This window comes from Aotus nancymaae, unplaced genomic scaffold (genome assembly GCF_030222135.1).
Source record: "Aotus nancymaae isolate 86718 unplaced genomic scaffold, 86718_ANA_hifiasm-v0.15.2.pri h1tg000017l, whole genome shotgun sequence".
In the NCBI taxonomy this organism is placed as follows: Eukaryota; Metazoa; Chordata; class Mammalia; order Primates; family Aotidae; genus Aotus; species Aotus nancymaae.
The window spans coordinates 13,229,617-13,301,191 of NW_026988429.1; the positions used below are offsets into that span (position 1 = coordinate 13,229,617).

Genomic DNA, 71,575 nt, shown 5'->3' on the forward strand with positions numbered 1-71,575 from the left:
ACAGGATTGTTTCAGTTCAGAACTTAGCACATACAGATAGCTTCTGCTTGCAATGGAATGTCTCAAAACTTTTCAGGCCCTATCTCAGAACCATATTAACCCATGGTCACTTTCTGCTGTTGGCTTCGGTGGGTGATGAATGAAACCCTTCCCAGATCTCTTGCTCTCTTGCTGGTCCCATCCCCACCTCCAGGAAAAGTAGCTGAGGGGGAGGTGAGGGCCCAGTGGCTGAGAGCGAGTAGGGAAGGGGAGGTGGCTTGTCCATTTATAGTCTTGCTCTTTGGGATGCTGGAGGTGCTGAAATAGCAATGACAAGAGACTTGGCTCAGTGTTAAATATCTGCCGCGCTGGCCTGACACTCTGAGATGACAATAGGGAGAATGGAGAACGTGGAGGTCTTCACTGCTGAGGGCAAAGGCAGGGGTCTGAAGGCCACCAAGGAGTTCTGGGCTGCGGATGTCATCTTTGCTGAGCGGGCTTATTCCGCAGTGGTTTTTGACAGGTATGAAATGTGGGGAGTTGCCTTCTCTCCTGTTGGTTTGGCTGGTGCCAAACTCTAAAATACTTTGCTCTCAGAAATCATCAGGGGAAGGAATAAAATTCATGTGCTCTTTTTTGAATAAAATAATACTTCTGAGAGCTAATTTTTGTGGCATAAATTTTTCTGCAAGGGGTCATTGTCAGTGTGATTTGCTGTGGCTCCTAGAAGGATGGTGAAGGTGAGCAAAGGCTTTGGGGGCACTTTCTCCCAACACCGGTCAACTTGGCTGGGAGGGTGTGCTGGAGGTGGAAAGGTGCGTGTGGTGCTGTGGGTAACATTTTCTGATAGAAAGCTCTATGTTTTTAGCTTTTTTTTGATATTATAAATATATTACCAGATAAAGTAATTGCTGAGATTTTTAAAAATTATAAATTATTTGTATGTTTATAATTATGAATAACCCAGGAATCCATTCACCCTTGAAAAATCAGAATATCACCCAATCCCAGTTCCCCCTGCTTTTCCTCAGATATTGCCCCTGCTATTACTTCAGTGTATTTCCTTCTGGAATGTTCCTGTGCTATTACATACATATATCTGTACTTGTCAAAATGGATGGCTGTAATTTTTTTTTTTCAGAAATGGTATCATACTTCAGATGTCATTTTAGAACTTGCTCTTTTCCCTAAACAGCACATTTGTGATGTCTATCCTTGCAGGAACCATAAATCTATAGACACTTCTTTTAAATTCCCAAAGATCTATTTCCTTTAACTCCAAGTAGAGCTAGCCATATGTATTCATATGCTATATGGATCACCAATCTTAATTTTAAATATTTCACCCTATAAATATATAACATTTTATTTATCCACTCCTCTATTGAGAGACATTGGTAGTTTTTAATTTTTCATGAAAACAAGCAATGAAAATCCTTGATCATGTCTACTTGTACATATGTGCGATTGTTCTCTAGGTCATACGACTAGAAGAGGAATTGCTGGGCCATAGGCTGTGATGTTTTCAGTTTTATAGGCTCTCCAAACAGACTCTATTAAATTTACATTTCTGTTTGCTCATGACCTTGGCCACACTAGGCTACCAAACTTCTACATTAGTAATAAATCCTAATTTTAATCAAACCTACATGGTGATTACCTTAAAATGACAATATTTTCTGAGATCAAAGTAGGGGTGACCTGCTTGACATCTATGTGGTTTGAGTCTGATAATCTAGGCTTTGTGGTTGGCTGGCTGCACTGACCACCCTGGGAAAGCTCACTGCTTCTCAGAGATACCTTAATTAGCATTCACATTCTCTTTTCTTCCTGACCACTAAGACCTTCAGGGAAAAGGGTGCGAACTGGGGCATATGGCTTACTACCACCGGAGGAATATAAGGGGCTGAGGTGACCTTTTCAGGGGAAGCTGTCTTATTTCGTGTGTGTGTGTGTGTGTGTGTGTGTGTGTGTGTGTCTCAGGTGAGGGATGAGTACAGTTAGGGAACCAGCTGGATCCAGAGTGAAAACACAAGCCAGAAAAACAGGGACTGTCAACACTAATCCTGGTGCTGCCAGTGAGTTACTGCGTTGCCTTGCTAAGAACATCTCCATTTGCTGCGTCCAATTCCCCAAAGTCAATCTAGCCAATCAGTTCCATTTCAAGAAGGTTAAAGTTGAATGGGCTTTCGTTCCATTATAAAAGCAAGTTATTGTCATTTTAGAAAATTTAGAAAGAAGAAGTAAGACATCACACAAAGATAACCACTCTTAACACATTAGGTTTCTATTTTCAGCTTGTTTTAAAGTTTCATTTGGCTATAATATACTCATTATACAAGCTACTATGTTTTTTCATTTAATAATTTTGACATTTTCTTTATAAACTCTTCAGAAACATAGTACTTAAGGGCGGCATGTTCTTCTGTTGCCTGCTGATGACTGGACATTTGGATTGTTTCCAGGTTTTTGTTATTAAAAATAATTAGTCATTCATTTGAAGTAACAACTATAAAAACAGCCTTCATGTACATTGCAGATAAATACTACATAAAATCATATATTATTTTTACAATAGTAATAAAAGTAGGATAAGTACTATAAATGACCTTTAAAATGATTGAAAAAAATCTAAAAGAGATAGGTTTTTTTTTTTTTTTTAAATGCTTTACCTAAACTTGTCACTGCACAGATGAGGGAGCTGTGCTTTCTTTGGTTATACCAGAGACAACCCAAAGAGGCATTAAAGGAAAGTTTTATGCATTTTAGGCTCCTGGTGAGGCTCAGCCACCATAGATGAGAAACTTAATTGCAGAGATGGGACTGAGTCACCCACAAAAGTCACTCTACAAAACTGGCTTGTTCTAATCTACATTATTGCAAGACAGGCTTTCCTACTCTTCCACACAAATGTGGAGAAAGCTTTTATTTTTAGTTAAGCACTGCATTAAATGAAAATTAATTCTTTCAAAAAATATATATTATATATTCTAACATATATATTATATATTATATTGTATATATTCTAACATATATTATATAAAGCATAGCAATAAATCAATACCAAACCAACTTAACTAGACTATTCCAATATGTTACATCTTCTCTATCCTGTCACGTATCTGCCCCAAATGTAATTATCCTAGGTTTTGTGTTGCATATTCTACTGCCTTTTAAATAATAGTTTTGTCCAGGAGCTCGGTGGCTCACTACTGCAATCCCAGCACTTTGGGAGACCAAGGCAGGTGGATCACCTGAAGTCAGGAGTTCAAGACTAGCCTGACCAACATGGTGAAACCATGTCTCTACAAAAATATGAAAATTAGCCAGGTACGATGGCAGGTTCCTATAATTCCAGCTACTTGGAAGGCAGAGGTAGGAGAATTGCTTGAACCTGGGAGGCAGAGGTTGTAGTGAGCCAAGATCGTGCCACTGCACTCCAGCCTAGGTGACAGAGCGAAACTCTGTCTCAAAAAAAAAAAAAAGTAATAGTTTTATCACAGTCATATATTTCTAACCAATATATAATTTAGTTTTTATGTTTTGTTTTTGATCTTTTAAACAAAGGTACAATATTATATGTGGTTTTATGCCACTTGCTTCTTTCACTCAAATGTTTATTATTCATCTGTATGGTTTTGTGAAACTAATAAAGCAAATAAATTTTGTGTGTGTCTGTGTACCACAGTTTATTTTTCCATTCTCCTGTGAATGGTTGCTATGAACATTTTTGTTCTTATCTCTTGGAAAGCAGATACATGAGGTGTGTATCACAGGAATGTAATTACTGGGCCAGTAATATATGTGATATTTGGCTTTAAAATATGCCATACTGTGAAATGCTGATTGGTAAACCTGAATTGTGTTTTTGCTAGAATGGGCTTAGTTTAGCGTTAACAGTAACAATCTAGGCCCTCAAATTACGGTCCTTAGTCTGGTTAGGATCACTTCACCTTTGATAGTTGAAAAAACAGGTACTCTTCTTAAAGGTAAGAGAGCAAGAATAAAGCTGGGAAAATTCTTTCAGCCTCGCTAGTAGTGCTTGGGTTAAGTGCTAGGCATGACTGATCAATCAGGCACACCTTCCTCCTGTACTCCAACTTGGCCTCAGAATCCCTTCCAGCAGGTCCTCCAGGGTGCTGCTACCAATCAGTGGGAACTAGAATTTATTTGCCACCCCCTTAGGTGTTATGGTTGGTTGCTGGAAGGGAGTGAAGTACCTTTACCAAGGAGTTGCCTTTTTTGGACACAGTATTTTACAGTAGTTGAGATACTGGGGATGATGCATGAGCTGGTAAAGGTTGTTCTCTGCCCCTTTAACTCTCCACTCTGAAGGTTCCCAGTTCTCGGGAGAACAGTGAGTGGGAGCTCTGCAGTACCTTAGCCCAAGTGATCCTGTTAGCTTCTACATAGCATGGGGCCAATCTGGGAATTTGCAGTGCTAGTTTTTGTTGTTGTAGTTCAGGAAGAAAATAATTCTCTGCAATCTTACAATTTGGGAAAAAAGCCCGACTATTAACATTCTGGTGTATGTCCTCCTTGTTGTGTGATGCAAATACAATGCATATAAAATATTTTCTTGATTCTGATGAGTTGTAAGTGGGGTGGGGGTCCTGGAAGAAACGCTTTATTATTATTATTATAATTTTTATTTTTTGAGATGGCCTAGATTATGTACAAAATCTAAATTTACTTTAATGCTAAAAATTATCATTCCAACAATTATATTGTTACCAATGACATGATTCTCTAAAAATTCCATAATCTGAAGCAACATGACTACCCACAGCCTATTTATCGGCCTTACTACCCTACTGTTTTTAAACCAATTCAACAATAACTCATCAAACTTCTCATTAATCTTCTCTTCTGACCTGCTGACGTCACCCCTTCTAATCTTAACAGCCTGACTGCTACCTCTTATAATTCTACGAAGCCAATCACCCGTCCAGTGAATCACCCCCATGAAAAAAACTCTATGTCTCTATATTGTGTCCCTGCAGATTTTTAAAATTATAACACTCACAGCCACATAACTAATTATATTTTATATTCTCTTTGACAGAGTCTTGCTCTGTCACCTAAACTGGAGTGCAGTGGTGAGATCTCAGCTCACTGCAACCTCTGCCACCTGGGCTCAAGCAATTCTCCTGCTTCAGCCTCCAGAGTAGCTGGAACTACAGGTGCATGCCACCACACCTGACTAATTTTTGTATTTTTAGTAGAGACAGGGTTTCACTATGTTGGCCAGGCTGCTCGAAATCCTGGCCTCAAGTGATCTGCTGTCCTTGGCCTCCCAAAGTGCTGGGATTACAGGTGTGAACCACCGCACCCAGCAGAGACACTACATTAAATGTATACTTTGATTGTAAGATGCATCCCTAAATTACAGATATTAAAATATGGGAAAAGAAGTTTATTTCAGAATGGAAGGAAAATGGGACATCTGTAATGTGCTATATTTATAAATTCCAGAATATGTATTTTATTTTAACTTCTCTGAAATCATAATGTATCTTAAAACCTATGGCTCATCATGGTTTAATTGGTAGATTTTTTTTTTTTTTTAAGAGACGGGGTTTAACCATGTTGGCCAAGCTGGTCTTGAACTCCTGGCCTCAAGTGATCCACCCGCCTCAGCCTCCCAAAGTGCTGAAATTGCAGGTGGGAGCTAACGTGCCCGGCCTAATTGGCAGATTTTTAATGATTTCTTAGTACTGAATAAAAATGGTGCATTTAATAATTTTAGGTTCAATGTAATTGAATTGTATATACTTTTTCTCTCAAAAAAGTTGGATTATTTTGTAATGTGTTTTATTTACTTCATGATATGTTATGAATAATTTTCAAAATTAATATCCTTTTACACCATTTTAATGGCTTCATGGTATTAATTTTGTTGACTCATATATTAATTTAATTAGATGCCATATTTTTATTTTTATTTTTATTTTAGATTTTGGGGGTACATATGCAGGTTTGTTAAATGAACATATTGTGTGATGCTGAGGTTTGGGTTTCTAATAGTCCACTTGCCCAAGTAGTGAATATAGTACCTTATAGATAGCTTTTCAACCCTTGACCCTCCCTCACCCTTTCCCCGTTTGGAATCTCCAGTGTTTATTTTTCACATTTTTGTGTACATATGTTCTCAGTGTTTAAAATGAAAACATGTTATTTGGTTTTCTGTTTCTGTATTAATTTGCTTAGAAGAATGGCCTCCAGTTGCACCCATGTTGATGCAAAGGACATGATTGTCTTCTTTTTTAATGACTGTGTAGTATTATATGGTATATATGCACCACATTTTCTTTATACAATCCACCATTGATGGGCACCTTGGTTGTTTCCATGTCTTTGCTATTAGAGATAGTGCTGTGATAAACATAGGAGAGCAGGTGTGTTTTCGGTAGAATAATTTATTTTCCTTCAGGTAGATATTCAGTAATGGGATTACTGGGTCAAATGATAATTCTAGTTTTAGTTTTTTGAGAAATCTCCAGGCTGCTTTCAACAAGGACTGAACTAATTTGTAGGTGCCGTGTTTTGGATATCAAGGGTTTGCTCTGCTTTTTCCTAGTAGATCTTCCCATATATCACTGATTATGTATTAAAAACAAACTCCTACAAGTACAAATTTTGAATTCAAAAGACATTTTTAGGGCTTTTGATATAGATTTCCAAATGACCTCACCAAAGGAGATCATACATTTTTCTACTAGAGCACAGGGGTTGTCTCCTCATTTCAATACTGGTCAACACAGAAAACTACTTTTTACTTTTTCATGTGTATCAACTTAATCTGTTAAAACTTATTTTAGTATTGTTTTAACATGAATTTTTATTATTAGAGTTAAAGTTTTTTTTTACTGGTCATTAACATTTATTCTTTTTTTTTTTTAATCAAGGAAGGAAGAAGGGAGAGAGGGAGGGAAAGAGGAAGTGAGGGAGAAGAGTAAAAGAAGAAAGAAAGAAAGAAAGAGAAAGAGAAAGGGGAAGAGAGAACAGGAGTCTTGCTCTATTGTGCAAACTGGAATGCAATCTAAAAATAGGTATTAAAAACCTCTTTTATGCCGATAATTGTGCATAAGGAATTATCGTGCATAAGGATAAAAGGAATAAGGAAAGAAAATAACAAACAGCCAACCAACATTTCATTTAAGTCTGTGAAATGCTATGCAAATGCTGAAGAGTGATTTACTTCCAATTATGTGGTCACTTTCAAAATAGGTGTAATGTAATACTGAGAAAAATGTATGTTCTATAGACCTGAGGTGGAGAATTCATAAATATTCACTGAGTTTACTTGTTCCAGGTCTGAGTTCAAATCATAGATGTCCCTGTTAATTTTCTATCGCGTTGATCCATCGAATATTAACAATGTGGTGTCAAAGTCTCCCGCTATTATTGTGCGGGAGTCCAAGTCTCTTTATAAGTCATTAAGAACTTGTCTTATGTATCTGGGTGCTCCTGTATTGGGTGCATATATATTTGTGATCATTGACTCCTGTTGTTGCATTGATCCTTTTAGCATTATGTAATGTCCTTCTTTGTTTCTTTTAGTCTTTGTTACTATTAAAGTCTATTTTTGTCAGAGACGAAAGTTACAACTCCTGGTTTTTTTTTTTTTTTTCTCTCCATTTGATTGGTAAGTCTTCCACCAACTCTTTGTTTTAAGTCTTAGTATGTCCTTGCTTACGAGATGGATCTGGATACAGCGTACTGATGGGTTTTGACTTTTTATTCAATTTACCTGTCTGTATCTTTGATTGGGACATTTAATCAATTTAAATTTAGGATTAATACTGATATTCGTGAGTTTAATATTGTTGTTTAATGCTAGCTGGCTATTTTTCCCATTAGTTGATATAGATTCTTCATTATGAAGATACTCTTTATCTTTTGGTAAGTTTTTGGGATGACTGATACTGGTTGTTCCTTTCTGTGTATAGTGCTTCTTTCAGAAGCTCTTGTAAAGCAGGCCTGGTGGTGATGAAATCTCTGAGTGCTTGCTTGTTCATGAAAAATTTTATTTTTCCTTCATTTATGAAGCTTAGTTTGACTGGATATGAGATTCTGGGTTGAAAATTTTTCTCTTTGAGGATATTGAATATTGACCCACACTCTCTTCTAGTTTGTAAAGTTTCTGCTGAGAGATTTGCTGTGAGTCTGATAGGCTTCCCTTTATGGGTAACCTGACCTTTCTCTCTAGCTGCCTTTAGAATTTTCTCCTTTATTTCAACTCTAGTGAATCTAACGATTATGTGTCTTGGGGTTGCTCTACTTGAGGAATATCTTTGTGGTGTTCTCTGTATTACCTGGAGTTGAGTATTGTCCTGCCTTACTAGGTTAGGAAAATTTTCCTGAATAATATCCTGAAGAATATTTTCCAGCTTGGATTCATTCTCTTCATGACATTCAGGTACACCTATCAAACATAAATTAGGTCTTTTCACATAGTCCCATATTTCTTGGAGACTTTGCTCATTCCTTTTTACTCTTTCTTCTCTAATCTTGTCTTCTCGTTTCATTTCATTAAGTTGGTCTTCGACCTCTGATATCATTTCTTCTGCTTGATCAATTCGACTGTTAAAACCTGTGCATACTTCACGGAGTTCTCGTATTGTATTCTTCAGTTCCATTAATTCACTTATATTCCTCTCTAAATTGTCTATTCTCGTTAGGATTTTGTCAAACCTTTTTTCAAGGTTCTTAGTTTCTTTACATTGGGCTAGAACATGTTCTTTTAACTCACTGAAGTTTCTTATTATCCACCTTCTGAAGCCTAATTCTGTTAATGGAACACACTCGTTCTCCATCAGGCCTTGTTCCCTTGTTGATGAGGAACTGTGATCCCCTGTAGAGGAGAGAGGCATTCTGATTTTGGGTATTCTCAGCCTTTTTACGCTGATTTCTTCCCGTCATTGTAAATTTATCCACCTGTTGTCTTTGTAATTACCGACTTTCAAATTAGGTCTCTGAGTGGACGTCCAACTTGTTGATTCCCAGCGCCGAAATCTGAGCAACCCACTGTGCCAGCTTAAACAGTGGCATTAAGATTCATGGTGCTTTTCTGCCCGGGAATCTCCGGTCTGGCTTCCTTCTTGAGTCGCTTTTTCAATCAGCTGAATAGGCGACTCTGCCTTCTCGGAGCTCCAAACATCGACCAAAAGGGGACCCAGTCCCATTTACTCTGCACCAGGAACCACTACGCTGGGGCACCGGCAAAACTGCCGCCCTGGCCACAAGAGTTGCACTGGCGACCCGTGGGGCTCCTCCGCTGGGAATCTCCTGGTCCATGAGCAACAAAAATTCATCTGAAAGTGTGACGTCCTCTCATTCTCTGCACTTTCACTGGGAGCTACAATCCTGAGCTGTTAGTAATCAGCCATCTTGGATCTCTCCAACATTTATTCTTTTATAAATTGTCTGTTTTCTTTTGATGCTCTCAATTTTTAATTACATATGTAACTTATTTGTTTATTATTCCTTTATGTCTAGTTCTTCTAAGATGTTTAAATTCTTTTTTTTTTTTTTTGAGGTGGAGTTTTGCTGTTGTTACCCAGACTGGAGTGCAATGGCGCAATCTCGGCTCACCGCAACCTCCGCCTCCTGGGTTCAAGCAATTCTCCTGCCTCAGCCTCCCGAGTAGCTGGGATTACAGGCATGCACCACCATGCCCAGCTAATTTTTGTATTTTTAGTAGAGACGGGGTTTCACCTTGTTGACCAGGACGGTCTCGATCTAAATTCTTTTATTTTAATTTTGGTTGTTTTATAGTAATCATTTTGTTTTGTCTTTTAAAAATGTTGCATATTTTCTTTTATCTTATTTTTATGTATACCTTTAAAAATGATATCTAAGCTTTAAATTTCTTTTTTTTGTCTCACTAGTTTATTTTTATTCTAGTTCCTTATTGTCGTTGTATTCTTTCATTTTTCATCTTTAGCTTATTTAATTCATTTCATGTCAAGTAGAATGAGAAGATAAATGATTTTAGCCTTGCAAGTGCTTCATGCTTTCAGCAGGGAGATTGGATCCCTATCTTTTCTCTGGTTGGTCCTGGAAAGACTCTTCTAGACTCCCAAAGTAGAACCTCCATCCTTTTCAAACTCTGAAATCAATCACCTACATCACCCAATTGATCCACAGACTAAAATCCGTCAAAGACAATTTATTGTAAGAGAATAAAGTTACATTTTCACCATCACCATCAGCACCATAATAATTATTACCTTCAAACAATATCCATACCTCATAGATATGTGGCCAAAATGCAGTGGGTTCAGAATCAAGCAGGTGAAGGCATTTGAAGCATGGTGTAGTAAGGTAAAGTTGGCGAATCTATTCTCCTAATAGCTATCTACAAATAATGAACTGTCATTTGGAAAAAAAAGAGCATTCTGAACCTTTTTTTTTTTATTGAAGGATTAGAACCATGTGCCTTAAACAGAAGTTACAGAGTCAGATTTCAGGTCAAAATAGGAAGAAAAACAGCCCTAAGACTCAGAGCTCAATTGCCCAATGTATAAAACAGGACTGTCAATGCTGTCTGGAGATGGAAAGGGTTATTTTCAAGGCTGTTATTCATTTCCTGGTGAAGAGGTGGCAAGGATGCCATACAAGGAGAGTGGGCAACAGAAGGGGACTTAAATCATATGACTCTGAAGCTCTCTTTCAGCCTAAGAGTCTATGGGTTACATGATTTCTTCAATGCATGCAAAGGGTTCCAGTGCAGCAGGAGAGGAATGCTAGGCTAGGTGAGGAAGGGAGCTTACTCTGATGATTATTTTATTTTAGCATCAAATACAAGAAATGGCACAAGAATGGTGCTTGTGGGCAATGCTAGGAGCCAAAGTGGTATTCAGTTATTGCTTTTTAACAGTCGCAGAGTTTAGAGTTTATCTAGTTTGTCTTGAATTTAGGGTTTATCTAGCCTGGGATTCCTAACTTGGATCCATGGATCCTTAACGAGGGAAATACCTATAATTGAAGAATCACAGTGTGTGTGGAGGTACATACATGCTTCTTATTTCTGGGGAGAACATGCATAGCTTTCATCACTTTCAAATGGTTCTTAACCCAGAAGAAGGCCAAGAACCACTGAATTTATTCAGTTCCCTGTTACAGATGGGGAAACTGAGGCTTAGAGAGGTCATGGCCTTCCCCAGGTCACACAGGGATGACTCAGCAGGACTGGGTCTCCTGCATCCTGTCTAAGCATCACTTCTCACTGCCCCAGCAGCCTCACAAGTGGTCTTCACAGCATTGTTTACTTAATTTCCTTTTGTTCTTGTTCATTCAATTAACAATATTTCTTTTTAATAAAAGGAAGAGCATCCATCCATCAATTTCAGAAGGATCAAAAGCTGGTTCTGGCCTATGGGCTAGATCTAGAAACTAGTAGGTAAGAAACAGGAGTATACATGTGATTAAAAAGGAAAAAAGTGGTAATAAAATAATGCATTAGTTCCTTTTGTTGTTTTTTTGAGGCAGAGTCTCACCCAGGCCGGAGTACAGTGGCATGATCTCAGTTCCCTGTAAACTTGGCCTTCTGAGCTCAAACAATCCTGCCTCAGCCTCCCAAAGTGTAAGTTCCTTTTGCTGCTGTGAAAAACTATTGTAACTTCAATGGCTGAAAACAACACAAATTTATTATCTTATAGTTCTGGAGGTTAGAAGTCTAAAACAGACTGACACTTCTGATTTTTGCTATCTCCATCTTCTTGAGGCTGCCCACATTCCTTGGCTCGTGGCCCCCTTCCTACATCTTTAAAGCCAGCAGTGTAACATCTTGTCCCGCTCCAACCTCCTGCCTCCTCTTATAAGGACTTGCAATTATGTTAGGCCCACCCTGGTAATTCGGGAAACTGTCCTCGTCTCAAGGTCTTTAACTTAACCACACATGCAAAGTCCCTTTGCCATGTAATGTAACCTATTTACAGGTTCTGAGGATTAGGACATTGACAATTTGGGGGGTGGGCTATTATTTAGTGTACCCCAAAAATAAGAATTTTCTAATTTCCAATTCATCACAAAATATGTTAAGGAGCAAGGACAGTTAGTGGACTTCTTTTAAAGCTCTTTAAATAAAATATCTAAATTATTCTGGTTGTGTGTGTGTGTGTGTGTGTGTGTGTATGGGGAAAAAGATAGTGGGGAAAAGTTGAGTATTTGTAAAGAAATTATTGTCAATTAGGCTTTTTTGGAAAATGGAACCAGTTATGAACTTTGTTAGGTGCAGCAGAGCCGGTGGGGTTTAGCCAGTGTAATACTGTGTGAGCCTGTGGGAATGTCAGGACTAGCCCTGGCAGACACACAAACACAAATGTGGCCTTTAATCTGATAACAGCTGGTGGTTGGTTAGTGGGGGATAAATGATGCTATAAATGGAAATAATTTAATAAAAGGATTAGAGAAATTCCAGAACAATTAGTTCAGAAAATGAGTAAGTGTTAAAAGTATTCAAGTGACAGCCTTAAATGTTTGCATTGTATGTTGAGAATAACCACAGTCGATTTTGAATTCTGCCCTTAATTTGGCACTTTTAGCTCCCGAGGCAAGACATATCGACATGCTACACAACCTGTTGTGAGCTGTATTGCTAAATATTGCTCAATAATTCCTAAATTCAAAGTTCTGAAAATAATTGCCTTTTAAAGATGGATTAGATCAAATGTCAGGTTGTCCCTATAATGATGCTATCTTTACCCACTTGCATCCGAGAATGCGTTCTAAACATGAATTGAGGGGTCATGTAAATGTACACAGCTCTTCATGGGGTGTGTGAGCTGTGGCAGAGAAAATCTTGAGAGCTGGTGTTTTAATAAAAAAGGGATGTTAAAAATAAATTGGCAATCCCCACGTTTGATCCAAGAAAACAGTACCTTCTAACTGTTTTATTCTTCTTTTGAGACAGGGTCTCACTCAGTTGTTCAAGCTGGAGTGTCATGGTACAATCATGGCTCACTGCAGCCTCTACCTGCTGGGTTCAAGCCATCTTCCCACCTCAGCCTCTAGAGTAGCTGAGACTACAGGTGTCTGCCACCATGGCTGGCTCTTTTTTTATTTTTGTTTTTTTGTAGAGACAGTGGTCTCACTATTTTGCTGAGGCTGGTTTCAAACTTCTGGGCTCAAGTGGTCCTCCTGCCTCGGCCTCCCACAGTTCTGGGATTACAGGTGTGAGCCACTGCACCTGGCCCCCATTGACTTCCCTTATGTCAAAGTATTTAATAGTCAGTGCAAACATGAATCTCGTGATCTCATCCAACAGCTACTTTTGTTTCCTATATGCACACACCCACACGGGCACATTTGCTTCACATCAGTGCCTCTTTCTGGAAGACCCCCACCTTCTCTGAGTACAAACTCAGCCCATCTCTTGAGGTCAGAACAATGCCTTCTCATCTCCTAGGTAACTGCCTTTCGAGATTGCTTTCCCTACCTCAGTTGAAGTAGTCTCTCTTCCTTGAATCTTACAGCAAGTTACCACGGGTGTGGACTGTAGGTCTTGCTTTGTTTATACGTGTTTATGTCCCAGCCCAGCCTGGGGACTGCTTGAAGGCAAGGTTGGTGTCCCCTTTATCTTTCAGGCCCTCTTTTACCTAGCTCAATACACATAACAGATACTCAATAAATACTTGCAGAAAGAAGCAGGGAGAGAGGGAAAGAGAAAGGGAAAGAAGAAAAGAAGAAGGAATGAGAAAAAGGTTTAAAATGTTGTGAAGTTATCTGGGTACTTGAGGGATGGGATTTTCTTTAAGACACCTATCCCCAGGCTGGATGCGGTGGCTCACACCTGTAATCCCTGCATTTTGGGAAGCCGAGGCAGGCAGATCGCTTGAGCCCAGGAGTTTGAGACCAGCCTGGGCAACATAATGAGACCCCGTCTCTACAAAGAAATAAAAACAAGCTGACCATGGTGGTGTGTGCCTGTAGTCCCAGCAACTTGGGAGGCTAAAGTGGGAGGGTCGCTTGAGCTCAGGAGTTTGAGGCTGCAATGAGCCATGATTACACCATTGCATTCCAGCCTGGAGGACAGAGAAAGACCATGTCTCTTAAAAAGAAAAAAAAAGACACTTTCCTCTAATTTTTGAGGGGAGAACTTCTGGTAGGCTGGGAGTTTGTAAGCAGCCCTGAAAGACAGAGCTGTTGAACTGTTGGTACAGTCTTCTTCTGGCTGAGGTTTTGGAGGGCTCGTCCACCATGCAGGCACCTTGTCTTTGCATTTATCTGTCCATGAGCAACTATTTCCATACAAGGAGCTGAGCAGCAGCTGCCCTTCCAGCCCTCTTCACTCTGACAGATCACAGAGTCCAGCAGGGCTGCAGAGCAGAGTGTGAGGGGACCAGTTGCTGGAGCAGGGCACATTCAAGGCTGCAGGCCAAGCAGGTGGGCTTCGTAGCTGCATCCGCCCTCTGTGCTTGGAGCAGCGTCCGGTATTAGGGATATGATAGTAATATCCCTGTGAGGATAATGATCGTGGCTACTTTAAAGGGTTGCTGTGAAGATTTTTTTAAAAAAGAATCAATAAAAACATCTCTTTGTAATGGTGAAGTGCTGTGTAAATGGGAGTTGATATCTTCTTGTGTGAATAGAAATATGAGACTGGGAGAAGCGAGATTTGCTGAAGATCACTCGGCTAAGCCTGCCTGGGACAAATGCTCTTTCTCTGGAATCCAAAAAGTCCTGGCTTCAGGACTTCATGTCATTTGGACACTCTCCTGCACTGGCGGCAGTAAGGGAGGTAGGGATGGGCATTCCTGTCAGGGGAGTGCCCTTGTCCCCATATGATGTTCTCCTGTAGCTGGGTTGTCTTCCTCTCCAGCAGCTGCCTAAAATGAGCCAGTGCTGGGGGTGAGAGGAGCTCGGTGATCAACCTGGCCCAGCCGTCTCTGAGTGACAGGCAGGATGAGTGGCCCGGGCTGATGTCCGCTGAGTACTTATCCAGTGCCTGGCTCTGTGCTGACCACCTTACACATGTGATTTCTTTTAACCCTAAAATCACTCTGAGAGTGGTGAGATTTCAGAACTTCTTTGTCATTTCCTTCTTGCCTGAATTTCTAAAAATAGTAAGTATAATTCATTAAAAGTAACGGCCCAGTAGTCTAAAAGATAGCAAGATCTAGGCATTGCTATTCCCATTTCCACATAAGGAAATAAAAGCTTGGAGAAGTTAGGGGACTTGCTCAAAGTCACACAGCCAGTAGATACTGGAGTCAGGAGTAGAACCCAGCTCTGAGCAACACTAGGTTTGACCTTCCATAATACTCAACCCCACGCCAATGAGGGGAGATGGGAACCAGAGGGACAGGCTTAAAAAAAAATTCTGTCTAGATTTGAAAAAAAAGCCAAAAAATTTCCCTTTCCTGTCTACTTGACACATCTTAGCGTATCCCACCAGAAGGAGCAGGATTTGGGTTTTCTCTCATCTCGACATTCTTGGTACTCAAAGTTGAAGCATCAGTATTGCCTGGGAGCGTGTTAGAAATGCAGAATCCCAGCCCCCACCTTACATGCGAAATCAGAACCTGAGTTTTAACAAAATTGCTGTTGATGTGTGTACACCCTGAAGTTCCAGAAGCCCGACTCTGCATCCTTCTTCTCCCCAGCTCCAGCCTTGCAGCTAAACCCTACCAGAAGCTGAGGGCATAGAGAAAAGGTCAGCTTTATCTCAAAGGAGACCTAAATTTAAGTAAGATAACTCAATGCTTCCTGGCTTTCCTCGACTTTTAAAACCTGGCTTTATGCCCTAGCAAAATTATGGAATGGGATATAAAACAGATTTGTGATCCTGGAGGAACTATTTGGTGGTTCACATTTGGAACCCATCCAAGTTCAGTATGGGGAAAAAAATCATTGATCACATTTTCTTTTTATGAAAAGCATTTGAAGTTTGTTATAGCAAAAAAAATCTCATGAGATAACATTAATTCTCTGATAGCAAAGAATCTCATGAGTTATCATGAATTGATCCAAGGCCTGATAAAATGATTACAGATCAAAAATGATTACCTATATAGGTGTAATATTCTCCCTATCACCCAATCTGAGATACAGTCTGCTTTGCAGCTCTTTAAGGCTCTGTCTCCAGCCTTCTCCTGGTCACAGTGGTTATTAGTGACTTTGAGAACGTGAGGGTCATGCCACTGGAATTTATTCTTGGGGACATAATATAGCTACAGTTAATAGCAGATAGATTATCTTATAATCAGGTCTTATTAGAACTGTATTAAGTTAATTCATGGGAGCTTGGAGGCAAATGCCAGGCCAGACATATTCTTTCCCTTGGAACCAGGCTAGGAAAACTTGCCCTAATAAAATTCACAGGCAGTGTGGACTAAGTAAGGACAGGGCTGTGCATGGGGTCCATCCGTGATGTCAGCAATAACGTCATTGAGTAAAGGGGTCTTTGCACAGAATTTAAAAACAAGAATAAAAGTCAATCTATTTTTTGCTATCACCATCCTCAGCAATTCTAAACAACATCAAGGTTAAAATACGCCTTCTCACCCCCAAATCTGTGTGGGTCTGTTCTGAAAAACTGCTGTTGGGTAAACCTATTTTAGCACATTTTAAAATCACCTATCTTTTAATAAACACTGTTTTCTTCCTGGAAGTTAATTCTGAGGACCTTCAGTTATATAGTCAGCCATGAGGACTCACCTACATGTGTTCATTGCAAGAGTAAGTTCTTAAGCTTCAGAGTTATTCCCGGTTTCGTTGGCCACAGTCTATGTCTCCAATCTTTGTGATACCACGTATTCCCACATTTTAAGTAGATTAGAAATAAGCAGTGATTGTAAAGATGAAGATTCAAAAGTTCTGTTATCCTAGGTGTTCACCTAGGTGACTACCTGGAATTTTTATTTGTGTTTGAAATTTAAATCATGAAACAGAGAACTGTGAAGTATAATGTTTTTGTTTGGTAGGCACACATGTTAGTGTGTACATGAAATCTTAATGTGTGAATATATGTATATGAATAAAAAGATGAGGATATTGTACCAGGCTATTCTGAAAAGTCAATTTGGGTGTAAAATATTAGGGCATCTTTAGTGTGGGGTTGTTCTCTGATGGGCGACCTTGGAACAGACAGGCATGGAGTTACAAGTGGCAGGTGACAAGGAACAGACAGCATGATTGTGTTTGCATCTAACTGTTTCCTCTCCAGACCATCTCCTGGCTCTCCTCCCTTTCTCTTCTGCCTTGGGTTTGTATTCCTGGTCTAAGCCCTGATATCCCAGAAATGGGCATCTGCTCCTCCATCCTCATTCTGAACCTAAGACATACTCTGAAATTTGCAGATGACTCAGAGATTAGCTTACCAATATAAAAGGTGACAGAATAAAATTCAAAACGACCTTGACATTTTGGAATGCTACACTGAAAGTCATCAGGTAGGGCTAAAGGTGAAGACTCCACTTCAAGTTAAAAAAATTCAGTGTCACAAAGGAACTTTTGGGCTTACGGATACGTTCATTATCTCTCTCTTTTTTTTTTTTGAGATGGAGTCTCATTCTGTCATCCAGGCTGGAGTGCAGTGGTGCAATCTTGGCTCACTGCAACCTCTGCCCCCCTGGTTCAAGCGATTCTCCTGTCTCAGTCTTCCAAGTTGCTGGGACTATAGGCATGTGCCACCATGCCTGGCTAATTTTTGTATTTTTAGTAGAGACAGGGTTGGCCAGGCTGGTCTTGAACTCCTGATCTCAGGTGATTCACCTGCCTCAGCCTCCCAAAGTACTGGAATTATAGGAATGAGCCACCATGCCTGGCTTGGATATGTTCATTATTTTGATTGTGATGATGATTTTCTGGGTAGATGTATATGTCAGAACCTATCAAAGTGTTTTTTTTAACACTTGTTGTAGTCAATCATACCTTCATAAAAATGTCTAGAAAATGCAATGCTGTGTGGACAGAGTGGAAACTCTACTTGACTGCAGCACCTTTGAGAAAGCTTGGGAGGTTCTGTATTTGTAATTTGACCTTAAATTTTTTTTTTTTTTTTCCAGACAGAGTCTCACTCTGTCACCCAAGCTGGAGTGCTGTGGTACATTCTTGGCTCACTGCAACCTCTGCCTCCCGGGTTTAAGCAATTCTCCTGTTTCAGACTCCCTAGTAGCTGGGATTATGGGTGTGTGCCACCATGCCCAGATAATTTCTGTATTTTTAGTAGAGACAGGGTTTCACCGTGTTGGCCAGGCTGGTCTCAAACTCCTGACCTCAGGTGATCCGCCTGCCTCAGGTTCCCACAGTGCTGGGATTACAGGTATGAGCCACTGCACCCAGTTATTTGACTCTACATTAATGCGAGTTTTTCACTAAAGAAACTAATGGAAGCACGATGTGGAGATCCGCAAGTGTACATAGCATCATAGCTGAATAGTACACTCTGTTCTGGGCACCATAACTGTGAAGTGTTGACACCCAAGTTCTCACCTGTGTTTGGCCAGGAGACAAGATTTGGAGCCTTCTTGGAATCCAATTTACTTGGATTTTTTCAGCAGTCCAGTTCCTGCTAATGGACTGCAAACTCCTGCCAGAAAATGCAATCCTGACCTGAGACAGATGTGAGAAATTCATAGCTCTCTATCTCCAGGGGTTTAGAGAGATCACGAAGTGGCCAGGGTTCCATGTGGGCCCCGTGTGCTCTATCCTGCTGGGGCACTAACGACAAATGACCTTCTCAGGGATGGGTGCACCCTCTGTGGCCTAGTTACGATGGGCTGCATAGTTCTAAGTATGCTAGTGTAATTCTACTCTTCCTCACTCACTAGAAAAGCTTAAGGGAAGGCAAGTGTAAGAGTGAGGAAGCTGTTACTATGAGGATGACCTTGAATCGGCTCTAAATTAGAAATAAGCCCTAACCTTTCATGTTCTCAAGTACTTTATGATTTTTTTCCCTTCATCATTCAACTTGAGGTTGGTTGACAAATTACTTGCAATGCATGTCCTAGCAGATGGGGACACAGCAATGTGTTGAGTTGGCCAGCCAGAAGCTGAAAACTGCCTGGACTTTAGGAAGCCCAGGATGTAGCATAGAGCAGTAGCCCCTACAATGCCCTCAGCTGGCTCTGCACCTGTCTATCCCCTTCTTGATGCCACACTGGGATCTGTGCTAGGGGATCAGGTTCAAGGGCCAGGCCTTGACCCCCGGCACTGGCGCCCTGGCACTGGCCAGCAGGTGTTGCTTGATTTCTCAGCTAAACTCACCTTGCTTTGGCTACAGGGATCTGTGTAGGCATATCAGAGGCCACCAGAAAGGTGTGAGAATTCTAGAAACCATGTACAAGGAATTGTTTAAGGATCTGGGAGTATTTAACTTGGAGAAAGAAAATGAATGGGAAGCAAGGCAGTGGTCTTCAAATTCTCGAAGAACTGACCTGACCAGGCTTGTTCCACTGGGCAAGGACCCAGAAGGCTAAATTAGGGTACAGGAGCAGGTTTTCTGGGGAGGCAAATTCAAGCTTAACATGAAGAGGAAGTCTGCAAATTAGGACTGACCAACAATGAACTGACTGTTCTTAGAAACAGTGAGCTCCTTTTCACTGTGGGAATTAAAATATTCATGGCCAGGGACGGACACAAAGGATTTCTGTGCTTGAATGTTCTGTGGAAGTTTCTCCCTCCAGGCTCTAGAATTCTGTGACTCTAAAAGCTCCTGTGTTCTTACACTTTTGAGGTCCCTGTTTAGACTGTGGACTCCTACCTGAGTTTACCCATCCACTCCCTCCCAGGGAGCTCAGCGCTTCCCTGCACATCACTGAACTGGTTTTTATCATTTCTTTGCTTCAGTGGTTGGGATTTCTCTTTCCCACATCGCAGGAGCATGAGGTTGAGGCCCAGAGATTCTGTGCATCATACCAGATTTCCCTCACTCTGGGTGTCAGGCTATGTCCTGAAATATGTTTCCTACAAAGCCTATGCCCTTTTCTGTTTGAATGATGGGTTTAACATGGGGGACATGTGGCTCTCTAATGGGAACACTAAGAGGCTGGAAGCACGGGGTAGGGATTCTCACCTTCCCACATCTCTCTGCCTCACCCATAGAATGGGCATGCATTATTCCTCCTCATCACTTCCACCCTCTCTCTGAGCTGGGAGAATATGTCAATGACAGTGAAACCAGTAACCTTGTCATTCTTACTGTTGCAAAATGCACAGAACTGTGACATATATCATGGTGTGTAGATATTCTTTTGTGTATGATACTGTCATGCTCTTGTCCTATCATATTGTAGATTATTATGATTTGTTGTCTTTGGGGAGGGGGACACTACATTTCAACAATGAGAAGGATATGTCACCAAAATGTCCCCTCCAACACAGTGCCAATGACCTTTGACTCTGGGCGAGGGAACCATAAAGAATTCAAGTGTCTTCTCCAGTGTGTCTTGGACCCCCCTGCTCCCGTGTCATTGTGTTCACCACACTGCATGATGACTGCATGTTCAATTGTTTCTCTGGTAATTTGTGGTATTGCCAGTGCCTAACACACTTAGGTCATGAATTTACCCTTCCTGACTTGCACTGATGGGTTTATATGCAGAGGGTAAGAGTGTCCTCCACCTAGGGGTCACTTAAAAGTATTTGCTAGGCCCGGCACGGTGGCTTATGCCTGTAATCCCAGCACTTTGGGAGGCCAAGGCGGGTGGATCACTTGTCAGGTGTTAGAGACCAGCCTGGCCAATGTGGTGAAACGCTGTCTCTACTAAAAATACAAAAATTAGCTGGGCGTGGTGGCGCATGCCTGTAATCCAAACTACTCGGGAGACTGAGGCAGGAGAATAGCTTGAACCTGGAAGGTGGAGGTTGCAGTGAACCGAGATCGCACCATTGCACTCCAGCCTGGGCGACAAGAGCGAAACTCTGTCTCAAAAAACAAATTGCTAAAGGAAGGGTTATAGCTGGGAAGGACCTTTGGAAGCCCAAACTCCTCATTTTGGAAGGTGGAAATCTGAGATTTAGAAAGACAGGGACCAGCCAGCTGAACCAGTACCGGAACTGGGTTCTCCCCTCGGCTGCGTGGTACTGCTTCCACTGTGCCCCCAATCATGTGTCTTCTCTCTCCATTTCCAGCCTTGTTAATTTTGTGTGCCACACCTGCTTCAAGAGGCAGGAGAAGCTCCATCGCTGTGGGCAGTGCAAGTTTGCCCATTACTGCGACCGCACCTGCCAGAAGGATGCTTGGCTGAACCACAAGAATGAGTGTTCGGCCATCAAGAGATATGGGAAGGTACCCAATGAGAACATCAGGTGAGAGCTGGGCCCCATGATGGTGCTTCGGATTCCCAAATGTCAGGCTGGAATGGTGGCAGCAACTGCATTCCCAGACCTAAGGAAACCAAGCTGAGTGCAAGTCAGGAAAGAGCCTCAAAGACTGGATATGGTCACTTCTGTTCACTGCTTTAAGGCCTAAGAGGGAAAACTGGCTCTTGGGAGCAGTGATTCCAAACTGCAGCCACTGGCTGAAACTGGCTTGCAGACTCCTTCTGTAGGACTCCCCAAAGTTTAGTTTATTTATGTATTTTGGATCCAGGGTCTTGCTCTGTTGCCCAGGTTGGAGTGCAGGGGCCCTGATCACAGCTCACTGCAGCCTCAACCTCCCAGGCTCAAGTGATCTTCCCACCTCAGCCTCTCAACTAGCTGGGACCACAGGCACGCACCATCATACCTGGCTAATTTTTATATTTTTTGTAGAGATGGGGTTTTGTCGTGTTGCCCAGGGTAGCCTCGGACTCCTGAGCTCAAGCGATCCACCCATCTCAACTTCCCAAAGTGCTGGGATTACAGCTATGAACCATCATGACTGGCCAAGGGCCAAGTATTTTTAAATTGATCCACCAATGTTTAAAAATTGGGAAGTTTTACATTTTAAAATTAGAATTTCTGGCTTCTCTTGAAAAACAAAACAAAACAAAACAAAACAAAACTGAAGATCTGGCAAAATAGGCTAGAGCTGAGTAGTATCTGCCCCCTTTAAAAAATACAGAGCTTTCTAAGTCACAGCAGCACCACTCTCCCTGCGGTCATACAGGTTACACAGAGAGTGCATTTGAGTTTGCAACTAATAGCCTTTCCTGGTGGCCATCATCAGAAATCTCAAGGCCAATAGCTCCAGCCCAAGGGATTCCCAAGTTCTGGAGGCTCTGCTGCGGTAGGGCTTGGTTCTGAGCTACAGGGAGATGCTCAGGAAGCCAGCAATTCAGGGCGAAGGAGATGGAGATGGTGATTGGGAGCATTTTCACTCTGTGCATAGGGTGTGAAGTTAAGGTACAGAATGGAATTGTCATATCCTGATGATTTTTAGGAACCTGTAGGATGAAATAGCTCAGTCAGCCTCCCCATGCACCTTAATTCCATCTATTGAAACCCTACATATTCTTTAAGACCTGAAGTAAATGGCACCTCCTGTGATAGTTACTGAGTTGAAATCAATCACCTATTGGCCTCTATTCTCTGAACTTCATGACCCTTTCCCCATTATTTGGAGGCAGCAGATCTTCCCTGTGCTGAGTCGTATTTTCCCCAGTGCTGCCCTGGGCTCCCTGCAAAGACAACTCAGTTTCCAGGCACCTGGAGTCCCAAGCAGGGTATTACTCCAGAAATAACTCAGTGACTCAAACAGGAGAAATCAGGAAGATGAAAAAGGTTCTGGAAACAGATGGTTGGTGATGGTTGCACAGCAGTGTGAATGTGTTTAATGCCACTGAACTGTATACTTCAAAATGATTAAAATGGTACAAAAAGAGACGAGGGACAGAAGGGACCCTTGAGGTGATGGCACTGTTTAGTATCTTGACTGTACAGGTGGATACATGAAGCTACACAGGTGATGACATTGTATATAGTTAAATACACATACACATTTATGAGTGTAAGTAAAATGGAAGAAATCTGAATAATAGAGGTGGGTTATCAATGTCAATTCTGGCTGTGATATTAGTTTTCCAAAATGTTACCATTGGAGAAAACTGGGCAAAATGTACTAGGGATCTCTTTGTATTGTTTTCCAACTGCCTGTGAATTTGCAATTCTCTCAATTAGAATTTCAATTAAAAAAAAAGCAAAATGAGGAGAGGGCCTATGCTTTGCCAACCAAGTCTCTCCTCAGGGACAGGATCTGTCCTGGACCACCATCCCCCTCCCCAGGTGCCTGAAAAGTGTGCACTCAGTGGGTGGCAGGGATATTCAAGTGTTCCTGGGTCATAGGCTTCATCATGGACAGCCTAATAGTTAACAAAGAGACCTTCGGGATGAAGTACACCCCTCTGTCTCATACTCAAGTCCCTGTGTCTCTACAAGTCTCCTCCTGTCCCACCTGGCCTCCCTCACTTCCCCCAGAGCCCCTCTCCAGGCAGGCCAGGCCCCTCCCTGCTTCCTGCACATGGCATGCCCGCGGCTGCCAAGGCCTTTGCTCACTGTTTCTCCAACTAGATTGCCTTCTCCACTTTCTCACTACCCAGTCATCAAGAATACCAATATGTTTACACATAGTGCAGATACCTATTACCTCACTTTGTCTTCTGAATACCTCTGGAGGTTAGCATAGCAGGGAATATTTTCCCTATTTTACTGGCCACCAGATAGGTTCAGAGAGGTCAGGTGACTTGCCCAGGCTCACACAGTAAGAAGTGGAAACAGGTTATTAGACTCCTGATTCAGGGCTCATTGCTGTAGGCCACACTGTTAAGAGAGACCCAGGCTGCCGCACCTCTCTGTCCCCAGAACCCCTTGGACTTGTATCCTGCCCACACCTCTACCTTCATCTGGTCTCCATTTCTTGCTCCCTGTGCTCCAGCCACCTCTGCCTTCTTGCTGTTTCTCCATCATGCCAAGCTCCTTCCTTCTTCAGGGCCTTTGTACTCACTGCCCTCTCCTGAAGCGCTCTTTCTCCAGTGTCACAGAGCCAGTTCCTCCGCCCCTTCCAATTTCAGCTCAAATGTGCCTCCTCTGTGACACTTCCCTGGGTGACCTTAGCCTCCCCACCCCGGCGACTGTCTATCATGCCACCCTGTATTATTTTTTCTGCCCAGCACTTTCTATGGAAAATGTTCTTGTTTAGTTACCTGTCCCCCACTATATGAAGCGCCATGATAGAACAAATTCCATCCTAGTTTAAAACTGTATCTTGGGCCCAAGCATTGTGCCTGGCATGCATGAGACACCCAGTAAATGTGTGTTGAATGAACGAACGTGGCTGTAGTGGCCCCCTGATGCTGCCCTTCCCACAGGCTGGCGGCGCGCATCATGTGGCGGGTGGAGAGAGAGGGCACCGGGCTGACGGAGGGCTGCCTGGTCTCCGTGGACGACTTGCAGAACCACGTGGAGCACTTTGGGGAGGAGGAGCAGAAGGAGCTGCGGGTGGACGTGGACACGTTCTTGCAGTACTGGCCGCCCCAGAGCCAGCAGTTCAGCATGCAGTACATCTCCCACATCTTCGGAGTGGTAGGCCCTCCGCGTCCCTCCTCCACCCTCCCTGTCTCTCTCCTCTTTCCTTGCCTCCTCCCCCTTGGGGAGGGTGGGGCTTCTCAGAAGTGAACTACTAGACAGAAGCCCTGTCTGCCCTGCACCCTGGTTTCTATTTCCATAATGGCCTCATCTAGCCCAGGCAGCCAGAGGCTCTGGAGAAACTGCCTTCTATTTACCACATGTAGCAGAAACACCTCCTGCCCCTTCCATTTCTGAGCCCAGGGACAGGCCTCTAAACAACACAACTAATACAATCTAGAGATTCTAGATTATGATTCCCTATAAAGGAGGGGCCGTGGTGACAGCTGGGATCTTCCAACTAAGAAGTTTCCAGAAGCTGCCAGGCCAGAGTTGGGAGGGGAGGCCAAGAGGACTGAAGGAGGACAGGAGCTTGAAATGAAGAGCCCTCATCCTGGACTCTGTCTTCTGGCCTTGTTTACTACGAGGTCATTCCTGCTCTATCTGAATTGGCATCCCACATACAAATGTTACTTATTTATCCATCTCTGGATGGTAGATTTGGATGGTAATTTATCTTCTTACTTGTCTGTACTTTTTACATTTTTTCCTCTCCACATTGAAAATAAAGATCCCCAATCACTATCCCTCCCTGCCCACCAGTTACTTTGGAAACCTTTTTGCAAGTCTGCCAGGCAGGACTGATGGGGAGCCTGGAGCAGTGGGGGGTGTGAGCTAGACAGGGGAGTCAGGGCTTTGGGGTGGGAGCAACAAAGCCAGGTGAGGCCATAAGAGTCCTGGAGGTGGGGGCGAGAGCCGTGTGGATGAGGAGACTCAGTTCCTGGCTGTGGGGATGGATGTCTTCCATCTGGCAGGCCAGGCCCTTTATGTGGTGAAGGTGAGCAGGCTGAGGAGGAGGACAAGTATCACACTGACATCTCCCACGTCCTCACCGTGTTGGGGGTGAGAGGGGAGAGACATTGATTGATTCTAAGGATTTGGCTCACACATTGGTGGAGGCTTGGTAAGTCCAAGATCTGCAAGGTAGGCCAGCAGGTTGGAGGTCAGGGAAGAGTTGCAGTTTAAGTCCAGAGACATTCTGCTGGCAGAACTCCTTTTTGCTCAGGGGAGATCAGTGTTTATTCTATTGAGGTCTTCAACTGATTAGATGAGGTCAACCCCATCCTAGCAGGCACTCTGCTTTACTCAAACTCCACCAATTTAAATGTGAATCTCATCCAAAAACACCTTCACAGAAGCATGCATTATGGTGTTTGACTAAATATCTGGGCACCATTGCCCAGCCATGTTGGCATAGAAAATTAAGCACCACAACTTCCCATATATTATTTCACCCAATCTTTACAACACAAGGTAAGGTCTATGCTTTCAGCATTTCCATTTTATAGAACAGAAAACCTAGGCCCAGAGGGGTTACATGACCTCCAAAAGCCACATGGTTAGCTTGTGCTAACTATGGTCTAGAAGCAGTCTATATTGTCTGGAGCCAGAGCTTCTACCTTCTTCTTCTTTTTTTTTTTTCCTTTTTTTGAGATGAGGGTCTTATGTCACCCAGGCTGGAGTGCAGTGGTGCTATCATGGCTCATTGCAACCTCCACCTCCCTGGCTCAAGTGATTCTCCCACCTCCTGAGTAGCTGGGACCACAGGCACACACCACCATGCCTGGTTAATTTTTGTATTTTTTGTAGAGACAGTTTCACCATGTTGCCCAGACTGATCTTGAACTCCTGAGCTCAAGTGATCCACTCATCTTGGCCTTCCAAAGTGCTGGGATTACAGGCGTGAGCTACCACGCCCAGCCTAAGTTTTTGCTTTTAACTATTATGTTCTATAGCCTTGGGGTGAATTGGTGTGTAGAGAAATCTTGGGCATCCCTAATAGGTCTGGGGACTAGGGCTACAGATCATGTAATTACCAAAGGTTAGAGCTGAAAAGATCCTTGGAGTTCATCTAGTCCAATTTATTCAACCTATAGAAGGGAAAAACAGGGTTCAGAGAAGAAAGAGATTTGCCCCAAGTAGTACAGCTTGTTAGTGGTACTCACAGGCTTAACATCATGAACTTGCTAAATGTCTGATGAGAATAAATGGAGAGAGTGACATTCCTCCATATCTATGATAAATATCCATGTGAGGGCATAAATGTATACTGTATTTCTGTTATGTATAACATGTATTCTTAGATGTATTTATAGATGAAGTAGAAATTTGCATGCAGTTACTAATGTATTCTAGGTTATATTTATCCTTATACATTTTTCATGCTGTGAGAGCAGATATTTGGAGTCTGTTTCTGTAAAGAACAATTTATTTTTAAGGAAAAGAAAATCACTTGGATCCCGCATCAGTAGTAACCAACTTGATTTGTCTTGAATCTCAGAGATAAGTGTTAAATATGGCACTCACCAGATTTAAAAATTGTGAGCAGGGAATATAAAACTATTCACCAGATACAAAATAATAAAAAAAGATGTCAATTTTCTTTTATGAACAGTTACAGGCGTTTAAACTGAGTAGGCAGAGGAAACAGGGGAAAGAAAAGCTCACACACACATGCACACACACACATACATGGGCGCACACACACACACACATGCACGCGTGCACACACACACACACACACACACATCAGAGTACAGAGAGAAAAACCAAGCCAGAGACTGAGGAATAGTCATGTAAGACCCAGATACAGAAAAAAGAAAACATTTCCATCTTTGACTGTTTTAGAATACAGCACAAAAACTTTTAAGGTAGGGTTGCATTTTTTCAGATATGGGACTGTGCCATGGCACTAATCTTGTGGGTCATTTGGAGTCACGCAGAGAACAGGGACTAGTTGCTCTGTTTCCAGTCTCCATAAGCATCCCCAGGGTAAGACTGGGTCTTCTGTTTTTCAAAACTCCTTTCAACAACTAGGACTGTGTTCTGTCCATGTCTATTGACTGACTCTTTCATCTTTTTTCCTGGGTAGATTAACTGCAACGGTTTTACTCTCAGTGATCAGAGAGGCCTGCAGGCCGTGGGCGTGGGCATCTTCCCCAACCTGGGCCTGGTGAACCATGACTGTTGGCCCAACTGTACTGTCATATTTAACAATGGCAAGTGAGTATGTTTTTATCTGGGGGTATGTGTGATGAGAATGGGGAGGCCTATGGTGTTTTCTCCACTTAAGCCAAAGTCAACCTGCTAATTCTGAACTAGCGCAGATTTTAAATGTGTAGCACATAGAAATCTCATTCCAGAATAACTGTGAATGAGAGAAAAGCATCATGGAGAATATCAAAGAATTCAACCTGGGTCATTTCTGAGTGTGCATGCTTTTTGGGGCTGCCTGGATGCGTTAGATAAACCTTTACTATTTTAAAACTTGAAGCCTCAGATTATCTGTCTAGAGGTCATTTAGTCAAGGTCTTAGCAGGAATCAGGAGGCACACTCAAAAGGGTTTACCCAAATAGAATTGAATGAAGGGACAATTTACGGAAGTGTAGGTGGGGTTTAAGATACTGTAGGGGAATGAGGCCTGAGCAATATTAATTGCTTTTGCTCTTAGGGATGAGCTCTTGTGACAGCTCTTATGACAAGGGGCAGGGCCTGGTGGCTCATGTTTGTAATCCCAGCACTTTGGGAGGCTGAGGGGGGTGGATCACTTGAGGTCAGAAGTTCAAGATCAGCCTGGGCAATATAGTGATACCCCCATATCTATAAAAAATAAATAAATACAAAAATAAATTAGCCAGGCATGGTGGTGCATGCCTGTAGTCCCAGCTACTTATGAGGATGAGGCAGGAGGATCACTTGACCTCGGGAGGTTGAGGCTGCAGTGAACTATGATCATGCCACTGCACTCCAGCCTGGGTGACAAAGCAAGACGTTATCTCTGAAACAAAACAAAACAAAACAACAGCAAAAATAAACTAACAAGGAATGGTGAGGTGCGCAGGGACTAGCAACACATGAAACCATCACCACCTCTAGGCTTGGAAGGGCAGGTGAAGGAAGCACTGTTTCTGCAGCTGGTGAGAGAGCTGGAGCCATGCTAGGGGGCCCCCCAATAGCTCAGCTGTGGCTTATAACTGTGTCTAGAGAAACTAGCCAGCTGGCACCATGGCTTGGCAAAGAGGAAGCCAATGGATTAGATAGTCCAACCCCTCATTTCCTTCACCTTCTGCTCTCCTACCATTGGCTAAACCCCAACCAGAAGCCAAAGTGCAAAGAAACCTGGGTGATGCAACCCTCAGAGGTCAGCCCCTTTTCTGAGAAGGCACAGATGAGGGGGGAAATAAGGGCCAATGATGGATTTGGGGGTGGGGCACAAATGGAGAAAAATCAGCAGATGGAATGAGCCCCTGTTTGTCCATGGCTCAGGCTGGGGAGATGCAGAGGAATGAGGCCTGAGCAATATTAATTGCTTTTGCTCTTAGAGATGAGCTCTTATGACAGATACAAGCTGACTTTGAGCCATCAACAATGAGCGAGTTCCCCCAAAAAACTTCCTAGAAGCCAGATAATGGTGTCTGGTTCTCAGCTGAGAACCGGGGCTAAGCTTCAATATGCCAAGTACTCTGATTTCCCTTTTTCTTCCTATTTCTGAAACCAGGCTCTCAAGCAACTGAGAAAGTCACTCAAGATGGGAAAGTTTATTTTGGACTCAGATGATAATCTTTTCTCAGCATTTGTATTTCTTTTCTGAAGCCTTTTGGGGTCATTGGCCTGGACTGCATGGAATCCTCCCTAGAGGGGCTGTTGACTGAACTTGACCTGGTTGGCAGGGAGGATCAAATTCAGCCACATATGGGCCTGGGCTTTCTAGATGGCCCTTTTCTAAGTGGTGGTGACCCAAGGCTCCTCTTGTCATTGGGTGTAACAACCACAGGAACCTAGCAACTCTTTCTTCTATGTCTGCTCTGGCTTCCTTGCATCTACTAATTTCTAGCAGCCATATATTATCCAGGCTTCTTGGCTTTTGTGCAAGAGAAGGTGACTTTGCATTTCCTGTCTAGCTGCCTGCCATAGTGGAAAGAACCCTAGACATGGGGTTAAGGGCTTAATTTGAACCCCAACAATTTTTGCATACTATCTATGTGACCTAACCAGCCTCCATGTGCAGTTCAAACTCTTCCCAAAACAGACATCCAAAGAGACAACATTTATTCATCTGGGATGCTTAATAGAATGGTAATAACAACATTGTGTATGTTTTTTCAGCACTCTGTTTTTAAGTGCATTGTCTCATGACAGTCTCATTATAGGTGGGAACACTGAAACACAGGGAAGAGAAGGAACTTGTTCAGGTCAGGGCTGACTACCTTTGAACCCAGAACCTCTTGTTCCAAATTCAGCTCACTTTACACTATACCAGGCTATGTCTTGTCCAGTGAGTCCAGCTAGAAGGGTCTGGAATAAAGGTTGTTGTGATGGCCAAAGCTTTGATAGTATGACCCAGAATGCTAGGCACCCTTGCACTGGATCACACCTAATCAGCCAATGATAATGATTTCCATATGGGTGTCTGTTTTGTCTTTCAGTCATGAGGCAGTGAAATCCATGTTTCATACCCAGATGAGGTGGGTCAGTCCTTTCAAGCATCCCTGCTCCTCTGACCCATCTCCCTCACGTGCCTGGTTTGCTGGGACCACCCATTCCTGAGACTCCTTGGCTGCCATCTGTCCATAATGTCCTTCTGCATCCCAGTGTCTCGTCTTTGCTGAATGGTGTACTTTTAATGCATTTAAATTAATCATTTTTCTTACCTACATAACACCTGCCTTGCTTTGCTTTATTTTTCCTCCTTTCTTCCTCCCTTTCACTCCTTACTTCCTCTGCTCTTCCAGCCTTGAAGCATGAACCCTTGTAGTCCACGTTGTCTTAGCAAAAGCCTGTCTTGTCTCCCTAAACCCTCTTTACTATGAAATGGGGACTGTGACTGACTTACTAAAGGACTGTCTGTTTATAAGCTCCAACTTCTCACCCAGACTGGGCTCCAAAAATGGCATCTATAACTGATATTTTAAATAAATGTTTATTCATAGTATTCTGCTTACTGCTTCTGACCAATTATGAATTAGCAGTTTAGGTTAAATTTTACTTCTGTCATTTCTTAATGACAACCAAATGGCCCCAGATAGGTCTTTTTCTCAGGGTGGGGTTACCAGCTCTTGAAATGGTCTTTGGATTAAGAACAAAATGCTGTGTGGGAGTTTGGGCTTTGGGAATGCTGGGGTAGAAGTGGCCGGTGCACTTGAGTCTGTGTTGATGTGCACTGCACGTGACTTTGGATGATTCACGTCATCTCTTGGGCTTGGGTTCCACATCTGAAGAGAAAGGTCAAGAGGAGAGTGCTCTAGGGACCTTCCTAGTTCTAAGTTTCTGTAGCGCTGGGCTCTGTCTCTAACCTCCATGAGAAATAATTAAATAGACTGCCTACTTGTGGCTCAATTAGCTGAACTACAGAATTGCAAATTGTTGGAGGTAGAAGGGGTCTGCGGTCCAGGGTGGGGATGAAGCTTGTCCAAGGAAGCTGGTTGGAGGGAGAGCCAGGGCTAAAACCCTCATCTCCTGCCTCCTGCAGTGCTTATTTCAGGCTGGTCACCATTCCCCTCTTCCAATCTCCAGTTTCAAGTACGGTTTGAGGCATACATATATGCATTTTTTCATATTTAAGTGACATTAATTTAATTTGGTTTTGAAAACTGTCTAATACCATTGAAATAATCTGAGACACCCTGAGACAGTGCAAAAATTGGCACAATCATGTTGGGAAGAAAAATTACTGGAAATTCCAGCCCAATTGGCCACTGATTCACTGTTGAATTAGAATATGTCACTATGGTGAGCTGCCTCTGTAAAAGGGACTCATGGGGGAGGAATTGGTTACTTACCCACCAGGGTTAAACACCAGAGATCCACACTCTATCCTGGCCCAGGAGTTGCTCACATAGAATTATTAAGAACATTAGCAGAGTCCTAAAAAGCAAGAGCTTTGATGCATCTTAATTCCCATGCACTGAAGACCCAAGAGGTAGCCTGAAAACAACCAGGCAAGGCTACTATGATGAGGGTGTGAAGTTCTAATCCTGGCTCTGTCCGCAAAGTGTTGTGGGACCTATCCTTCTTGTGTCACTATCCTCATTTGTGGAATGAGTGTCCCCTGAAGCTCAGACATATTAGGATTCTAAGCAGAACTGTGAGCAGAATCACCTGGCCTTCCTCTCCTACTGGCTTTTCATCACTTCAGTAACCGCTGCTGCCGAAAATTGGGGTAAGGAACAAAGGAAAGGAGGGACAAATGGTGACCAGGCACTTCAGGAGTTATTTTTATACATATTATCACATTAATAGGCATATCAGTGTATCTTGCTTTGGGAGAAGGATTTTTATCTTTAAGTGGTCACCTCAGATGCCTGAACATGCATGTCACTACCATTGAGCAGTTGCTCCCTTGATTGTCATCTCAGAGTACAAGGAAGGGGCTGTCTTTGACTGGGACTCTCCTTGGGTGCTGGAGTCTTGCCCTTGCTTTTGGATGGTGTCTAACTGAGCCTTTCTGGGAGGTAAAAGAAATGACCACGGATCTCTGTGCAGACACTCTCCTCAGCCCTCTGCATCTTGCCACTTGCTGTCTGGATGATGGCTTCCCATCAGGCAGGGGAGCCCCAGGATTCTGGGGAGATACAGGAGCATGGTTTAGGACCCAGCTTGCAGGGCCCACCACTTTTTTTCTGTAGCCGTCTGGCCTTATGATGGAGGATGCATGGCTGAGAGGTCCACAGACTGACCTCCACCTGTTTGGCTCAGCTGGATGTCAGTTCTGCAGTGGGTTTTTACCTTCAAAATCTTCAATATCTATCACATTAGGTCAGATGGGTAGTGCTGTAAGTAATTGAGGGTCAGATCTAGGCTAGAAGGGAACTGAAATGCCATCTGCTCTTGCTACCCACCTTCAACCAATAAGCCACACGTCCCAATAAACACAAAAGTGAACAATGCAGTGAGCTAACACAGCCAACCTTTGTTTATTTGCCTTCAACGATCTCCCATGGGCTAAGTCTCCTTATGTAATCTGGCCTAAACCACTGGACTGAAGGTTAAGAGGTAACTTCAAGTTAGACACAGAATGAGCCAAGGTTATGCGTAACCGAATGTGTATGTTTCTGAGAGAGCAGTCCCCAAACTAACCAGAAAAGATTTTCAGGTTTCTCTTGTTTGGAGTTTTTGCCTTATTATTTCTCCCTTTCTTTGTTACAGATAATTAGTAGCTAAACGTAAAGGGAGACTTACAGGTAAAGACATTCTGCCCGGTTTTGTGACTGAGCCCAGCTCTCTGGTAGGAATCTATCTGAGCTGATTCCAGAGCAGTTAACTGAATAGAGTGGATTGGACTGTTTTAAGGAATAGAGTAGAATTATACAGAAAACCATCCTTTAGGTCACATTTCTTCTTTTATGGGGGCAATGGGAGTTTTCTGAGTGCTAGTGAAAGTCATTGTCTTTGAGACCCAACTCCATGAAGCCTTGGAGAGCACAGATCCCATTTTGGTAGGCCTGGATTCAATTCACCTTTTCCTTTCACTCTGCTCCAGAATTGAGCTCCGGGCCCTGGGCAAGATCTCGGAAGGAGAGGAGCTGACTGTGTCCTACATCGACTTTCTCAACATCAGTGAAGAACGCAAGAAGCAGCTGAAGAAGCAGTATTACTTTGACTGCACGTGTGAACACTGTCAGAAAAAACTGAAAGATGACCTCTTCCTGGGGGTGAAAGACAACCCCAAGGTACATGCAGCCCTGCTGCTGGGGTGTTTGTGTTCATCTTCTCCAGGAGACAGTCACAGGTGGTTTTACAGCTAATCAGTGTGCCCTGCCCACGAGCTTCCTAGGGAGCAGCTGTCAACCTGGGGAGGTGGCAGAGGATGAGAGCAGAGCACTATATGGGTAGGTCCCAGCTAGGTCCTGGCGCTGCCACTTATAGGTGTTTGAATTTGGGAAAGTCGCCCAGTTTTCTCAACTGTAAAATAAGAATGATGGCCCCAATGCAAGGGGTTGTTGTAAGGATTAAAGAAGATGATGTGTGTGAAAGGAGTGGCATGCAGAGTAGATACAGCAAATTCTGGTTTCTCCTCTTGCTCCTTTCTGAGTTGAGTGATGCTGATAATTTAAGATGTTGAGATCAGATAGGCAAAGAGATTTGTTCTCTGGCTATCAAAAAAAAAATTCCTAGTCCCATGGGGATGGGCAATGTGGAGACAGGGCTATGTTTAGACTGGTCAGCATCCTGAACTCCTGGGTAGCTGTTGCCAGTTGATGGTGAGTCTATTGAGCAGCAGAGGAAGGCTTGATGAGGGGAGGTCAGGAACTCAGCTGAGCTGGGAGAAAGAGCTGAACAACCAGGTGTCAGAGTAGCCAGTTAAAGCAACAAAGCAGAAATGAGAGTGAAGTATTTAATCACTGATTGCAATAGTATAAGCAAGAAGCTAAAACCAAAGAAAGCGCTGACTCCTCTTGTCCGTTTCCTCCAGTGAAGCTGTGCTCAAGGGGAGGATGAGGGAGATCAGTAAAGGCATGGGGGCGTCTCCCATGGCATTCTCTTTTATAAGGGTGCCAGTCATATTGGGTTAGAAGTCCATACTCTACTTCAGTATGATCTCACCTTAACTAATTACATCTGCAGTCACCCTATTTGCAAGTAATATCTCATTCTGAGGTAACTTCTGGGACTAGGCTTCAACATATGAATTTTGGGAGGATGCAATTTAACCCCTAACTTTGTGTATGCTACCATTTATGAATGTTAAAAGACACATACACACACACATACATACGCACGCATACTCATGTGCCTGCAAGCATACTCTGTCCATACAGACAGAAGCAGGAGGAGGGAGCTGTGTGACCAGTGATGTCTGGGGTAAAGAGATTGAGAGTCACCCCTCCCAGGCAGAGACAAAGCAGTTGGGGCCCAGGGATTAATGTTTTCTATGGGAACAACCTCCTTTTCAGAGAATCAAAGGTTCTGTATTCTAGGAGATGTATATTGGATGTACGTGAGAGGCACTGAGCACCGCGTCATGAGTGCTACAGAAGAATTTGTTACTGCACCCACCCTCACCCTGACTTTTCAGAACCTGCAGATAACATGGCTTACCTGTGAACCAGCCAGCCTTCCCTCCTGGAGACTAGCCCTGAGTATTTGTTTCATAACTTGCTTCCACACTACTTAATTTTTTTTTTAATTAAGAGGCCAGACCTTCTTTTCTTGTTCCAAAATAAAACAACCATGTGGTCATTTCTTTAGTTTTTTTGATGTTTACCTGGCAGTTTCAATAGTTCAGTAGGCCACATGTGGCCTTTAGTTCCCATCCCTTCACTTTAGATATGCTGTTACCAGCTAGTGATGATACACACATGTCTTCAGTATGAATTGCAGAGCTGGCATTTCTCTTGATATAAAAGATTGATGATTTCTGCTGGAATCTACCTGAATTCAAAGCAAAAGCTTTCTATTACATTTTATATCAAATTGGGTTTCTCTATGAAAATAACTCAAAATAACTCACCTATACTAACTGAGCAGAAAAAAATTGAGTGTATATTTTTAAATGCAAATGCATTTTCAGGCATTAAAAAAAGGTCATTATAATGTAGTAGGGAGAATACTGGAAGAAAAATTATGAGGCCTGTGCACTAGTACTGGCTATGACTCTAAACATCTGAGCTTGGCCAAGTCTCTTCCTTCTGGGCCTCAGTTTCCTCATCTGTAAAGTGGGGAGTTGGACTAACTTGTTAACCATTTCCTTAAGCTGGACTATCTACAAGGTCATCACAGTCATTTTCTTTTCCCTATAATGCTATATCCTAGCCTGATAAGACTCCATCAGTACACCAGCCCAAACCTTCAATTGCCATCAAAATCTTTCCTAGCTCCTTAATATATACATATGTAAACCTATGTAGAAATAAAAACTTTTTTTTTTTTTGAGATGGAGTTTTGCTCTTGTTGTCCAGGCTGGAGTGCAATGGCATGATCTTGGCTCACTGCAACCTCTACCTCCCAGGTTCAAGTGATTCTTCTTCCTCAGCCTCCCAAGTAGCTGAGATTACAGGCATGCACCACCATGCTCAGCTAATTTTTTTTTTTTTTGGAGAGACGGGGTTTCTCCATGTTGGTCAGGTTGGTCTTGAACTCCCAACCTCAGGTGATCCGCCCTCCTCGGCCTCCCAAAGTGCTGAGATTACAGGTGTGAGCCACCGTGCTCAGCTGACATACCCACTGTTGATGGTCAGTGTCTTTGTTTTGATTGGTCAGTGCTTTCCCTATATCAGTCAGTAAATATTTTAGATATTATTTCTGCATGCATGCGTAGGAAAATGTTCCCTGGGTACTAACTGTAGTCTTTAGGTAGGTTCTTGGGATTTACTTTTTTCACCATAGTTTTTAATATTGTTTTCATTTGCACAACTTGCATATGTCAATTTTGTAGTCAAAATAAATAATAAAGTTATTTTCATTTTGGAAAAAAGTTATATAAGATTTGCTTAAGCCAAAAAAAAAAAAAAATTCAGAAAAGTCCTTCCTATAGGAATTATCATAGCATGTAAACTTCTTGGACTTTGAGAAATTTGGCTCTTTTTCTTCAAAATTATTATGTCCTTGTGGGAACTGGCTTCTTAATTATGACACTTCCTTGCCTCAAATATCAAAACCTAAAAGCTTTTGTTGTTGTTATTGTTGTTTTTCTTTTCTTTCTTTTTTTTTTTTTTGTAAGATCACTAGGCCCTTAGGCAAATGCAGTAACCCTAATGAGTCTAGATTTCACAGAAACAGCTGAGATATTCTCCTGACATCCTTTTGGCCAAGACCAGGAAATACGGGCTGGATGCTAAGACATTTGGAAGGGTTTGAATAATTATTGTCACAAGGACCCTCTTTAATGAACTCCAAGACAAACTGGGGTATGATTTTTGGGTCAAGTCCTTGGCCTCTGTCTTTAGCCCTGTGCTGGCTGGTATTTACATCAACGACTTGGATGAAAACAAAAATGCAAGGGCGTGCCTGTGGAATATGTGGTTGACTTGAAACAAAGAGGGAGAACAGCAAATATTTGGGTGATAGAATCCAAAATGCCAGAGAAAACACAATAGGGATCGATGTCAGGTTCTGCCCTGGAGTTCAAAGGCCCAGGAATGAGCACAGGCTGGGGTGATGGGCTGACAGCAAGGCTCTGGGACTTGGCTTAATAGAAAACATGAGTCAGAAATGTGATGAGGGAACAGGAATAGCTTCAAGATCTTGGGTAGCATTTACAGGAATGAGGCATTTAGAATGAGGAAGGCATTAACCTTGCACAACATTGAATGTTAAAGATGGCCACTATTCAAAGGTAGAGTGGCCTGCCTCAAGAAACCATCTCTAGCTCAACGTGTCTCCCTTTCCCAGCCCTCTCAGGAAGTGGTAAAGGAGATGATACAGTTCTCCAAGGATACATTGGAAAAGATAGACAAGGCTCGTTCCGAGGGTTTGTATCATGAGGTAAGAATTCACTTGTTATAGAGGATGGGGGTAGAGAGGAGGGTGGAAACGTTCTCTAGTAAGGGAGGGAAATGGGGTGAGAATGGGCTCAGGGGAGGGTGGCTACTAAGTTTGTTTTTCTAGAAGACGCTCCTTGGTCGAGACCAGTCTCTTCTTATCCCTGAACCTTTAGCATCTCCTAAGGGTGTGTTCTTAGTGACTGTTTAACCCACTGAGATTGGGTCTGAGGGGAGCAAATGCAACCAGACACTTGTCCCTGGGGGATCTGTGATATCTAAACCTGGTATCAGAGATGGGGGAATGCAGATGGCAGTGGACATACTGGGAGTGAGTTGCTTGCTTTCCCATAATTGAATGCGTGTGCTGGCTACAGTTTTCAGTCTCTCCCAACTGTGCATTCAGCCTTGGCTCTTGAAGTACCAGGGATTCTCAGCTGGCTCTACACTAGAATCACCTCTGAAAAATTCTGATGCTCAGGCCCCGACTCAGGGCAATTTCACCAGAATCTCTGGCCACGGGACCCTGATATCAAGATTTTTAAAGCTTTCGGGTGATTTCAATGTGTAACCAAAGCTGAGACCCACTGCCAAACACTGGGCTACAGGGCATTTACATTGAATCAATCTGGGTGGCTTGTTGGAAATACTGATTTCCATTCTCACTCTCTAGGATGTGACTCATTGAATCTGCAACAGAAAACAGGGACCATGAATTAGTGTTTTTGCTCCCCAAGCTTGTTAAGCAACTTGAATGCTTAATGCCACTAGGGCATGCGGATGCGGGAGATTAATTTCTATTCATTTCTATTTCTATTTCCCTTCTTTCTCCCTCTTTTTTTTTTTTTTTTTGTTTGAGGCAGAGTCTCGCTCTGTTGTCCAGGATGGAGTGCAATGGTGCGATCTTGGCTCATCACAACCTCCGCCTCCTGGGTTCAAGCCATTCTCCCGCCTCAGCCTCCCGAGTAGGTGGGACTACAGGCACGTGCCACCATGTCCGGCTAATTTTTGTATTTTTAGTAGAGAGGGGTTTCACTATATTGGCCAGGCTGTCTCAAACTCCTGACCTTGTGATCCGCTCACCTCAGCTTCCCAAAGTGCTGGGATTACAGGCGTGAGCCACTGTGCCTGGCCCCTCCTTCTTTACTAACCCATTTATTGCACAGTTCTAAGTCCTTACTAAACTGGCCAACACAAGACACTCCCCTTGCCTGGAAGGAGTTCTGTCAGGTGGGGAGACAGTCATACGAACAAAGTGTTATTGTACAACATGGAAAATCTATGTCAGAGGCACAAGGTGGGAGCTGGAGTGAACAGGAGGGCCCCACTGCCTCCATTCCCCTGCTTCTCTTCATTTCTTCTCCTTCTCCATTCAGACTTGGCAGGGCTAGGTGTGGTGCTGGACACTGCGCCCATGGGTTTAAGAGGATTGTTTTCAGGATGAATTGATTGCCAGCCATGATTTTTTCACTCCCTGCTATGCCCTCACCACCTCAGGTTGCCTCATGAACTCTGGGAAAGTCTCAGAGCAAAATTAGTTCTCACTGACTTTAAATGGAAGGAATTGTATGACATTTCTCCCTCTCCCTTGAGCAAAGAAAGGAGAGGAGAACAATGAACACCTAAATCTAGAGACCACTGGACTTTCTAGGGTAGGGCCTAAGCCTCTGTCTACACAAGAGTCAGTTGGAAAAGGCTGAGTCCAGGACGACTGAGGTCAGGCCCATCTTTTCCTCACTAGGGCCAAGGCTGCATGCTTCCAGGGACATTTCCCAGCTTCCTGGAGCCTCCTTCTCTGCATGTCCATCTTGTACACTTCCAGTAGGACATAATTATTCAAACTCACTGAGCTTAAGGACCACCCAGCAGCTTATACAAACGACACATCCAGCGTTTTTCTCTCAGATATTTGGTTTCGATTGGTCTGGGGTAGGACTTGAACATCAGTGTTTTAGAAAAGCTTTCAGATGATTCCAAAGCACAATGAGTGGAGAATCACAGGAATGGTGGTGAAGATGGAGCTCAACGGCTTGGTTGCAGTGCTTGATCTGTTGCTCACCATCTGTGTGACTGTGGCAAAGTACTTACCGTCTCTGTGCTTCAGTTTTCTCATCTGGTAAAACGGGATTATTGGTAGTACTCATCTCAATGTGCTATTATAAAATATGTAAATATATTTGTATATGTGTATATGTACGCATGCATGTATGTGTGTATATGTATGCATGCACGTTTGTGTGTATATACATACACACATACATATATGCGTGTATGTATATACACACAAACACCAGGCTGTTCTTTTAAAAGATATGTGTGTGTGTATATACATATATATGTATGTATATATACACATATATACACAGACACATGTATTTCTCTTGGTATCTGTAGAAAATTGGTCCTAGGACCACCACAGATACTAAAATCTGCAAATGCTCAAATCCCTTGTATAAAACAGTGTATTTTTGCATACAACATATGCATAGCCTTCCATATACTTTAAATCATCTCTAGATTACTTATAATACCTAATACAATGTAAATGCTATGTAAATAACTGTTACACTCTATTGATTTGTTTGTATATTTTTGTTGTTATTGTATTGTTCTTTGTTTTTGTTTTTTTTTTCTTGGAGATGGAGTTTTGCTCGTTACCCAGGCTGGAGTGCAATGGCGCAATCTCAGCTCACCGCAACCTCCGCCTCCTGGGTTCAGGCAATTCTCCTGCCTCAGCCTCTTGAGTAGCTGGGATTACAGGCACGTGCCACCATGCTCGGCTAATTTTTTTGTATGTTTAGTATAGACGGGGTTTCACCATGTTGACCAGGATGGTCTTGACCTCTTGACCTCGTGATCCACCCGCCTCGGCCTCCCAAAGTGCTGGGATTATAGGCTTGAGCCACCGCACCCGGCCTGTTCTTTCTTTTAAAATATTTTTGGCCAGGTATGGAGGCTCATGCCTGTAATCCTAGCACTTTGGGAGGCTGAGGTGGGTGAATTGCCTGAGCTCAGGAGTTCAAGACCAGCCTGGGCAACATGGTGAAAACCCATTTCTACTAAAAATACAAAAATTAGTTGGGCGTGGTGATGTGCACTTGTAATCCCAGCTACTCAGGAGGCTGAGGCAGGAGAATTGCTTGAACCCGGGAGGTGGAGGTTGCAGTGAGCCAAGGTCAAGCCACTGCACTCCAGCCTGGGCAATGGAGTGAGACTCTTGTCTAAAAATACATACATACACACACACACACACACATATATATATATATTATTTTAGATATAGATCAAAAATATATATATATTTGATCTGCAGTGGGTTGAATCCATGGGTGTGGAACTTGTGCATACACAGATCTGACTGTACATATTTATGTGTTTGTGTGTTTATGTGTGTGTGTGTGTATGTTGAGCTTTCATAGCTTCCTGCTACCTACTGATTTTGGAAATTCCTCACTGTGCTTTGTCTGCCATATCTCACACCATTACCCCTCCCATCCTTATACCTTAGCCAATAGAACCACTTTGCAAGTCACACCACAAACCTGTGCTTTCCCACCTCTGTCAGCAATTACCCCAATTTAAAAAAGAATGAGTGTCTGGTATCATCAGGATGGTTGCGTATGTGAAGTAAGTCTGTTGTCTGGTGCAATGGTAATGGGCAGAGCCTCTGTCTCACTCTAGGTTGTGAAATTATGCCGGGAATGCCTGCAGAAGCAGGAGCCAGTGTTTGCTGACACCAACATCTACATGCTGCGGATGCTGAGCATTGTTTCGGAGGTCCTTTCCTACCTCCAGGCCTTCGAGGAGGCCTCGGACTATGCCAGGAGGATGGTGGATGGCTATATGTAGGTGACAATCCTGGGTCTCAGACAGTCTCCTGGAAATGTGTCTATTCCAGGGATGGCAAATAGATGGCACATTTACTGCTGCCTCCCTCCTGTACCCACGGCAAGCATCAGTAATCCATCATGGTTCTCTTTTTGACTGAGCCTTTTTATCATGGTGCTCCAGTGGTAATGACCAAATAATCAGAGTTCGTAGTTGAGATGAAATCTATTTGCCATCCTTGGTCTTTCCCAAATTCTCCAGCTCATTTATCACTGGGTGGCATGTTCTGCTTTTGATTTCCTTCAGGCTAACTCCAGCTTGATTTTAAGTGATTGGACCCCCGCCCCCACCACCCTGTAACCAACACAGACAATTCCAGGAGCTTTCTTTTATTTGTTTATTTTTAAAAGAGCTATCAACTGGGGCCTGCTGTGGTGACTCACGCCTTTAATCCCAGCCCTTTGGGAGGCCAAGGTGGGCGGATCATGAGGTCAAGAGATCGAGACCATCCTGGCCAACATGGTGAACCCCGTCTCTACTAAAAAATACAAAAATTAGCTGGGCTTGGTGGCGAATGCCTATAGTCCTAGCTACTCGGGAGGCTGAGGCAGGAGAATTGCTTGAACCCGGGAGGCAGAGGTTTCAGTGAGCCGAGATTGCGCCACTGCACTCCAGCCTGGCACCTGGCGACAGAGCAAGACTCTGTCTCAGAAAAAAAAAAAAAAAAAAGAGCCATCAATCATCTTTGCAAAAAAATTGTAAAATTCAATTCCCTTGCCTTCCATTTGCCAATACCCTCTCTTGCTTTTTGTGTCCATGTTTTTGTGCAAATTTGTGTTTCTGGCGAAATAAGTTGACACAAGTTCATTTCTTTGAGAGGATGTTAGTCATAAACAAAATGTAAACTGTACAACATGCTAAGGAAGCCCTGGAAAAGCATGCCAAGCAGGTGAAAATACCAATGCTGTCTCAAAAAGGACATTTAAATTATTTTTTCTCCCTTGACCTTCCTACCACTTTCCAGGGAGAGGTCTGAGGTGCTCCTGAGAGCTGTGAATTTCCTTTGCTCAAGCTCAGATAGTACAATCCTGGCCCCTTTTCCCCAGAAAGACTTGGCTGGGCAGCTCAGGCTAGAGTTTCAGCTGTCACAGCCTCACTGTGTAGGAGGTTTGGCAACTCATTCCACGTCTCTGTGCCTCAGTTCCTCCATGGAGGGCTACAGAAGCCCCGCAGTGCTGAGGGGAGGAGCAGATGGGCTTAACTGATGAGGGTACTTTATACATTATCAAATTAAGTGCAGATATAAGGATGATTGGTATGATGTGTGATTATTTGCTATGCTCCTGCAGGAAGCTCTACCACCCCAACAATGCCCAACTGGGCATGGCCGTGATGCGGGCAGGGCTGACCAACTGGCACGCTGGTAACATTGAGGTGGGGCACGGGATGATCTGCAAAGCCTATGCCATTCTCCTGGTGACACATGGACCCTCCCACCCCATCACCAAGGACTTAGAGGCAAGTAGTATCTTGGGGCTGGTGTTCCCTCCCTGGTCTGACCTTTCTGAGGATGACAGTGTGAGTTCAGGTGGAGTCTGCTTTAGAAAAGTCTGCATATTGCCAGCTAGACAGAAGGGAACTCAGAAAGGCTTTAGCCCACTACCTTGTGCATTAGACCGCTTGTGTTGCCATAAAGGAATATATGAGACTGGGTAATTTATAAAGAAAAGAGGCTTATTTTGGCTCATGGTTCTGCAGACTGTATAGGAAGTGTGGTGCTGGCATCTGCTTCTGGTGAGGGCCCCAGGAAACTTCTAATGATGGCAGGAGGCAAAGGGGGCCAGTGTGTCATATGATGAGAGAGGGAGCAAGAGAACGGCAGAGGTGCCAGGCCATTTTAAACAGGAAGATCTGGACTAAACTCAGGGCGATAACTCACTCCTACCAAGTGGATTGCACTAAGCCATTCATGAGGGATTTTCTCCCATGACTCGAGCATGTCCACCAGGCCACCTCCAACACTGGGGATCACCTTTCAGTGTGAGATTTGGAAGGGACAAATATCCAAACCATATCACCTTGCTTCACACATGAGGAAATTGAGGCCCAGGGAAGGAGGGTAATCTGTCCATAGTCACATAATGAGTTAATGGCAAAGCTGAGACTTGAAGCCCGAGTCTGTTGAATCGTAACACTCAAGCCTGGTCTGAGGAAGTGTAGACAACGGTGTGTATGTGTGTGCACACATGCGTGTGCAACCATTTACATTAGAAAGTATTCTGTGTAACATGGAGTAGAGTTTGGGATCACAGGCTCTGGAATCAGACCTCCAGTGTTGAGTTCCAGCTTCACCACTTTCCGGTTGTGTGATTTTGCAACTATTAAATGTATGGGCCTCAGTCTCCTCATCAGTAAAATAAGGGGAAAGGGTAGGGTTGTGATGAGTGTTCATGAGTTACTGTGTGCAATGCACTTAGTGCCTGGAAAATGGCGTTGCTGGTGTCCTTGGTGCTTTGAAAGGCTGCTTTATTTGAGAGTGACAGGGCTGTCCTCAGACAGTTCAATCTAGGGAAAGTGGACAGACTTCGATGCTATAAAATGTAGGGTGCCGATGATGTTTAGGACTGGTGTGGTCTCAGATATGGATGTCCTTTTTCTATTCAGATTCTACATTTCCTCATTTATAAAATGGAAATAATATAGTAGCCCCTCAAAATTGGCAGGAGGACCAAGGGAGGAGCAGAAAAGTCGGGTAACTAGCTTTATGTCTAGGGTATCGAGCCTGTCAAAGGCAGAGCCTTTGTCAATCTTAGTCACGCTGTATCCTCAGCCTCTTGAGAAATATTTCTTGAATGGACATGTGGGAGAATGAGGGCTCTTCTGTGTGTCACACACTGTAATCTTCTCAACCCACTATAAGGTATGAAGCCACAAAACGGATGAGAAAACTGGTAGCTGAAGTGGTTACGCCACTTGCCTGAGGTCCCACGTTAGTACCTGCAGGGGCCGTGGTTCAAATCCAGGTCCCCACTAGGAAGTTCCTGAGAACAAACATTGTTTTCTGAGAATGGTTCCTCCAGCTACTCTCCCAGGGTTCTGACTCCCTCTCCTTGACAAAGTGGGCCCACTGCCAGGACATTGGGCCCTCGATGAATGAGAGAGAGAGAGAGAGAGAGAGTGAGAGAGTGTGTGTCTGTGTTCTGAGGGGGTAGAGTTGAATCTCTGTGGCTAAAAGTCATTTCCCCCAAGGTATGTCAGAGACCAGCATGTCCTAGGGGCTTGCCATCACTGTTAATGGTATATTTGTGTCCCACAGGCCATGAGGGTGCAGACAGAGATGGAGCTACGCATGTTCCGCCAGAACGAATTCATGTACTACAAGATGCGCGAGGCTGCCCTGAATAACCAGCCCATGCAGGTCATGGCCGAGCCCAGCAATGAGCCAGCCCCGGCTCTGTTCCACAAGAAGCAATGAGGACTGCCAAGTGGAGGAGGGGCAATGTGGCTGAGGAGCTAGGGAGAGACTCTGAAGGTGGTGGGTCTCTGGGGAAATCCCTGATGAGGAAGTTGAGGTAATGCTTAGCCCTGTTTCTGTGGGAATTTACCGCCCTGTGTTTCCCAGCGCCATTTTGGCTCAATTCAAGTCAATTCAATTCAAGTTAACTCTATCCCAGACCAAACCAACTCCTGCTACAAATATTATTGGATGATAGGCCCTAGAACCCAATAAAGGAGCTCCAAGTGTCATTGGGTGGGGAAGCAAAATGTAGAGACACATTTAAAGCACGCTGTAATAATAAATGCAATCGTAAACTATATGGAGGAAGGTGCAGGGGAGGGAATGTGTCTGGTGTGTGTTGTGTGTGTACAGTGGGGGTATTACAGAGAGGATGACATCTCAGTTGAGGGTGGCAGGTGCCTAGAGTCTCAGATGAACCTGGAGTCTCATCTGTGTAGGTGTCTCTGGGGCTGCTGGTCTCACCTGTGGTCTGCAACAGACACAGTTGGCTGAGGAGGATATGTGATGCTGTTTCCTTAAGTTGGTGTGGAGTTATGAAGAAGGGGCTGTGTTAGGGTTACTTAGGCTCTACTCAGAGACCTGAAATCACTTCAGAATGGTGCATATGCAGGAAATGTTGACTGGGGGCCTTGCCCAAACCACTTGAGATATTAAAGTCTGAAAAAAAAAAGTCTGAGTTCCAACTAGAGCTCTAGAACTATTTCTAGAACACATAGAAAGGGAATTACTCTTTCCATCACCACCCTCATCACCAAGCCGTGTTGTTCCCTGTGATTTTAGATAATATCTGATATTTTCCTGGCTACTTGCCTAGCAGGATTTAAAAAATATTTTCAGAATGAAGAAAAGAGGGAAACTTGGAAACACACATACCTATTGATCCTGGGCCCTGCAAAATTGGCCCTTGGGGCTTTGGTTACATGTGCTTGGGTGGTCTTTACCAGCTTAGACTTTCTCATGGCCCCACATGAAGCTCCATTCTCAATACTGAATAATTATTACTTCCCTTGCTGAACTTCTTTTTCTGTGATGTGCTGGGGGCTTCTGCTCTTCTCACCAGAAAGAGCATTTGAATATGGATTATTGTACACCTGGGTTAGACTTTCTTCAGAGGTGTGGCCAATTTATTCTGATCTCCTGAAGGCTGTTGTGATTTCCATCTGAGAAATGAGGATCTTGAGAATCAACTAATCCCAAGATTAGCCTGTTATCCTGTTATCTTCCGAGACCCCAAATTTCTCATCGATGTTTTGGGAGATCCTAGAACAGAGCCCTTCGGTTGGGGGTGTCACCAAGACTTCTACACAACCCAGGGCTACCACTGACTTCAGAGCTCTCCCTCACATCCTGAAGTCAATTAATCCCACCGGGTCTTTTGTTTGTTATCTCTGCCTAAATGTTAGCTTCTTCATCTGCACCCTCTCATCCACATGATGACCCACTGTGTCCCTCTGAACACTGCCCAGTGGTTGAAAGCTCTGCAAATGGGCCACATTTTTGCAAAATACTTGTGTCTGACATTTAGGTGTTCTTTGAAGATTTTCCTTTCTAGAAGGTTTTACAAGAAGACTGATAGTCTTTCAAGCTCCCACACCACAGGCTTAGGGACAGCACTGATATTCTCCCAGGAATCTAACTGGTACGTTCAAATTATCACTCTTCTATCTTCATATAAAACTTCTCCCCCAAACCTTTTTCCCTTCTTTGTCATTGTCATCTGCTGAGCCACTGGTCATTTCCCCATATTCATGGTCTTCTTTTCCACCCTATCTTTCTAATATCTGTTGTCCTTAACAAACTGAGCTCTATGTCTGTGTTCCTCCTTCCCTCTCAGACCATTGGAACGTGAGTCCTCCCTGCCGCAAGGTCCTCTGGACTCCTTCCCCTCCTTTGACCCTCAGACTTTGTTCCATCTATTATTGCTTCTGCATCCTGGATCCTTGACATTTCTCACCCCACTGGCCTTCTCAAGTGCGATCAATAAAAATGCTGAGAACTCTTGGATTGTAATCTTCACAACTAAGTTTTTTTAGTTGTATAGTTATAATCTGCCTTTCTTCACTTTGCATTTCTTCTTGAATCCATTGCAGGTTGACTTCCACTCCCACTCCTCCACTAAAAGGGCTCTTAACCAAGATCAAACCTAGTGGGTACTTTTTAGTTCCTATGTGATTTGGCCTTCCGTGTCAGTCAACACTCCCAGGCCTTGATTTCAGTGACCCACTTCCTTGCGATGATCTTCCGATGTGGTTTCTCAGGTTCCTTCGCTGGTCCTTTTTCTTTCCCTGCCCCTGATATATTGACATTTCCTGGAGTTGGTTTTGTCCTTGATTCATTCTCATTTCATTCTGCACACACTCCTTGCATGAACTCAGGCAGGCCCTTCATTTAATGACCACCTTAAGGCTGATGATTCTCAAATCTGTATTCCCTGATGTTGCATTTGAGCTCCAGCCCCACTCATCCTCTCAGATGTTCTTGCAGGCCCAACAAACTCGTTGTGTCTAAAGTGAAACTTTTTCTCTTTTCTCTCTCCTCTCCCTTGATCTGTTCTTCCTTAGAACACCACCCAAGAACTTCACCTCCTCCATCAGATTGTGAGCTCCTGGAGGGCAGGAGCTGTGTCCCTCTATTCATCTTCCTATCCCCAGAACCTTGCATAGGTCCTGGAACATGGCAGGTGCTCAGTAAATGTGTGTTGAATGAATGAATGAACAAATGAATGAATTTGCTTACTTAAGAGCAAAAGAACCACAAAACTGTATTTGGAGTTTTTATGTTATAGCAGTCAGCAAACCCTATTAAACACTTTGTGTTTCCAAGCTAATAAGCGTGGCTTCTTTCTTTCTGACAATCTTTTTAGAGCAGCACTGTCTAATGGAATTTTCTGTGATGATGGAAATGTATTATATCTGTGTTGTTCAATACAGTACAGTAGCCACTAGCAACTTGTGACTATTGAGCACTGGAGTATGAATGCAGAACAGAATTTTAAATGTTATTTAATTTCAACTAATTTATACTTAGCCAATGGGGCTAGTGGCTACCATATCAGATTGTGCAATTTTAGAGAAATACTTCAGTGTCGTTTCTAAGAACATGGACACTAAGAAAAACCATCTCAGTTTGTCTTTATCCTAATCTTATCTGTGTGACCTTGGACTAGTTATTTTACCCATGCCTCAGTTTCCTGACTTCTACCTACTGCCTAAGTTTGCTGTGAGGACTAATTTTTTAAAGAGGAAAGCCCTGAGAACCCAACCCATCATAAGTGCTTAGTGACTGTTACTAGTTATTATTACACTTTGGGCATTCCACCCTTGCTTCTCCTTGGGTGTCCCTTCTCCCAGTTAGAAGGTGAAGGTGAAGGGTAGAGGCAACAGCAGTGTGATGGAACTAGCTCTTATCGCCTTGGGAGAGCCGGCAGGGCACATCTCTTTCCAACTCCGCATTCATCAACATCACACTGATAACTTAAAATTGGCCATGGTGGGAATATTTACACCACAGTAATGACCTAACTTTAGAACACATTAATTTGCAGTGCTGTCAACCTGTAAAGGAACTTCACTACATGGGAGTAGCAAAATGGATAATAGAAAGACCGTTAAAGAAGTCTTCACTTAAACTGGGCTGAAATCTGCATCCTGAAACCTCTATTCCTTAGGCCATGCCAAACAAGTCTAAGACCTCTGATTACCCTGTAGATGAAGCCGTCTGCCCACTGCACCATCAATGTATTGACAAACACATGTATTAAAGGGCAGACATAGCCATTGCTTGGGTGAGTCACAGGGTGTACTTCTCTAAAGGATACCGAAGGGAATAATATAGCTGGGGGCACATAGCAGAGAGAATAGCAACATTTCTTCTTATAATTTTTTTTGAGACAGGGTATGCCTTTGTCGTCTAGGCTGGAGTGCAGTGGAGTGATCTTGGCTCACTGTAGACTTGACCTCCTAGGTTCAAGTGATTCTCCCACTTCAGCCTCCCAAGTAGCTGGGACCACAAGGTGTATACCACCACGTCTTGTGGTCCCAGCTCTCAACACCTTCAGCCTGCCTGGGTGGGAATCTCCCTACTGAGCTGGTTTTCAGTAGGGGACTACAGTTTGAAGCAGCAGATAGAATTCCAGATACATGGTTTGTGTCCTTCAGTGGCACTTACATTTGGCCTTGGCGGACACTTTCTAGATCTTTCTCTAGGGACACTGCTCTGCACTATGAGGCTCTGAGGAGGCAGTTCAGGACAGGCTGGTGCAGGATGGAGCCTGATCTGTAATAGCACAGCATTTCCTGACACACAGTGATGGCCCATGAGTCAATGGAGTGCTGGTAGATATTCAAAAACAATGTGAAGAAGAAGCCCTGATTGGTAACAGTTGCTGATTTCCCTGGTGTAAATATTCCCGTGCAGGCCCATGTCAAATACTAAACTGTATATGGAATTGGGACCTGGGACTAGGTGGCTCCAGCCATACTGCTTGTGACCCAAGCCAGGCAATTGGACCTTTGTTGGGCAACCCTTTCCCTTCTGAACTGGAGGAGGAGGAGTCCTTGCTGTTCTCTAGGAATGCAAGCTCTCAGTTTGTGACCCTGGAGGTGCTGACAATCATACTCTCTGCCATGTGGAGAGGCCCAGGAGACCATAGCTTGTATTGAGGGAGAAATATTGCGTTGTTATGCAGCTTTGGATTCACCTGTCCTTTCTAGTTCTGTGAGCTAGTGAACCATGTTACCCCTGCCCCATTTTTATTTTTGGCCTAACCCATTTGGGTGAGTTTCTTTCACTTGCACCTAAGTTCCCATTGTGCTAGTTTTTCTCCATTTCTCCCACAGGCCTTCTCCACTCTCCTCTGCCTTGCTTTGTGTCAGAAAGGCTGACTTCTTCTTTCTCATTTAACCAGTAAGAAGCACCGGCAGGAGACTGGAATGCAGAAGGACACCCGCTACAACTGCCCAGCCAGGGGTTCAGCTCCCATTGGGTGGCCCCTCTACGGCTCTAGGTCTCCCTGGGCTCCAGTAACGCTGCCCCCTCAGTTGCCTCTTCAGGTCTACAGGTGGTGGTGGCTTCCTGCAGTTGCTGGAGGGGGGCCTCACCTACTTTATGGGTTCCCTTTAACCACATCTTTGTAAATAGCCGTTTTGTTAGCAGTGGCAAATCCGAATGGGTCCGCAGCAGTGTGGAAAACATTCGTCTGAGGGGGATAGGGCAGAGTGAAAGACTGAGGCAAGTTTTAGAGCAGGAATGAAAGGTAAAGTACACTTGGAAGAGGGCCAGGCAGGGGACTTGAGAGATCCAAGTGCGCTGTTTGACATTTGATCTGGGGTTTTATATGTTGGCATGCTCCTCGGGTTTTGTGTCTCTCCGCCCTTTTTCCTTGGGGCAGGCTGTCCATCTGTGCAGGGGCCTACCAGCACTTGGGCGGGGCCGCATGCGCAGTGTGATACTGCGCTTGCGCACATGCTCATTTGAGGTGTTTTTTTTTCTTACCAGTTGAGTGTTCCTAGAGGAAGGTCATGTATCAGTTAAACCACACCATTTTGCCTCTTAATGCACATGCTTGAACTCGCTTGCCCAACTCCGAGCTCTTATTGGGAAGCTGCTGACCACTATCTTCAGGGGTTTTCTATCTACTGGGAGGCTGCCTTTTCCTGGCACTGGCTGTGACCAATTATTACTTTAGAGAGACAGTTGAACAACTACCTGACCGTCACCTGACTCTTGCCTGACATTCCTTGGTGAGGGTGCCATCTCCTGCCCTGCCTAGCTACCTACTGTAATACTTTCATTAAATTCTCACAGCGTGCCTTATTTTCTGCTGATACATCTTGACTGATACATCTTGCTAATGTACATCCCACGTCTAGTAACTAGATCCCATCGATTCTAATTCCTAAATATGCTTAAAGCTTTTGCTACCTTCCGTCCTCATGGGCACTGCCTTAGTTCAGACTCCCAACATCTCTTGTCGGGACCATTGCCACAGCTTCTGAATTGTCTCTCTCTATTCAGCTTTGGTTTTTTTCATTGGTCCTTGCCACTATGGCCAGAATAATGTGTGTGGTTTTTTTTTTTTTTTTTTTTTTTTTTTTTTTAAACAATGCTTTTAGTATCATGTTACTCTTAGAGCTTAAAACCCCTCAATGACTCTCTACTGTTTTCAGAATCAAATTCAAACTCCTTGCTAGAGTCAAAGACTTCTCATGGTAGAGATTCTGTTCCTTCTCTGCCTCTTCTGCTAAGCCCCATTTATACCACATCTCCCTGTGAAGCAAATACCCTTGGATACTTTCATACCTCCTCTGAGATGCTTTTCTAGGTACCACCCCTACCCCGGTCTGTAGCAGGGGCTGGAGCTAGTACCTACCTTCATCACAGTGGGATGACACTGTCACACTTATGGTCCCACTGACAGTGAGTCTCCTGGGGATCACTGTATCCTCAGGGCTTAGCACTGCCCTATCCTGCTTTGGCTAAATGAGGCAAGGCTATGTGGAGAAGATGCATTTAATTTCAAGTCTCCTTGTTTTTCTAGTAAGAAATGCTACAAAATCATGGGATGGTAAACATGCCTCTAGGTATACAGAAAAAGTGCTCTAAAGATAGAGTACGGACTAAGTTAGGCGGCACCCTGCCCCCTCCCGTGCCCACCAATCACTGTATTTACTCTAATGGCCGTCAGTTAAAAAAAAAAAAAAAAATTTGAAAAAGGAAGTCTACTTTTGTGTGGATATGGACACCCATACTGGCTGTTTGCAAATCGATGGGCTGTCACTGGGAAACAGCACTCTCTGTTGGTGGGATGCCCACAGGACAGGCAGAGAGGAGGAACGGAGAGGCCCAAAGTGTGGGAGGGGTCAAGGTAAAAATAACCCACACCATCAGCAGCTGTTTATTCCATTTTTTAAAGCAGGCTTCTGGCCCAAAGTTCTCTGGGCACCTGTACAAAATCTAAATTAAACATCCAAAATTAATTCTCCTTTTCAGGAAAAAACACAAACAATTCCCTCAAAAACCCAAAGTTGTTCTCAGAGGAAGAATTCATTTAGGGGGAGATTGGGAATTTTGTCAGATCCCTGGAAGCTTTGCTGAGAAGACCTTGTCTGCACTACTTTCTCCTCCTGTGGCTCCAGAGTCAAAGCACCTCAGTGCCACTGTCTGTCAGCTTGGTGGGCCAGAGCAAAGCTCTTTTCCTCCCTAAGCCTCTGCACTGCTCTCAGAGGTTCACTCCTCTGGGCACAACAGGGTTTCTGCTAACGGTCCCAATATTAAACCCAACTGACACTCCCTGAGGAATCTGAGAATGGAAATAATGATATATTTTACTTGGATGGCATTTGGCTTGCATCAGTTTATGGGCTCCTCTTGAAAACCACAAAGGAAGGGATTGCCTTGCCCATTTTACAGGAGAGAAAGCTGAGGTCCACAATTACAGATTAGTTAGCTAGAACCATGTCCTCATGCCCAATATTTTAACTTTGTCATCTGCATTAAAAAATTTATTGCTCATCAAAAATAATAGTTTCACAAAATTCGTTCTTTGCGGAAGATTCAAACAATATAAATAATGCTCCCACCAGTTCTGTTCCCAGAAGTAATGGCTATGATCTGGTGTTCTGGATAACGGAGGCCAACCATTAGATTTTTTTCTATACATTCACATACACAGATGTATACACATAATTTTGTTTCGTGTTTTAACAACATTTACTTGAATGATAGTAGACTGTCAATATTATTTCTAAAACTTACTTTTTAAAAGAAGTGCTTTGTCTTGGAGATATTTCTATGTCAGTACATACAGATCTACTTCATTCATTTACTTGACTGACTCTTTCAGAGTATGGCTACACCACAGTTGATCAAACCCTTTTTTTACTGATGAGCATTTGTTTCCAGTTTTTGGCAACTGCATCCTTTATACGCTTCTTGTGCATGGGCGTAAACTCTTCCTTAGGGAGACACAACAGTGGCTTCAGTAGGTGTTAGGGACTTCACATTGAAAGTACCAATGGATGTTGTCAAAGGTGCTCCATAGGGGGCTTATCACTTTATATCTTTATCACCAAAGGCAAAGCTCATCACATCCTTATAAACCCCTGGTATTATCAACCTTTTTACTAGTTTGATTTTTTAAATGGTATCTCATCTTGCATCCCTCCTTCCTGGTTACTACAAGACTAAATATATTTTATATTGTGAGATGCCTATTAATATCCTCAACCCACCTTTCCATTGACTTGTTGGTTTTCTCATTGATTTGGGGGATATTTTTATATTCTGTCTATTAACTTTTGTTGTGTAAGCCACACTTTATTTTTGAAACTGTGTTTATGGTGCCTTTTTTTCATATAAAACTTTAAAATTTTGAGGAAGACAAATTTATTAATCTTTTCCTAGATGCTTTTTGTATAAAAACTCTGGTATAAAAAAGTCTTCTATAGTTGGAAGCTATCTACAGTCATATTTATCTCTAACTTTCATATTTATTTATGTAGCTATTTATTTATTATTTTTGAGATGAAATCTCGATCTGTCCCCTAGGCTGGAGTGCAATTGTGCCATCTCTGCTCACTGCAACCTCCACCTCCTGGGTTCAAGCAATTCTTCTGCCTCAGCCTCCTGGGTAGCTGAGATTACAGGCTTCTGCCACCATGCCTGGCTAATTTTTTGTATTTTTCCGTAGAGACAAGGTTTCACTATGGTTGGTAAGGCTTGTCTCAAATTCCTGACCTCAAGTGATCCTCCTGCCTTGGCTTCCCAAAGTGCTGGGATTACAGGCATGAGCCACTGCGCCCGCCTATTTAGCTTTTTAGTTCATCTGGAGTTTATTTTGTGAATGGCATATCATAGTGTGCTGTTGTTTTCTTGCTCCCTGGAACTCCCGACTCTGACTTCTTACTGAAGTAATATCGTTCTCTAAAGGCATACTGAAACTCTTTCCTTCAGTCTGCCTTAGTTCTTCAAATAATGGATCTGTTTTTTCCCCAAGGCTCCACTCCAGGTGAGAGAAGGAGAGCAAATCTATGGAGAAAACAATAGTGCAAGGCAGGAGGAACTGCATTCTAAAGACTGGCCCAGGTAAAATGGCAGAAAGAGGGAAAGAGTACTTTCAGCTGAACAATTTGGGAAGCCATCTCAAAGCAGGTGATGCTTGAACTGTGAGGAAAATGGGAGGTTGTTTAGTTTGATTAGGATGTGTATTACAGGCTGAAAGAGGTTGGACATGCTATGGTTGCAGGGGTCGGCATCCTGTGGCTCACAGGCCAAAGCTGGCTGCCATCTGTTTCCACACAAGGTACAAACTAATAATGGTGTTTCCACATGTTTAAATGGTGGAAAAAATTAAAAGAAGAGTAATAGTTTATGACGTACAAATGATACGAAATTCCCATTTCAGTGCTGGTAGAGTTTTGTTGGAACATGGTCACACCATTTGGCTATGGCTGGTTTTGCACTACAATGGCAGAATTAAATACTTGTGACAGAGACCAAATGGCCCGCAGAGCTGTGAAAATTTATTCTCTAGATCTTTATAGAAGAAGTTTGCTGACCCATGATATAGGGACTTGGATGCCAGGTTTAGGACTGTGACTCCTACGTGCTGTGCAGTGAGGCAGGAAGCATTATGATTGGTGGTTTGTTTAAGGAAGACGACGCTGCCATGGGCTGGAGATTTGCAGGTGAGAGCGGGGGCAGGGAGGTGCTACAGGTGGTCTGGGAAACAATCCAAGTCACAAATAATAGTTTCAACTCTAGAGTGGAAAGAGAAGAGGGGGGACATGAACGATTCAGTCATTCATCAAGGCTTACTGCAGTCTGCATATAGTTCTGGGTGCCGAAAGGTCTTATGAAGGTAGAAATGGTAGTTCTGAGGGGTATGGATACTGTATTAGTTTGCTAGGACTGCCATTGTACCACAAACTGGGAGGCTTAAACAACAGAAATGTATTCCCTCACAACTCTGGAGGCCATTAACCGAAGATCAAGGCGACGCCAGGGCCACGCCCCCTCTGAAGGAGTTAGGGAAGGATCTGGTCCAGGACCCTCTCTTAGCTTCGGACAGTTCCTTGATTTGTGGCAGCATAGCTCTAGTCTTCATGTGGACACTCCCCATGCACGTCTCTGTGTCCAAATGTCCCCCTTTTATAAGGACACCAGACATAGTGGATTAGGGCCAACCCAACTCCAGTATGACATCGTAACTAATTATATTTGCAATGACCTTATTTCCAAATGCAGTCACATTCCGAGATACCGGGGGCTAGGACTTCAACATATAAATTTTGGGCGAATGCAATTCAACCCCTAACAAGTACCTAACAGTTTGGCATAAAGTAGTGTTGAGGGGACTCCTCTCCTTCCCCTACCCTCTGCCCCTGCCCATAGCATGGAGACAGCTTCCACTGAGCCTCCTCTGTCCCCTTCTGGCACCTCTCACTAAGCCCTTGCTCAGCCTCCCAAAGGAGGAAAAGTTTATTTGGCGAGTCAGTGCCGACCTTTCTGCACCTGTCTGCTGGTGGGCTGGCACTATGGCTGTGCTTGTGGGTATAGCTCTCCTATTCTGACCAGTCTTCCTGCTCCCTGTCCCCACAGAGAGACCAGCCCACCACACATCCTCTGGCTCCGGCTCCTTGCCTGTGTGTCTGACTGGGAAAGGGCATTCCAGGGCCTTCCTGCAGATCTAGCCACACCTGGCTGCCCTGGCAGGGACACGTGAGTGGGCAGCGTGGGTTTTGTGTTCAGGGAATTACTCTTCGGACCTGACCTGGGAGTGTGGATCATGTGGATTATCAACATTTACAAAAATATGGTTAGGAGAATGTGGTGACCAATAGCATCATTAATGAAAAGCCATAGAGAAGAAAAGACATTTTTTTAAAAAAACGAAGTTCACTTTATTACGTTAATTTTACACACTAAAATAATATGAAATGCAGACTTGTTTAAATTCTCTTGCTGATTCTCTTGAAGACAATGTCGCCCAATGTCATGGTCTGAAAGCCAGAAAAGAAATTATGAAATGTTCATCTGATGTTGTATTGTAAAAAAAAAAAAAAATTAAGCTTAAAAAATAGCACCAGATATGTTGGCATATGAAACAATTCAAAAATTCATCTGGTTTTCTGTAGGGCAGGAGGAAGAGTTGGCAATTTTTTCCAAAATCCTATGCCAAGTCTTTGTCACTTCTCCTCCTCACCTGTAAAGTCCTCCTGCCTTTTACTGAATTCTTTTCTACATCAACAGCTGTTATAGCAAGACCATCCAAACCAGCCCAATCCAATTTCTCAAAGTTTCATGGAGTACCTACTATACACCAAACACATGTTGAGCACCAAGGATATATGTACATGGACACAATGAGGCACACAGCCTGAAGGGTAGTACATAATTGTCCTCCTAGAGCTGTGAAGCTTATAAACACAGTGGATGCATCAGGTTTGTTTTTTAAGGATGTTCCCTCCACCCCTGCCAATTCTCTTGAATAATTCTTCTGGAATGACATAACATGTCATCAGGGTGAAAAGGAGCCCCTTAACTTCAGCAGCAATGCAATGGTTGCTGCTTGATGGGTTCAAGCCCTGGGTCTATCATTTATTAGCTGATGACTTGGACAGGTCAACCTGTCTATTGAGTCCCTTATCCAGCCTCCCACAAGGAGACAGGAGGATTAGGTGAGATGGAGCCTATCTAAGGGCGTTGGCCAGACTCACTACAGGACAGCTCATCTCCTGCTCCCCTGCTCTCCTGAGAATGTGCTGGCGGGGAGCTGGAGACTACAGATTGGGTGGGTGATGCTTACACTCTATCTAGTTTAAGAATTTTTCCATTTGAACAGAGTGATGACAGCTCCCTGAGGCAGGGTTCTGTTGTTTGTGACTCCCTAAGCATATATTGGGGGCAAAGAAGAATCAGGGAGATATACCTGCAGGAGAAACCCTGCACTGTTCACCCCCAAATAGGGTATAGGACGTGATTGGCAGCCAGGCACAAAGGCTGACTGAATAACTGGACTGTGCCAGGCCTGTAAGCTGCCATAATATCACCATGAATGGGATTCTCTTTATAAATGCTAAATGGGAAAAGGCATTTATGAAGCACCCTGGACATTCAGGGCAGGTGGAAGCCTCTGTGGCTGGTTGGTTAGTGTTGAGCAGAAGGGATTAGTGACAATGTGTGTAAGCTGCCTGGGACATTATGGATCTGCAGTAAGTTATAGCGGATACCGACCACAGGAAAGAAGTTTGGGGGTTGGAGGGTGGAGAGGTGGGGTTAGGGTTTGTGAACTGCTCCCCATCCTTCACCTTTCCTCTCCCCTCAAGCACTGGGAGCCACACGCTCAGAGCACCACCAACTTACACTGGTGATTATGTCGCCGTTGAGTTCGGTCACAGACTTGATGTTTTTGAAAGTTGTCACCAGTTTATTGTCACCTTCCATCTGAACCACTGCCTGCAGAAAACCAGAGAGGTAGCCTGTGATGAAGAGGTGGTTGAGGGCAAGAGCCTTGCTAATGAAGTTGGTTCTTCTGCACAGGTCTCAGCTCATATCAACCAAAATGCTCTGGTTCCTATGCTCCCAAGCTTCCAGTTCTCTGGCTCTAAAGAAGCGAGGTGCATTTAAGAACGAAATAAAATGTCAGGACTTCTTTTGTCTTATGGCACGTAATCTAGAAATGAGCATGGAACACCTAAGTGGCCCCAAATACAAATGCTAAAATCGAATCAAGTAAAATCTCAATTCTCCCAAGCTAATGGAGGGAGGTAGTGGCAAAATTCAAAATATTGACCAGTAGAGAATACATATTTTCCTTTGGTATGTATTCTTCTTCTTTACTTTTTTTAAAATTGAGGTGGGGTCTTGCTATGTTTCCCAGGCTGGTCTTAAACTCCTGGGCTCAAGCAGTCCTCCTACTTCGGCCTTCTCCCAGAATGCTGGGATTGTAGGCGTGAGCCACCATGCCCAACCAGGTATGTATTATTCTTTCCAGAATGTTAATCTTTCCTATTGTGGCCTCCTTCCAAGCCCTTATACATTCCGACAGAGATGACAGGAACCCAGCAGGGAGCAGAAGACCCTCAACAACGTTAAACATTTTGCCTCCAAAAAGAAAATTTGGAAAAGGCCCATAGTTAAATCCCTTGACCATGAGCACATCAAGACAATTTTCCTCCTAAAATCATCCTGACCTGTAATGTTCTAATTGGAGAGGCAGAAATAAAGAGTGACCAGAAGAGATAAAAAGACAAACATGCCCAGCCCAATGCACAGAGCGGTCTGCGGGGCTGGGGGGTGGGGGGAGTTGGGGGAGAAGAGGGGTGCAAGGGCATGGAGTGTTTCAGAGGGAGGAGGAGACAGTCACTCCCATTGCCGGGATCCCCCTGCCACCGTCTTCCAATCACTCACACAGCCCACACCCAGCTCTCATTGCACACCTTGAGTTGTGCCCAGCAGAAGTGATGCTGCCCTGCCCACTGCCTTCAGTCTAGGGGGGTTGACTGTTCTTATTTTACAGATGTGGTAGCTGAAGCCAAGGACTTTATGACCACCCCTGAAGGCTGGGTCTGAGCACCTGCCTGGGGCCCTGGTATTCTGGTGTTGCCAGCACCTCCTTCAAGAAGTCTCTCCCCATGGTCACCAGCTCTAGGTTCAGTGAAGGCCAGTTGACTTTGGGTTCAGTTAAGGGTTTTTCACAAACTCCCACTTGCCCCACTCCTGGGCCCTGCTTAGAGGACTCTTAGTGCCAGGAGCACTGGGCCTGGGAGAACCTGAGACTTAGAATCCTGCTCTATGCCTGGCTCCCCCATATCGTCCATATGGGAGAACTCAGACTTTGGGGACTGGAACACCCCACAGACAGTCCCTGGGAAGCGGAGAGCAGCTTCCCTATGAGATTCTTCCCTAAGAATGGTCTTTTTCTCTCTGCCTCTCCCACATGGGAGGTGGGTTCAGAGATGAGGTATCTGTGGGTAGAATTGTGAGGTCTGAGCCTTGAGGAAGGAGGCCCCAGGGCCAGGTTCCATGGAAAGTTCTGACAGCAGAAGGGATGCTCCCCTACCTTGACCTTCTCCCCTGACATTGTCTCCAGCTCACATTCCTCTCCCAGGGTGAACTCGTTGTTGATCACTTTGGACCCAGCGGTGATGGTGAGCTTGAAGTGCTTCCCGTTCTGCACGATTTCTGACACCCCCTTGATATCCTTCCCCTTCTGGATGATCTCGTCCGGCAGACCTGGTGGAAACCATCTGAGGTTTAGAGACGGGCAGAAGTGGGAGCTTCATGACCGTGGTAGGTAGAGGACAGAAACATCATGGCATGGAGGGGCAGAGAAGGGCACCGTTTTCCCCAAGGGGCCACAGAAACTCACTAGGGTCTTGTGAGCAGCATGGGCTGTGGCCTCAGGAAGGAAGGGACAGTGGCCTAGTCTGGCCTGCTGCTATCTTGCCAGTCAGTTTATAAAAAGGACACTCTTGTGATGATGAGCATTTTTTTCATATGTTTGTTGGCTGAATAAATGTCTTCTTTTGGGAAGTGTGGGTGCAGCAAACCACCATAGCATGTCTATACCTATGTAACAATCTTGCACGATCTGCACATGTACCCCAGAACTTAAAGTATTAAAAAAAAAAAAAGGACACTCTTCTGGCCTGAAGAACTGTTTCTCTTGTAAGTACCCTGGTTCTCGCTCACTCTCCTTCCTCATTCCCTCCTCCTTTGATGACTTTGCTCTTGGAGTATGAGCATTTCTTTGCTCATACCCAGGGTGACCAGAGAGTTGATCTTCCAAGCTAGGTCCCTCCTGAGAGTGACAGGGGAGCTGTCGATAATTATGACAGGCCAACATACACAAAGCAGTGCTGTGCCAGGCAAGCCTGTGTCCACCTCTGCAGTCAAGACTCTGGAGGAAGATGTACCAGCAATCCCTTGCTCTGGGATTGCTGGTACATCTTTACAAATTTCAGGATTTGTCTACACTGTTATATATATTGAGGTTCACAGAAATTACATGGGTGGACAGTGAGCATGGAGGGTCCTGTTGCATGAGTGAGAGATTCGACACACAGAGGTGGCATGACTTGCCTGCAGAAGATCCAAGCTCTCTGGCAATGCTGAAGGCCCTCCTCTCCCTGCCCCTGCTGTCTTCAGCACTCTTCTCATTCTTGGCACCCTCCCTTGCCATACAGAGGGACTCCTTTGCCTGTAGGGGTCCCTCTGCCTGGAGCCCCCTGGGGCACACCTGCTCATCTTCCAAGGCTCAGCCTGAGCCTTCTCTTTACCTCCACTGAGCCATCCCCCTATGCCCTCCGTGAGTCACACTCTCCTGTACATGACCCTGGGAGGCACAGGGGATAAAGCAAGGTCTCTGAGAACCAGTGCCTGCTTCCATTCCTAACTTAAACACTTCCTACTTGCATGACCTTGGTTGTGATTACTAAAGATTTCTAGACTTCCCTTGCCTCAACTGTAAGGTGGGAAAATAATGGTACCCAACTTAGTGTTTTGGTGAGGAATAAATGAGGTATTGCATATCCCATGGTCAGCACGGTCACCTGGCACAGTCAGCGCTCTGTACACCTTAGGGAATGCCTTATTACCTTCATTTCTTCTCTTCTCTCTCTAAACCTTGGAAATGTGGCTCATCATCATCTGTTTCTCTGATATCTATCCAGCACAGTGTTCAGTGTGTGATTGGCCTTGAATCACTGTGTATTTGAAGAATGAATAACTGCAGGAATAGGATCATACAATGAAGTGCCAATGACATGGCCATCAATCCAGACCACACCCTAGTTCAGTGCTCTTTTCACTTCCCTATGGGGTAGGCTTGTGCAGTGAGGACTTGCTGCAAATAACTCCAGAAGTCAATAAAATGCCCCCCTAGTTTCAGTATATAGCCTGAATCTCTCCTCCCATCTCAACATCCAGACCCCGAGTAGGCACTGCTGGTGGGGCCAGACCCTCACTCCTGTGACCCACAGCTTTGCCGTTCAGTTCAGCACTCACCAATTGCCTTCATGAAGGGTTCAAAGTTTTCCTGGCTTTGCAGTTGGTACTTGCCGGTGAAGTTCATGGTGGCGATAGAGCTCCCTCTCCACGACTGATCTGCAGCTCTGCCGAACAGACTGTCCACTGTGGGCTGTTTTATAGGGGGCTCCCTTCCCTTTGAATAGCGGTCAGAGGTCAGCAGCTGTCAATTCCTTTATGGCCAGGTTCAAACATTAACTCCTGAGAGCAATGGTCAATGATAAAGAACAGGATGGGCACAGCAGAGGTTTGTTGTAATTCAGCAAACATTAATGAGTATCAGTCAAGCACGAAGCCCTATGGCCCTGCAGCCTTTTAGTGACTCTCCACTTCCCATGAAATGTGTGTGTATATGCATGTATATGTGTATGTATGCACATGTGTGTATATATGCGTGCATACATACATGTGTTCATATGTGTTTGTACATTTGTGTTTATAGATATATATTATGTACATAAAGATGTATGAATGTGCATATATGTAATGCATATGTGTATACACATTATATATATGTGTTTATATGTCTATACATATATACACACACGTGTGTGTATGCATCTGTACACACAAAAATACCAAAGAATTCCTTTGAACTCAAAACCTCACTTTATTTACATAACCTTATGATGTCTTCTCATCCAAATTATTATACAAACTTAATATTTAGAGTTGTCATCAGCTGCTAGTGCTATTTAGTATTCTGGGAATTCCTCCTGGATGACTCTAGGCTCCTCCGCAGTCCTGTTTGAGGTGTTAAAGCAGTCCATGCTAAATGGCAGGTGTAAAACATTGGAACCAGCTGTGCGGAATTGAGACGCATTGTATTAGGCAGAGACAAGGCAGAAGAAAGTGGCACCTGCTGACTTGCTCCCGCCCTGCTGAGAAGACAGGACAAGGGATCTAGGGTTATGTGTAGGGACCTAGTCTTGTGGAGCCCCCTAACCAGCAGTGGACTTGGGGAGACAGCCCAGCAGGGCCTCTAGTGGCCTTGGGATATGCTACTTTGTTGTGAAACCCAGAGAGACGTGGTGCCCAATGGTGCACATGCCCCACTTCCTGCTTCTGAGGCAGCTCTTGACAAGCACGCCCCCACCCCCAGATTCTCTCCCTTCTTTGTCTGGACTTTGGTTTCAACCTTTTCACCTGCAGCCTCTAGCCTTTGTCCTCTGGGCCTCCTCTACTCTGTGGTTAGACAGATCATCCTGAAGCATAGGCTGAGTCAGGCCACTGCTCCAGGCATGAGCCTCGGTGGTTCTCATCACTTCAGAGGCCACAGGCCCTGGATGGCCTGGTGTCACGTGCCATGTCATGATGGCCACCCCCAACAACACTCCCATTTCCCTATCATGAATTCTAATTTTTGGCTTGGAAAAGAACTCCCACTGCCTACACTTCTAGCAGGGCTGCCAGTCCTCAAAAGGCAGCTCCAGCCTGCCTTTCCATTCTTCTTTCCTTCCTTCTCCCCAGGCCACAGTTCCAGCCACAGGGCCTAGTGGACACATCAGGGGCGTCCATGCCTCTCTCTCTGCCCTCCATGGTCTACAGCATTTGGACATGTCGACCCAGCAAATCACTTCAGAAGTTCTCTTCTCCACCCACAGTCCCAGTGCCAGGGTCCTTCTACCACATCCCTGACAGGTGGTGTTAAGGTGCACCCTGCCACAGGGAGGTTCCCGCCTTTGCAGCGATGTGGGCAGAGAGCACTCACTAATGGAGTGTCCTGCCATGCAGATTGTCCTGCCATGCACCAGCAGACCTTTCCCTCCAACACAGAGGGCTGCTCTGGCCCTCCCTGCTTGGCCCTCCTCTGACAGTGTCTAGGACACAAGGTGCCTCCCAGGCCACGAATTGGGGCTATCCCTGCAGGAAGTGAAGTGGGCTTGCATGATGAGAACTTATGGCTTTTTATAATTACCACGACTGCCTGAGTAGTGGGAGGGAAGGGGCAAGGTGGCTCAAAGAAGGCTGGGCACACCCATAGTCCCTCTCTCATCTTGCTCTGAGCTTTGATTATGCATCTTTTAACATGTCTCATTGTACTGAAGGGGCCCATATTAGACTCTGGTTTCCGGGTGGGATGCTGATTTTTCATTTTTGTATATGTAAGGAAGTAAAAAATCCATTATCTTAAAAACTGGCATGAGAATTCCTCGTGTGTGTGTGTGTGTGTGTGTGTGTGTGTGTCTAAATGGCTGGATTAGCTGCCTGGGAGACAGTGTGTGAGACCCCAGACCTCAGACCCATGCGTTAGTGAGAACCAAGCTGGTGAAGAGAAGGGCAGCTCCCTCTGCAGGAGACCAGGAGAGGCTGGGTGTGTCTTTCTCTCCCTTCCCCAGACTGCAGAGAGAAGAGAGAGGAATGTGGCAGGCAGGCAGGAGAGGGGCCACTGAGAGGGCCTGGGGTGATGGGTCACTGAGATACCCCCAGTGACCACAAAGCAAGAAAAGCTCCAGGATGGCATTGGCTTTGAAGCTGCTCGTTTGCTATAGTGAATCCCCATCTTTAATTCCCACCTCAACTATTTCAAAAGCTTCAATAAAATATAGTGCCTGGATCAATACGTGAGCAAGTGGAAAATGATTAGGGCTGAGCTTTATTTCTGGCTGATGTGATGGGGCTGAGGTGGCACACGCAGAAGCAGTACTGGGAAGCAGAGTGTCCAGGGGCTGCATTCCCCACAGGGTTCCCCAGGTCCCTGGAAATCCTAGGGAGGGCTACGGAGGAATTCAAGCTCATTTTATTTAGATCCCAGATGGCATCTGGGTTACATATGACACCTAAAGCCTGGCCAGTAGCTGGCATATGTCTGTCTAATGACCATGCGAAGGTTCAGCCTAGGACTGAATTCAGGTCTATACCTGAGACCCTCTTCACCACCTGCCTAAAGAACTCTTCCAGCATTTGTCTAGGAAGGAATATGTAAATGCTTGCTTAACTGAGAAGTTTAGGAGCTTTGCAGCCTAAAATCGATGAAATAATCACCGAGGAAAATGACTGTGATAGAGTCACTACCATGCCCAACTCCCATCCCACCCACCAGTTGCTTAGTTTGGGAGAACCTGCTGGAAGTGCCCATGTTCTCTCAAGCCCCCAGCTGCCTGCCTGACATCCTACTCACATAAAGGGATATCTGGCTTATAAATTCCACATCCAGGCCCTTTCCCCTTGATTGCAAATGTCAAGTATCATGCCCCATACTGCTGCTTTCTGGGGTCTACGGAGGGGAGCGGGAAGGAGTGTCATTCAAGTTTCTCCATAGAGCAAGTCAGCACCATCCCCTGAGGCCTCAGGAGAAGTATAAAACAGGTGCACCTTTCCTGGAGTCTGAGGAAGAGCAGGACCCGTGAGCTGTCTCTTTGGGGACCCCTCTGCCTGGCCTGCACTTCTGCCTACCCTGTCCAGACTCAGAACAGCATTGGGAATGCAACTGACCCAGAGGCTGGTCAAGGGCCTGGCACAGCCAGTGAAGCCTTGATGGTTTCCCTGGCAGATGGGCAGCCTGACAAGTAAATTGAGCTGACCCACACCGGGCTAGGACTCCCTCTTTCACCCAGATCTGAGATATGGCCGTTCTTAGGCAGCCCCCAATGATTTCCTTTTTCCTTTTTTTTTTTTTTTTTTTGGTGAATCTTGAGGGCACAAAGATTAGTAGCCATTTCAAAAATTAGTACTTATGAGTTTTCCATAAAATTAGGAGAGGGTAATGACATCTTCCACCCACTAGCTGAGCAAATACAAGAAGAGATAAGCTTAATTGCAATGACAAAGTTCAAGTGGTTTTCAAGGAAAAAAAAAGTCTCCCGTTCTGTGGGCACAGCTTAGGAGTGTTTAAAGACTCTGGCCCTGCTCACTCCACACCAGACATCTTCTCTTCTCACACCCCTACTCAGATGGGCAGCATGTAGGTGTGGGAAGGGAGGGGAGTCACCTCTTGGTGACCAGGATATGACAGGTATTCATTTTAGAACAAGTGCCTTGGACCTCAGTGCCTGCAGTGTCAGTCTGCCCATCTCCTGGGTGTTTTGAACACAGGAGGTGGCCCAAGGAGCCCATACTTCTGCTACAGGCAGGGCTGCAGAGGGAAAGGACTTGGGTTTGGGCCCAGCTCTTCTTTATACCTGACGTGGAGCCTTGCTGAGCCTCTACTTGCTTATCTGTTAAATGGTCATAACATGTTTTTGCCTTGTGAAATAATCATGTAAACTAATCGCAACTATAATGAGATTCTATCTCACACCAGTCAGAAAGGCTACTATTAAAAGTCAAAAAATAACAAATGCTGGCAAGGTTGCAGAGAAAAGGAATACTTACAGACCACTGGTGAGAGTGTGAATTAATTCAGCCATTGTGGAGAGCAGTGTGGGGATTCCTCAAAGAACTTAAATCAGAATTACCATTTGACCCAGCCATCCCACTACTGGGTGTATACCCAGAGGAACATAAATTGTTCTACCAAAAGGATGCATGCATGAGTATGCTCACTGCAACACTAGTCACAATATCAAAGACACAGAATCAACCTAACACCCACCAAAGGTAGACTGCATAAAGAAAGCATGGTATACATACATGATGGAATACTATGCAGCCATAAAAAAGAATGAGATCATGTGTTTTGCAGCCACATGGATGGAGCTGGAGGCCATTATTCTAAGCAAATGAACAGAGGAACAGAAAATTAAATAGTGTGTGTTTCACTTATAAGTGGGAGCTAAACATTGAGAACACATGGATACTAGTAGAGGAACAACAGACACTGGGGCGTAATTGAGGCTGGAGGGTGGGAGGAGGGAGAGGGTCAGAAAAAATGCCTATTTGGTCCTATGGTTACTACTTGGGTGATGAAATTATCTGTACAACAAACCCCTGTTACACGCATTTTACCTATACAATAAACCTGCACATGTACCCCTGAATTTAAAATAAAAGTTAAAAAAAAATTAAAAACTTTAAGTGGTTATTGTAAAAATAAAAAAATTTTAAAAATAATTGTGTAAACTGTCAAGTCTTTCAGAAATGCAACACTCGTATCACAGGGGATTGGAGCACTTTGCATGTGCATCTGTCAGATGTCCCAGAGGTATGGCCAGTGAGGACCAGTTTTTCAGTCTCCTGGCTTGGGGACGAGCTTCCTTCCCATCTCCCTGGGCCAGTGGGTAGCACCTCCATTCCGCGGTTTCCTGATGGTGCAGCTGTGTCTTGTGCAGTGCCGAGGCCTCATCCCCTGCTCCAGACGGCAACAAAACCCAAGCACCTAGCCATCTGAGTCCTTTTCAATTCTGGCAACCACCTCAGGTGCCCCAGACTCAGCTCACTGCTTACTGCTCTGACTTTTAGCTCCTTCTGTGTTCCTGGCATCTGGGGTTTTCCTTTTTTTCTTGTGACTTCAGCTGAAAAATTATTATGCTTCAACTTGGACACTCAAAAATTTGCTGTGGGAAGAATTTGCGTCAGCTTTATCAGCCATGTCATTGGTCCTGGAAGTCCTGTGTTTTTACCATGTGCTTTTTTCAATCTTTTTGGTAGAATTTCAGGATGTACATACTTCAACAAAAAACTATTTAAGGATATATATAAAAGACTTATTTTATATATACTAATTTTGTCTTTTCAATTATGGTAAGTTCCTTAAAGAATTCCCCTGTAACAACTGTACAATATTTAGAATGAGACCTACTCTATAATGAATCATTCAATATCCTTAGCATTTTTGGAGGCTTACCTGCTAGAAAAACCCATGGGGAGGAGCAAAAATAAAAATATGCTAAACAAAAATTGTGGGTGGTGACTTGCACTATCAAAGGAATCTTACTACACAGAAAAGTGTGTTGAATGAACAATCTTTTCCTTTACATAATAACTTGTTAGGAATGTCCTTGTTGTATAACATGAGACCTTCCCATAATTTACCTTAGGAACCCCACTAAGCTCTCTTTTACGTGGTAGAGGGGGAGGGCCCGTGGATGGCGTGGCAGGCAGTGGCGATCATATGTCGGCTGATGTAATCAAGACAGAACCCAAAACTTACCTGCAAGCCTGGTTCATTAGGTTCCTATTTTGGCTGTAAAAGCTAATACTGTTTATTTGCCCCATGTCCCTTGCCCCCGACGGTCGAATGTTTGCCCAGCTGGTGGTTTAATGTCAGCCTCACACTTTAAAGAGAAATATCTTCCAAGCAATCCTGGACCCACTTATCACCTCCACCCTGCAACCTTTCTCCTCTCTGCTTTAGAGCCATGGGTAATCAACCCTTCAGAGCCATGGTGGCACTGCCCTGACCTCCTTCAAAACTCAGAGCCTTGGTTCCTCTCCAGAAAGCCCTCCTGAGGTCTCTGCCTTCTCTGCACCCCTAGACCAACATCACCAAAGCAATTTCTATTCTACTCCAATATAGTAATCATGATAACAGCTTTCATTAAGTGAACAATCAGTGCTTTCTCTATACTATCACATTGAATTTTCAAAATAATATTGTAAGACAAGCAATATGTTCCCATTTTTCAGATGAGAAAACTAAGGTACAAAGAGGTCAATAACTGCTTCCATTTGCCCAAATAAGAAGCTGCCAAGTAGAAACACAAATTCAGCCTACTGGCCTCCAAAACTTGTGCTTTTGACTTTTATTATTTCTATATATTATAATTTTTAAAGATAAAGCTTGGGCACTCTTCTAAAAATTCTTCTGAATTGGAGCTTAGCACTACACTTTCCATGGAGTATATGCCTAGAAAATGTTGACAGGACAATAGTCTAGGCACCACTGACCTCTTGAGTCATTCATTGATGGGTTACTGTTGGTTCAGAAATGTCTTATTATTCCAGAACAAAGAGCCTGACAGTTCATGTGCATGAAGACAGATCTCATGAAATCAAAGATCCTAAGGTGGCTGCTAGACTCTAGTGTTTATCAGAGGTATGGCGTAAAGCATATATACTGAATCCCAATTCTTTAAAGCAAGGATTTACAGTTCTTCCAATACTGGATTTACTGGAATACTCCATCTGGGCCACGCTGTAAATACGTATCTGTGTTTTATCATAATCACAAGCATCATCCTGTTCCCTCCCCTTGGGTTTCCTTCTTCAACTTCAGATCCTGCTGAAGCCACAAGACAGCAGATGACCTATCCACTGCTTAATTATTCACTCAACAAGCATCCTCTGACCTATTATGTGAGCTTTGTGCTGGGTTAACATTTTGAATCTATGTAAACTTGCTATCTAGTAGGAAACACAAAGGGAGTTAAAGCTGCCTTTTAAATAGGATGAAGTTTGAATAAAACTTCAAAATCTAGAGAAGGTTTGAATTAGGAGAAAGAATAAATTTTCTGGTCAGGGAAGAAGTCAGCTTTCATGAAGAGAGAGCAAAGCATGTAAAAGCATAAAAAATGCTGCAGAAGCAAGGCACTTGATTCAGAGCAAGATAGAGAGGGGCATGGGAAAGTCTGAGTAGGGAGATGGTTGTGGGAGCTGCAGAGGGGACCACACCAGGTTGTGAGAGGGAGGTGAACTGGACCATGCTTTCCCACAGTAGGCATAGTATCAGTACTTGAGATGGTTTTAGATGGTACATGGATGAATATTTTCAATATTAATAATTAAGCATTTAGTCTAATGTGTATTAGAAAAATATAGACCAACTTGTGAGAATTGAGAGAAAAATAGTGCATAAAATAGTACAAGAGCATATCAGTCAGAGTCCAATATGGAAGACAGATATTAACCTAGGCATTTCAAACTAGGGAATTTAATACATGAGATTGGTTACCAAGAGTGGAAACAGATGGAAGAGCAGAGGAAAAAGGGATTTGAAGCTGCTAATGCTGGGGCTGGAACCCAAGTGTCTACAACTGCTTCTATAGCGTCAGAGGTTGCTGGTGCCTTCAGTTTTGTATTCAATAAAGTGGCGCCACCTCTACCAGGGTTTGAACCATGGAAAAGCTGCTTCCTCTGCTCAGGCTGCTGGGATCTAGACCTACTGCATGGCTGCAGCCACAACAGCAACCACTAGAATTTCCAGCAAAGCTGCAGAAGGAAGAGTGTCTCTTACTTCTGACTTCTAATTCCCACTGAGCAGGTGATTGGCATATTCTAGTCCTAACAGAGACACAACTAGCAAAGAAGTCTGGAAAACATAGTGTGTATATACCTTGCTCCCCAAATACAGAACAGAGTGATGAAGTGAGGGTAAGTAGCTGAGACATGCAGGTAAACACCCGGCGCAAGGACATACAAAGATACGACAAACCTAAAATAGCTGATATGCTATGACAAAATTTTGGATTTGCTGTACTAGGTAATGAAAAGTCAGAAAAAGTTCTTAAGCAGAAGAGTGAAATGGTCAGAACTGTGATTTTTGAAGATTACTTCCAAGGCAGCAGGAAATATGGGATGGAGGGGAGATCTGGAGGTAGAGAAATGGGTTAGGAAACTCTTACAAAAGTCCTGGCGAGAGAGGATGAGGACCTGAATTTGGGAATAGGCAGGAGGGCATGAATTGGAGAGATATTCTGTAATTGTAACAGAGAGCATTTGGGGGTCCATCATAGGTGGGTATGAGGGAAGGTGAGAAGCTGAAGATGCCCCTGGAAGCCCAGCTTGGGTGACCATGAGGATGTTAATGGCACTCACTGAGAAGAGCAGTGGAGGGAGAAAGTCATCCCTGCCCCTCCTCTTGCCCCCTTCTCCTAGCAGGAAGCATTTTTCTTCACTCTGAACTGTCCTGCTCTAGATCACTGGGCCTCTTATTTTTTATACCACTGTATCTTACAACCTCACCTAGGCTATGCCTTCCTTTCCTCTGGACGGTAAGGTGTGCAGTGGCAGGGTACAGGGATTCATTTTGTCTCCCCTACTGGTCTTTCTGGTCCCTGGCAAGGACAGGCTCACTACATGTTTGGTGAATGAAGCAATGGCTATAATATTGGGACGATGGCTACTTGTGCATTTGCATGCTATGCCTCCCCCTCCTCTCCAGTAGATCAGCTGTCCATTGCCAGGTGTCCATGGTGTCCTTAAAATTCTGAGGACAAATCCCAACATCTATGTAGATAGCTCAACAGAAATAGCTAAAGTCAGAAGAAAGTTGTTTAGCAGAATTCATTCAGGCTGCCGATCCCTGTGCCAGGCTCCCTTACATGATGGGATTCCCTGGTTTCTGAGGCTCAGGACAAAATATACATAGTATGGGCTTAGTAAAAATTTATTAAGCTAAAGTGAATCAGTCTCTGCTTAAAAATGTAGCATATTCTCATTTAAACAATCGCTTTAAGGATCTGTGGCTGTAGTAACCAAGAAGTTTGAACATATTTGGGTTCATGAAGAAATAGCCTTCACACTGATATTCTCTTTGTAGTGTTGTTTAGTATAGCAGAGGTTGGGGGCAGAAAACCAAAATATCTATCATGTTTTTTCATTTGTTTATTTTTTAGAGACAGGGTCTCACTCTGTTGCCCAGGCTGGCTGGTAGCAGTTTTAATTACAGATAAATTACCAAGATTATGGACCATTTGTGATTTGAATGGCTACTGTGTAGCCATTACTGAGAATGAATGAGTTCTGTTGGTAATGACTCAGAAATATTTTCCAAAAAATGTACTGTTAAGGTAACAAAAGGTAGTTACAGAAAAATATATAAAATGATTTTATTTCAATTAAAAACCCAATAAACAAAATTATGTATGCCATATACCCATACACATCCCCAAAGTCTGGAAGGGCACATCCCAGACTATGAACAGTGGTTACCTCTGAAAAGAGCAGTGGGAAGGGAAGGGAATGGGAATATAAAGGTACTTTTTACTTGTTTTATTTGATTTTTTAAATAACATCTTCACGTACTTCTTATACGGTTAATTTTTTAAATGAGGCAGTCTTTGCTATGTGAGAAATATTCAGTCCACTCTCTCCCTCTTCCTGAGAAGGATAAGTGCTGGCTCCCACCTGTGGAGATGAGAAAAGCCACTGCCCAGTCTCCTTCCAGACCTGGACTATGGTCGCTGTCTCACTAGGACTCAAAGCCACACTGCTGTAGAGTCACCGCATTCCTCCAGCAGGCCCTTGGGTGTTACAGCCACACACACAGCTACTACTTGCTGGATGCTCACTGCTATTAGGCACACTATATGAACTTTCCCATTTACAGTACATTATAATCCATTTTAGAGATGAGCATTCTGGGGCACAGAGAAGTAAGGGAACTTAGTCAAGGTCTTTCAGGGCAGAAACAGAGGAGCCAGGATTCAAACCCACAGAGTCCAGCTCCAGAGCCTGGGCCCATCCCCACCAATCACACTGATACAAGATGAGAAGTCAGAATCAATTCGATTTCCCAGGTGGATTATGATCCATGGGGAGCCACACTCATCAAACTCATAGGAAACTTGTATGGAGACCAGGGCAGATAGATCCATTCACGTCAAAGCTGCTCCAATCTTCTTCTCTTTATTAGTACTGGACCTAAGAGTGATCCCACTTAGAAGAAACCACTGTAAATCCTTCATCAGGATGCTTCCCGTAAATGTGTCAAACATTTGGGACTGCCTCACATAAGGTACCTCGCCAAATGCCCTGTATAGTTTTTGATCTGCAAAGGTCTCAGAGTGGAAGGTTTCATAACTGAGCTTTCCTGCAGCGTGGCCAACAGGCACAGAGGTACTGCAGGCTGCATTTGGTCTGAGGTTGAAGGGAAAATCTTGAGGTTCCCAGAATTATTGTCTCTCCCTTTGTGCCTCAAACTCTGGTTGAACTGTTAAATTTAAAATATTAGAAAAGAAGTAAAGTTTTCACAAAGCACAAAAAACAAATTTTCTACTGCTTACTTTCAGTCTACTGATCCATTACTAGTAGGATTTCAACTTTTAGGAAATACTAATCATAATATTAAGTCAAGGGTACAATGATAAAATTGGACATGGAGGTTTTGGGTTTGTAATGACATTTCTTTTTCTATTTTCATCTGTTTATTACTTGTGTAAGTTTCTTGAGGGCAGAGACTGTTTTTATTTGTGTCTCTGGAGCTTAGCAAAGTTGCTGAGATTAGAAGGCACTCAGAATGTCCTTACTGAATGCCTGAGTGCAAGGATAAGAATAAAACAAATGTCTCCAGTTTCATCTACAAGTGCTTCTTGGCAGGATGTTTGATTACACACAGAAACAAGTGCCTTGCACAGAGTGAAGATGAGAGAATAATTAAGAGGTCTATGAGATAGAGCCAGGACTCTATTTAGCAGTATTCTTATAAGC

At 43.8% G+C, this 71,575-nt stretch overlaps 2 protein-coding genes across 3 annotated transcripts; one reads left to right on the forward strand and one right to left on the reverse strand.

The window, feature by feature from the left end:
* Positions 1 to 287: 287 nt before the first annotated feature.
* Positions 288 to 44,597, forward strand: SMYD1 (SET and MYND domain containing 1). 2 transcript variants are annotated; one of them, XM_012472974.3, is made up of 10 exons: positions 288 to 502; positions 21,061 to 21,237; positions 24,216 to 24,429; positions 27,404 to 27,534; positions 29,959 to 29,997; positions 33,012 to 33,201; positions 36,863 to 36,955; positions 40,633 to 40,796; positions 42,129 to 42,297; positions 44,096 to 44,597. In XM_012472974.3, exons 1-10 carry the CDS (start codon positions 366 to 368, stop codon positions 44,252 to 44,254), a joined length of 1,473 nt encoding a protein of 490 aa, XP_012328397.1. In that variant the 5' UTR covers positions 288 to 365; the 3' UTR covers positions 44,255 to 44,597. The 2 variants fall into 2 exon arrangements, with proteins under 2 accessions (XP_012328397.1, XP_012328398.1); XM_012472975.3 differs by lacking the exon at positions 29,959 to 29,997.
* A 10,574-nt stretch (positions 44,598 to 55,171) lies between these two features.
* Positions 55,172 to 60,443, reverse strand: FABP1 (fatty acid binding protein 1). Its single transcript, XM_012472977.2, has 4 exons — positions 60,308 to 60,443; positions 58,362 to 58,534; positions 56,663 to 56,755; positions 55,172 to 55,299 (listed from the first exon to the last, which is right to left on the reverse strand). Exons 1-4 carry the CDS (start codon positions 60,372 to 60,374, stop codon positions 55,249 to 55,251), a joined length of 384 nt encoding a protein of 127 aa, XP_012328400.1. The 5' UTR covers positions 60,375 to 60,443; the 3' UTR covers positions 55,172 to 55,248.
* Between the last annotated feature and the right edge of the window lie 11,132 nt (positions 60,444 to 71,575).

Bases quoted from the DNA above. Each gene is read 5' to 3' on its own strand.
- FABP1 (XM_012472977.2), bottom strand. From the start codon at position 60,374: ATGAACTTCACCGGCAAGTACCAACTGCAAAGCCAGGAAAACTTTGAA. The intron at 58,535-60,307 runs GTGAGTGCTGAA...GGTTTCCACCAG, and splicing joins ACCCTTCATGAAGGCAATTG to GTCTGCCGGACGAGATCATC. The intron at 55,300-56,662 runs GTAAGTTGGTGG...TCTGGCTTTCAG, and splicing joins ACGGCGACATAATCACCAGT to ACCATGACATTGGGCGACAT.
- SMYD1 (XM_012472974.3), top strand. From the start codon at position 366: ATGACAATAGGGAGAATGGAGAACGTGGAGGTCTTCACTGCTGAGGGC. The intron at 21,238-24,215 runs GTGAGAGCTGGG...CCCTTCCCACAG, and splicing joins GTACCCAATGAGAACATCAG to GCTGGCGGCGCGCATCATGT. The intron at 42,298-44,095 runs GCAAGTAGTATC...TGTGTCCCACAG, and splicing joins CCATCACCAAGGACTTAGAG to GCCATGAGGGTGCAGACAGA.